Below are 67,766 nucleotides of genomic sequence, written 5' to 3'. Positions count from 1 at the left end.
TTGCATTCTAATTAGTATTCTGTAACTTGATTTCTGTGTCTGTGCACTGTTGGAGAACAGAGACCACTCCATCTGACGAAGGGGCAGCGCTCCGAAAGCTTATGGTATTTGCTACCAAATAAACCTGTTGGACTTTAACCTGGTGTTGTGAGATTTCTTACTGTGCTTACCCCAGTCCAACGCCGGCATCTCCACATCTTGTTCTTTTAGAGCAGGAAATGATTTTGGATAGAGATGTTTAAAATTATAAATAGTTTTGATGGAGAAAAGAAGGAGAAGGTCAGTAACAATCAGAAACAGATTTAACAAATCTTTTGATTAGCAAAAGAAACAAAGCAAACGTTTTTTAACACACCATATAAAAGCAAATTACTATGGATGCTGGAATCTGAAACCAAAAGAGAAAATGCTGGAACATCTCAGCAGGTCTGGCAGCATCTCTAAGGAGAGAAAAGAGCTGATGTTTCGAGTTCAGATGACCCTTTGTCAAACCTTTGTCAGAGCTTTGCCAAAGGGTAATCTGGACTCAAAAAATCAACTTTTTTCTCTCCTTACAGATGCTGCCAAACCTGCTGAGATTTTCCAGCATTTTCTCTTTTGGTTTTTAATACACCATGCTGTTGTGATCTGAAATGCATTAATGCACTGCCTGAAAGTGTCATGGAGTTAGATGCTTTAGTAAATTCAGAATATTGAATGAAAGGATAGATACCTGAATGGAAAGCATTAGCTGGGCTATAGAAAAAGTAAGAGTTTTAACAGCACCAGAACTCTTACTGTGTTCACCCCAGTCCAATGCCGGCATCTCCACATCATGACTTCTATAGAAAAAGAACAGGGGATTGGCATGAATTGGATAGCTCGCAAAAAGCTGGCACAGACAAAGTGGACCAAATGGCTTCCTCATGCACTGTGTCTTTCTTTGATTCTATGGTAAATACAAACTAGTCTTTGCACAAACAGAAGGTTGATACTTGGAATAGGCTCAAAGTGGACAAGGGACAGCTGGAGGCAGAAAGAGTTCAGCAGTGCAATTGGAAGACTATGTATTTCAATGAAAAGATGAGGTGGGTTGATGGTCACCTTCATCCCTTGTGAAAGGGAATATTCAAAGAACATAGAATCCCAACAGTGCAGAAGCAGGCCATTCGGCGCATCAAGTCTGCACTGACTCATCTTATCCAGAGCCTATCCCCGTAATCCCACGTATTTATCCTGCTAATCCCCCTAACCTTTCCATCCTGGGACACTAAGGGTTATTTAGCAAGGTCAATCCACCTAACCCACACATCTTTAGACTATGGCAGGAAACTGGAGCACCCAGAGGAACCCACGCAGACACCAGGAGAACATGCAAACTCCACACAGATAGTGACCCAAGGCTGGAACTGAACCCAGGTCCTTGGCAGCAATGCTAACCACTGTGCCATTGTGCCGATCTTCATTGTTTTGAGGATTGTGTTCCTGTAAAGTTACAATTAATGGACAAAGAAGTCAACTGTAATGAGAAAATATCTTAAAATTACACATTCTATCTGTTGCTCTCTTCCAATCTTTGGAATATTTTGACAAGTATCATTCCAGCAATAATTTCATTTATCATTGTACAAAAATAAGTTAATACATCACTATTCAGAGGACTATGCCTGGTTTCACATCTAGGTTCACAATAGCGCTGTCATCCCTGATGTTGTTAACTCAAAGAGTAACATCAATGACATTGGACTTTCATGAAGGTGAAATCAGGATTCCAGCTCGAATTATGCGGCAAAATGGTCTTGGCTCTAAAATTCTCTACTGTTCACTACCATACTTCAGCTACATGCTCTATTTCCCTGCACTACTTGGAGGACCTCTGTGTTCTTTTCAAATGTTCAGAATTCACATGGAAAATCTTGAAAAGACTGATAAGAAAAACATGGCCAAACCCTTGCGGTCATTTTTTAAAAAGTGTGTCTTATTTTTCATGTTGAATATGCTGAGGATGTCTGTAAGAAACTGTATCAGCGTTATGGAACAAAGTGACCAAGGACCCCTTCAATGGGATGTTTCTAAGGATATTTTACTGATTTGGATTACTGCTTTGATGTTCAGACTAGCATATTACTCTCAATGGTTTCTTAGTGAATCGCTTAACAATTTAGTTGGCCTGGGATTGGACAAGAACACGACTGGAAAAGCTAATTTCTCTGATGTTGACATCTGGACACTTGAGACAACCAATAAGATATCTGAGTTTGCTCGAACTTGGAACAAAACTACAGCTTGCTGGCTAAGGAGGATGGTGTATGATCGCAGCAAAGTTCAGCCTCTGATGTCAACATTTGTCTTTTCAGCTTGGTGGCATGGCCTTCACCCTGGCCAAATCTTTGGATTTATTTTGTGGGCTGTTACTGTAAAAGCAGACTATCGTGTTCACCAATATATGGACTCACTTACTGCAGGATCAAGGTTCCTGAGAGTATTATATAAAGTCTTGACATGGATGCAAACTCAACTGGTAACTGCATACATTTTAGTAGCTGTGGAACTACGGAGCTTTTCTTGCGCATTGGTGCTATGCAAGTCTTTTTGCACTGTCTGCCCGTTGTTGTATGTACTGGTACTAATAGGTACGCCAAACAAGCCAAGCAAAAATTAAAGTGCATTTTCAATTTACCATGTGCTCTACATTCTTCTCATCTAAATAAGGCGGCATCACTTTTAGTTTACAAATCAACTGCGCTTTATCATAATAGCTATGGACGGTATCAGGCAGCTTCAATGGATTGGAGACACTAATTTGCTGGAACTAGTAGATCACTTCAGCAAATGGGCAACTGAGATGTGCCTTTTGTTGTAGGGGGAGGGTTTGCACCGTTATCATAAATAATACTAGGCCTCCTGCTCCAGTCAACTTTGGGACTTGTACATTCACATTCATGCTTGGATACTTTCCTCCCACAAATTTTGACAGTCCAGACCATTATAACCCCTGCTTGGGACATCAATTCATCCAAGCGGCCATCTTTACTCAGTCTTAATCCCCTAACCCCATATCTTTTTCTCAGGCTTTATGAAACACATGTTCACATTCAGCAATGCTTAACACTTCCATCAAACATTTTAAAATGGACAACATTTTGGTATTTTTTGAAAACATAGAACATAGAACAGTACAGCACAGTACAGGCCCTTCGGCCCTCGATGTTGTGCCGAGCTTTGTCCGAAACCAAGATCAAGCTATCCCACTCCCGATCATTCTGGTGTGCTCCATGTGCATATCCAATAACCGCTTGAAAGATCTGAAAGTGTCCGACTCCACTATCACAGCAGGCAGTCCATTCCACACCTCAACCACTCTCTGAGTAAAGAACCTGTCTCGGACATCCTTCCTGTATCTCCCACCATGAGCCTTATAGTTATGCCCCCGAGTAACAGCTACATCCACCCAAGGAAATAGTCTCTGAACGTCCACTCTATCTATCCCCCTCATCATCTTATAAACCTCTATTCAGTCGCCTCTCATCCTCCTCCGCTCTAAAGAGGAAAGCCCTAGCTCCCTCAACCTTTCCTCATAAGACCTACCCTCCAAACCAGGCAGCATCCTGGTAAATCACCTCTGCACTCTCTCCAATGCTTCCACATCCTTCTTATAGTGAGGTGACCAGAACTGCACACAATATTCCAAATGTGGTCTCACCAAGGTCCTGTACAGTTGCAGCATAACCCCACGGCTCTTAAACTCAAACCCCGTGTTAATAAACACTAACACACTATAGGCCTTCTTCACGGCTCTATCCACTTGAATGGCAACCTTCAGAGATCTGTGGATATGAACCCCAAGATCTCTCTGCTCCTCCACATTCCTCAGAACCCTACCGTTGACCCTGTAATCCGCATTCAAATTTGTCCTACCGAAATGAATCACCTCGCACTTATCAGGGTTAAACTCCATCTGCCACTTTTCGGCCCAGCTCTGCATCTTATCAATGTCTCTTTGCAGCCTACAACAGCCCTCCACCTCATCCACTACTCCACCAATCTTGGTGTCATCAGCAAATTTACTGACCCACCCTTCAGCCCCCTCCTCCAAGTCATTGATAAAAATCACAAATAGCAGAGGACCCAGCACTGATCCCTGTGGTACACCGCTGGTAACTGGTCTCCAGTCTGAAAATTTTCCATCCACCACCACCCTCTGTCTTCTATGAGATAGTAAGAGTTTTGACAACACCGGGTTAAAGTCCAACAAGTTTATTTGGTAGCAAGTACCATTAGCTTTCGGAGCGCTGCTCCTTCGTCAGATGGAGTGGAAATGTGCTCTCAAACAGGGCACAGAGACACAAAATCAAGTTACAGAATACTGATTAGAATGTGAATCCCTACAACCAACCAGATCTTAAAGATACAGACAATGTAGGTGGAGGGAGCATTAAGCACAGGTTAAAGAGATGTGTATTGTCTCCAGACAGGACAGCCCGCAAGTCCAGGAGGCAAGCTGTGGGGGTTACTGATAATGTGACATAAATCCTTCATCCCGGTTTAGGCCATCCTCATGTGTGCGGAACTTGGCTATCAGTTTCTGCTCAGCGACTCTGCGCTGTCGTGTGTCGTGAAGGCCGCCTTGGAGAACGCTTACCTGAAGATCAGAGGCTGAATGCCCGTGACTGCTGAAGTGCTCCCCCACAGGAAGAGAACAATCTTGCCTGGTGATTGTCAAGCGGTGTTCATTCATCCGTTGTCGTAGCTGCTCTTCTATGAGATAGCCAGTTACTTACCCAATTGGCCAAATTTCCCTCTATCCCACACCTCCTTACTTTCTTCATGAGCCGTCCATGGGGAACCTCATCAAATGCAAAAACATTGTGGCAACTACCTCACTCACGAATCTTATCCACCGGTTGGGATGGAGACTACTGTACAAATAAAAAAAATCAAGATCAATATGAAATGAAAGAACATTTGGATGGTACCATAATAATTACAATGAAATGCCTGCCATAATAGACTATTCAATGCAGTTGGTATTATAGAACATAGAACATAGAACAGTACAGCACAGTACAGGCCCTTCGGCCCTCGATGTTGTGCCGAGCTTTGTCTGAAACCAAGATCAAGCTATCCCACTCCCGATCATTCTGGTGTGCTCCATGTGCCCATCCAATAACTGCTTCAAAGTTCCTAAAGTGTCTATCACAGCAGGCAGTCCATTCCATACCCCAACCACTCTCTGAGTAAAGAACCTATCTCGGACATCCCTCCTATATCTCCCACCATGAACCTTATAGTTATGCCTCCTCGTAACAGCTACATTCACCCGAGGAAATAGTCTCTGAACGTCCACTCTATCTATCCCCCTCATCATCTTATAAACCTCTATTAAGTCGCCTCTCATCCTCCTCCGCTCTAAAGAGAAAAGCCCTAGCTCCCTCAACCTTTCCTCATAAGACCTACCCTCCAAACCAGGCAGCATCCTGGTAAATCTCCTCTGCACTCTCTCCAATGCTTCCACATCCTTCTTATAGTGAGGTGACCAGAAGTGCACACAATATTCCAAATGTGGTCTCGCCAAGGTCCTGTACAGTTGCAGCATAACCCCACGGCTCTTAAACTCAAACCCCCTGTTAATAAACGCGAACATATTATAGGCCTTCTTCACAGCTCTATCCACTTGAGTGACAATCTTCAGAGATCTGTGTATATGAACCCCAAGATCTCTCTGTTCCTCCACATTCCTCAGAACCCTGCAGTTGACCCTGTAATCCGCATTCAAATTTGTCCGACCAAAATGAATCACCTCGCACTTATCAGGGTTAAACTCCATCTGCCATTTTTCAGCCCATCTCTGCATCCTATCAATGTCTCTTTGCAGCCTGCAACAGCCCTCCACCTCATCCACTACTCCACCAATCTTGGTGTCATCAGCAAATTTACTGACCCACCCTTCAGCCCCCTCCTCCAAGTCATTGATAAAAATCACAAATAGCAGGGGACCCAGCACTGATCCCTGTGGTACACCACTGGTAACTGGTCTCCAGTCTGAAAATTTTCCATCCACCACCACCCTCTGTCTTCTATGAGATACAGTAAGAAGTTTAACAACACCAGGTTAAAGTCCAACAGGTTTATTTGGTAGCAAAAGCCTTTTGCTACCAAATAAACCTGTTGGACTTTAACCTGGTGTTGTTAAACTTCTTACTGTGTTTACCCCAGTCCAACGCCGGCATCTACACATCATGACTTCTATGAGATAGCCAGTTACTTATCCAATCGGCCAAATTTCCCTCTATCCCACACCTCCTTACTTTCTTCATGAGCCTACCATGGGGAACCTTATCAAACGCCTTACTAAAATCCATGCATACGACATCAACTGCTCTACCTTCATCTACACACTTAGTTACTTCCTCAAAGAATTCAATCAAATTTGTGAGGCAAGACTTACCCTTCACAAATCCATGCTGACTATCACGGATTAAGCTGCATCTTTCCAAATGGCCATAAATCCTATCGCTCAGGACCTTTTCCATTAACTTACCGACCACCAAAGTAAGACTAACTGGCCTATAATTACCAGGGTCATTCCTATTTCCTTTCTTGAACAGAGGAACAACATTCGCCACTCTCCAGTCCTCTGGCACTCTCCCCGTGGACAGTGAGGACCCAAAGATCAAAGCCAAAGGCTCTGCAATCTCTTCCCTTGCCTCCCAAAGAATCCTAGGATATATCCCATCTGGCCCAGGGAACTTAGCGACCCTCAGGTTTTTCAAAATTGCTAATACACCTTCCCTCAGAACATCTACCTCCTCCAGCCTATCAGCCTGTATCCCATTCTCATCCTCAAAAACATGGTCCCTCTCCTTGGTGAACACTGAAGAAAAGTATTCATTTATCGCCTCTCCTATCTCTTCTGACTCCATACACAAGTTCCCACTACTATCCTTGACCGGACCTAACCTCACCCTGGCCATTCTTTTATTTCTCATATAAAAGTAAAAAGCCTTGGGGTTTTCCTTGATCCGACCCACCAAGGACTTCTCATGCCCCCTCCTAGCTCTCCTAAGCCCTTTTTTTTAGCTCATTCCTTGCTACCTTGTAACCCTGATGCGCGTTATCATACACGAGGCTTGATGCTCAGGAAATAAAGGCTTTTATTTACTGTAACAAAGCAGCTACCAATTATATACATGATTCCAGACTGAGGGGCTCCAGCCAGAGCAGGGACCTTTATACCTCTCCCAGGAGGCGGGGCCCGACTGGGATGTACCACAACACTACAATACAAAGGTGTAACAACCCCACCCTAACCACAACAGCAACAAGTAGCACAACCCATCCCTAACCCAACAGCAACATATGTACATACTTGTAGTACTGGCCAGACCCTGGCTCAGTACTATCCAGTGGGAACCAACGATGGTTCACCACAAACCCTCAAGTGACCCAACTGAACCTTGTTTTCTCATCCTTACATACACTTCCTTTTTCCTCTTGACAAGACATTCAACTTCTTTTGTGAACCATGGTTCCCTCACTCGGCCATTTCCTCCCTGCCTGACAGGGACATACCTATCAAGGACACTCAGTATTTGTTACTTGAACAAGCTCCACTTTTCATTTGTGCCTTTCCCTGACAGTTTCTGTTCCCATCTTATGCTCCCTAATTCTTGCCTAATCGCATCATAATTTGCCCTCCCCCAATCATAAACCTTGCCCTGCCGTAAGGCCCTATCCCTCTCCATTGCAATAATGAAAGACACCGAATTATGTTCACTATCTCCAAAGTGCTCTCCCACAACCAAATCTAACACTCGGCCCAGTTCATTACCCAGTACCAAGTACCAAGTACCTCTTGTCGGCCTATCCACATATTGTGTCAGGAAACCCTCCTGCACACACTGTACAAAAACTGCCCCATCCGAACTATTCGACCTATAAAGGTTCCAATCAATGTTTGGAAAGTTAAAGTCACCCATGACAACTACCCTGTGACCTCCACACCTATCCATAATCTGCTTTGCAATTTCTTCCTCCACATCTCTATTACTATTTGGGGGCCTATAGAAAACCCCCAACAACGTGACCGCTCCTTTCCTATTTCTAACTTCAGCCCATATTACCTCAGTAGGCAGATCCCCCTCGAACTGCCTTTCAGCAGCCGTTACACTCTCCTTGATTAACAATGCTACTCCTCCACCTCTTTTACCACCTTCCCTACTCTTACTGAAACATCTGTACCCCGGAACTTCCAACAACCATTCCTGTCCCTGTTCTAACCATGTCTCCGTAATGGCCACAACATCGTAGTCCCAAGTACCAATCCACGCTCCAAGTTCACCTACCTTATTCCGGATGCTCCTTGGCATTGAAGTAGACACACTTCAACCCACCGTCCTGTCTGCTGGTACACTCCTGCGACCTTGATACCCTCCTCAGTACCTCACAACACTCAACACTGGCTTCTGGACTACAGCTCGTTTTCCCATCCCTCTGACAAATTAGTTTAAACCCCCCCGAAGAGCCGTAGCAAATTTCCCTCCCAGGATATTGGTGCCCCTCTGGTTCAGGTGCAAACCATCCTGTTTGTTCAATCATAGAATCATAGAAACCCTACAGTGCAGAAGGAGGCCATTCGGCCCATCGAGTCTGCACCGACCACAATCCCACCCAGGCCCTAACCCCACATATTTACCCACTAACCCTCTAACCCACACATCCCAGGACTCTAAGGGGCAATTTTTAACCTGGCCAATCAACCTAACCCGCACATCTTTGGACTGTGGGAGGAAACCAGAGCACCCGGAGGAAACCCACGCAGACACGAGGAGAATGTGCAAACTCCACACAGACAGTGACCCGAGCCGGGAATCGAACCCGGGACCCTGGAGCTGTGAAGCAGCTGTGCTAACCACTGTGCTACCGTGCCGCCCATTGTGCTACCGTGCCGCCAGGTCCCACCTCCCCCAGAATGTGCTCCAATTATCCATGTAACTGAAACCCTCCCTCCTATACCATCCCTGCAGCCACGTGTTTATCTGCACCCTCTCCCTGTTCCTCAACTCGCTAGCACGTGGCACCAGCAACAAACCAGAGATGACAACATGGTTTGTCTTGGCTCTCAGCTTCCACCCTAGCTCCCTAAATTCCTGTTTAAAATCCCCGTCCCTTCTCTTACCTATGTTGTTGGTACCGATGTGTACCACGACTTGTGACTGTTCCCCTGATGCGCATCAATTGGACACGAGGCTCGAAGCTTCAGTAAAAGAAGGCTTTTATTAACTAACAATGGAGCTATCAGAACTTTAACACACTATCCCAGACTGAAGGGGTCCCGTCCGAGTAGGGAGTCTTATACCTCTCCCAGGAGGCGGAGCCCGACTGGGATGTGCCACAACAGTAACAAACACAGGTGTAACAATCCCACCCTAACCCAACAGCAACATTAGTACAATCCCACAGTAACCTATATACATTCCTGTAGTACTGGCCAGCCCTGGCTCAGTACTATCCAGTGGGAACCAACGATGGTTCACCACATCCCCCTCCCCCTTAAGGATCCTGAAAACACGGTCCGAGACGTCACGGATCCTGGCACCCAGGAGGCAACATACCATCCGTGAGTCTCTTTCGCTGCCAAAGAACCTCCTATCTGTCCCTCTAACTATCAAGTCCCCAATGACTATTGCTCTCCTGCTCACCCCCCTTCCCTTCTGAGCCACAGGGACGGACTCAGTGCTGGAGATCCGGTCACCGTGGCTTACCACTGGTAGGTCCCCCCCCCCCCTCCCCCCAACTGTATCTAAAGCGGTATGCTTGTTGCCGAGGGGAACGACCACAGGAGATCCCTGCACTGACTGCTTCCTCCCAGCCCCTCTCACCGTCACCCATCTATCTTCATTCTTCGGAGTAACTACATCCCTGGAGCTTCTATCTATGACCACCTCTGCCTCCCGAATCATCCAGCTCCAGCTCCAGATCCCTAACACGGTCTTCAAGGAGCTGGAATTGGATGCACTTCCTGCAGGTGTACTCGGGATGGTATTATACTCAGGTATTCATGGTTCTTTCACTGTAGATTGATCTTCCTGGATAATTACAATTTTAGAATGTTGTATCCTGACTATCACATCTATCTACTCACCTGTAAAAACATCATGTGGTCACACACATTTTGTCCAATCACATTTCAGCCATCATGCTTCTCCACATGTAAACTTTGCACCACACTCATGTATGATTGGCTAAAATAGATAGGTTAGGAGAGTGGGCCAAAATGTGGCAGGTGGAGTTTAACGTGGATAAATTAAGTCATGCATTTTGGTTGGAAAAATGGGAAGGTGACTTATTACCTAAATGGGGAGAGACTTCAGGGTGCTCCGGCGCAGGGGGACCTGGGTGTCCTCGTTTATGAGTCATAGAAAACTAGCATGCAGGTACAGCAGATAATAAAGAAAGCAAATGGAATGTTGGCATTTATAGCCAGAGGAATAGAATATAAAGGTAAGGAAGTATTGTTGCAACTAATCAAGGCATTGATGAGGCCGCACCTGGAGTATTGTGCACAATTTTGGTCCCCTTATTTGAGGAAAGATGTAGTAGCATTGGAGGCAGTTCAGAGAGGTTCACTAGATTGATTCCAGAGATGAGGGTTTGTCGTATGAAGAGAGATTGAACTGTTTAGGCCTAAAATCTCTGGAATTTAAGAGAATGAGGGGAGATCAAATTGAGGTATACAAGATGATAAAAGGTATGGATAAAGTAGACGTGGAACGGATGCTTCCCCTTGTGGGGCATTCTAGGACAAGAGGTCTTAGGATAAGGGGTAGCAAATTTAAAACAGAGTTCAGGAGAAACTACTTCTCGCAAAGGGTTGTGAATCTGTGGAATTCACTACCCCAAAGTGTGGTGGATGCTGGGATAGAGTAAATTTAAGGAGGAGTTAGACAGGTTTTTAATTGGTAAAGGGTTGAAGGCAGGAAAATGGGGATGAGGAGCACATCAGCCATGATTGAATGGAAGATGGCAAACTCGATGGGCCGAATGGCCTAATTCTACTCCTATATCTTATGAACTTATTTCATATTCACAAAAAATGGACAAATTAGAACAAATAGGGAATATACTAATTGGGTCTGGCGAGAAGGGTTACATACATTTCCAATGGGAAACTGCTAAATACAAATGAAAAGGCTTGTATATGCAAGCATCTTCAGCTGGAAATATCAAGTGGATTATTCCTCTTGGCAACTTCTTGAGGTCCCCACCATTGCTAATGCGTCTTCAGCCAATTTCATTAGTTCCAGCCAATATCAACAAATGTCGGCATTCACTGCAAACAGCAAAGGTTATAGACCCTGATCATAACTCTTGTAGCAATGTCCTTGGACTGAGATGATTGCCATCCAATAACCACAGCCAAACTGTGTTAGAAATGACTCCAACCCCCTTTATTCCTATTGACTTCAATTTTACTAGCTTTTCTTAATGCCACACTCAGTCAAATGCATATACTGCTGGTGTGGCCTATTTTACCTGGAGATACTGTAGCCTGACTCTGGTACATAGGAACAGGAGTAGGCCATTCGCCCATCGACCCTGCTCAGTTAAATCATGGCTGATCATATACCCCAACACTACTTTCCCACTCTCTCTCCATATTCCTTGATGTTATTAGTCTCCAGAAATCCATCGATTTCTGTTTTGAGCTTCCACAGCCCTCTGGGGCAGATAATTCCAACTCTTTGAGTGAAGAAATTCCTCCCCACCTCAGTCTTAAATGGCCTACCCCTTATCCTGAGGTTATGCCCCCTGATTTTAGATTCATCAGGAGGTGAAACATCTTATCTACAGCCACCCTGTGAGAATTTTGTATGTTTCATGAAGTCACCCCTCAATCTTTGAAACGCTGGGGAATACAGACCCAGTCTCCCCAATTTCTTGTCATAAGACACTCCCACCATCCCAGCGATTAATCAGCTACACTCTATTCCACTCCTTCCGTGCCAAATATATTCCTCCTTAGACAAAGGGAGAAAAACTGTACACAATACTCCAAGTGAGGTCTCACCAAGACTCCATACAACTGCAGCAAGACACCTTTACTCCTGTATTCAAATCCCTTTGTGCTGAAGGCCAATATACCATTTGTCTTCCTAATTGGTTGCTGCACCTCCATGCTAACTTTTCATAATTCATGAACAAAAATACCCAGGTACCTTTGGACATCCATACTCCCAACCACTTATCATTTAAGAAATATTCTGCCTTTCTGTTTTTTTTACCAAAATTAATAATTTCACTGCTGCACACTTATTCATATTATATTCCATCTGCCACAATCTAGCCCGTTAGTTTAGCCTGTCCAAGTCCTCTTGAAGCTTCTTGCATCCTCCTCACAATTTACATTCCCACCCAGTTTGGTGCAATCAACAAATTTGGAAATACTACATTTGGCTGCCATATCCAAATTATTTATATAGGTGTGAAAAGCTGTAGACTTAGCACTGATCCTTATGGTACCCCACAAGTAATAGCCTGCCATCTTGAGAATAATCTGTTCATTCCTACTCTCTGCTTTCTGTCTGTTAACCAATTCACAATCCATATTAGTGTTTTCATAGAAATCATAGAAACCCTACAATACAGAAAGAGGCCATTCGGCCCATCAAGTCTACACTGACCATAATCCCACCCAGGCCCTACCCCAACATATTTTACCCGCTAATCCCTCTAATCTACCCATCCCAGGACACTAAGGGGCAATTTTAGCATGGCCAATCAACCTAACCCGCACATCTCAAACCCAAGCATTTTAATTTTGTTTACTAACCTCCTGTGTGGTGCTTTATTAAAGATCTCCTGAAAATCCAAATCCACCACATCTACTGGGTTTCCTTTATCAACATTCAAAATAATATTCTCAAAAATAATCCAACAGATCTGTCAAAAATAATTGCCCTTTCATGAACCCATGTTGTCTCTGCCAAATGTAATCATTCTTTTCTAAATGTCCAGTTATCACATTCTTTATAATACATTCTACCATTTTCCCTGCTGACATCAAACTAACTAATAGGCTGGAGGAAATAGATGTTCGGAGGGAGGATGTCCTGGCAGTTTTGAATAAACTGAAGGTCGATAAGTCCCCTGGGCCTGATGAAATGTATCCTAGGATTCTTTGGGAGGCAAGGGATGAGATTGCAGAGCCTTTGGCTTTGATCTTTGGGTCCTCGCTGTCCACGGGGATGGTGCCAGAGGACTGGAGAATGGCGAATGTTGTTCCTCTGTTTAAGAAAGGGAATAGAAATGACCCTGGTAATTATAGACCGGTTAGTCTTACTTCGGTGGTTGGTAAATTGATGGAAAAGGTCCTTAGAGATGGGATTTACGACCATTTAGAAAGATGCGGATTAATCCGGGATAGTCAGCAAGGATTCGTGAAGGGCAAGTCGTGCCTCACAAATTTGATAGAATTTTTTGAGGAGGTAACTAAGTGTGTTGATGAAGGTAGGGCAGTTGATGTCATATACATGGATTTTAGTAAGGCGTTTGATAAGGTCCCCCATGGTCGGCTTATGATGAAAGTGAGGAGGTGTGGGATAGAGGGAAAGTTGGCCGATTGAAGACAGAGGGTGGTGGCGGATGGAAAATTTTCGGATTGGAGGCAGGTTGCTAGCGGAGTGCCACAGGGATCAGTGCTTGGTCCTCTGCTCTTTGTGATTTTTATTAATGACTTAGAGGAGGGGGCTGAAGGGTGGATCAGTAAATTTGCTGATGACACCAAGATTGGTGGAGTAGTGGATGAGGTGGAGGGCTGTTGTAGGCTGCAAAGAGACATAGATAGGGTGCAAAGCTGGGCTGAAAAATGGCAAATGGAGTTTAACCATGATAAATGTGAGGTGATTCATTTTGGTAGGACTACTTTAAATGTGGATTACAGGGTCAAAGGTAGGGTTCTGAAGACTGTGGAGGAACAGAGAGATCTTGGGGTCCGTATCCACAGATCTCTAAAGGTTGCCACTCAAGTGGATAGAGCTGTGAAGAAGGCCTATAGTGTGTTAGCTTTTATTAACAGGGGGTTGGAGTTTAAGAGCCGTGGGGTTATGCTGCAACTGTACAGGACCTTGGTGAGACCACATTTGGAATATTGTGTGCAGTTCTGGTCACCTCACTATAAGAAGGATGTGGAAGCGCTGGAAAGAGTGCAGAGGAGATTTACCAGGATGCTGCCTGGTTTGGAGGGTAGGTCTTATGAGGAAAGGTTGAGGGAGCTAGGGCTGTTCTCTCTGGAGCGGAGGAGGCTGAGGGGAGACTTAATAGAGGTTTATAAAATGATGAAGGGGATAGATAGAGTGAACGTTCAAAGACTATTTCCTCGGGTGGATGGAGCTACTACAAGGGGGCATAACTATAGGGTTCGTGGTGGGAGATACAGGAAGGATATCAGAGGTAGGTTCTTTACGCAGAGAGTGGTTGGGGTGTGGAATGGACTGCCTGCAGTGATAGTGGAGTCAGACACTTTAGGAACATTTAAGCGGTTATTGGATAGGCACATGGAGCACACCAGGATGACAGGGAGTGGGAGTGGGATAGCTTGATCTTGGTTTCAGATAAGGCTCGGCACAACATCGTGGGCCGAAGGGCCTGTTCTATGTTCTATGTTCTATGGTCTGTATTTCCTCATTCTCCTTGTTCCTCCCTTCTTAAATAGTGAGATTACATTTACTATTTTTACGTCTGCAGGAACCTTTCCAGAATCTATAGAATTTTGATAGATAACCACCAGTGCATTCAATTTCTCTCCAGCTACCATCTTCAACACTCTGGGATGAAGTTCACTTGGTCCAGGGGATTTATCAACTTCCAATCCAGTTAACTTTTCATGTACTATGTCTTTACTAATACCAATATATTTTAGCTCCTCAGTTTCACAAGTCCCTTGGTCACCTAATATTTCGAGTCATACAGCACAGAAACAGATCCTTTGGCCCACCATGCCTGTGCCAACAATTAAATACCAATCTATACTAATCCCATTTATCAGCACTTGGGAGATTTTTTGCATTTTTTTTCATGAAAGCAGACGCAAGAAGCTGTTTAGTTTCTTTGCCATTTCCCTGATCTCCGCTATCCTGGTATCTCATATCCCCATCTGTAATGGGGCCACATTTGTCCTAGATAATCTTTTCCTTTTAGGTTACCTGAAGAAGATTTTACAATCCACTTTTACGTTCCTCGCTAGTTTGCATTCATATTCTCTTTTCCCCTTTCTTAATCAGTTTCTTGGTCTTCCTTTACTGCATCCTAAATTGCTCCCAATCCTCAGGCTTATCACTTTTTCTGGCATCCTTATAGGCCATTTCCTTTGATCTCATGTAATTTTTAATTTTCTTTGTTAATCATGGTTGATTTACCTTTCCGTTTGGGTGTTTGTGTCTTAGACTGCGTATAAGCCGCGTTGTATTTCTTTAACTACTAGTCATTGCCCGTCTACCATCAAATCCACCATAGCCAATTTGCCCCTCACACCTTCATACTTTTCTTTCTCCAGAATAGACTTTATCACATTCAAACTTAATGCAAAATTCTAACATTTCAGGCTCGCTATTTCCCAAAGGTTCATTTACAGCAAGATTATTAATTAGCCCTTTCTCAATGCATAACAACTCGGACTTGGGTCACAGTCAATTTGGAGTCTGCAAAGGTTTCCTCCGGGTGCTCCAATTTCCTCCCACACTCCAAAGATGTTCAGGTTAGATTGATTGGCCATGGTAAATTGTCCTTAATGTCAGGGTGATTAGCAGGGTAAATACGCGGGTTACAGGGATAGGGCCTGGCTAGGCTTGTTGCAATCTTGATGGGCCGAATGGCCTCATAGAAATCATAGAAATCATAGAAACCCTACAGTGCAGAAGGAGGCCATTCGGCCCATCGAGTCTGCACCGACCACAATCCCACCCAGGCCCTACCCCCACATATTTACCCACTAATCCCTCTAACCTACACATCCCAGGACTCTAAGGGGCAATTTTTAACCTGGCCAATCAACCTAACCCGCCTCCTCCTGCACTGTAGAGATTCTATGATAAATCCATAATAGCCCGATCCTTAGTTGGCTCCTCAATGTGCTGCTCCAGAAACCCATCTTGTACACACTCCAGGAATTGTTCCTTCAGAGCATTAGTATTGATTTAGTTAACCGAGTCTATACATGAATTAAGTCGCTCATTATTACTGTCTTACCCATATTACATGTATCTCTAATTTCCTGATTTCATAGAATCATAGAATCACTACAGTGCAGAAGGAGGCCATTCGGGCTATCGAGTTTGCACCGGCCACAATCCTACCCAGGCCCTATCCCCATAACCCCACTTATTTACCCTGCTAACCCCCTGACACTGGGGGATTTGTTCAATTCGCTCAAAAATCACTCAATTTATACCATGCCCAACATTAGCATTAGTTTGGTGGCCTATAAACAACTTGATGCGCAATATAACTCACGAGGCTAGAGATGCTCGAGGAAATAAAGGCTTTTATTGACTACTACAATAGAGCTACCATATATAATACACAATCCCAGACTGAAGGGTCCCAGACAGAGCAGTGACCTTTATACCTCTCCCAGGAGGCGGAGCCCGACTGGGATGTACCATAATAACTATATTACAGGTAGAACAGCCCAACCCTAACCCCAACAGTAACATGTAGAACAGCCCAACCCTAACCCCAACAGTAACATATATACAGACTCATAGTACTGGCCAGACCCTGGCTCAGTACTACCTGGTGGGAACCAACGATGGTTCACCACACAACTCGTACCAATTTTTGCTGCCTCTTGCTGTTGTTTAGCTCCAACTAAACTAATTTTACATCTTGATGCTTTGCTCTAAGTTCCTCTCTTCCATCTCATCCCTTATTAAGAATGCTACCCCACTTCCTTTTCCTTTATCCCCTATCCTTCCTAAATACCAAATGTCCTTGTATATTCAATTTCCAAACTTGGACACCCTGTAGCCATATCTCCCTCATGGAAATTATATCATACACATTTACCTCAATTTGTGCCTTCAAGTCATCAGTCTTTTTGCAAATGCTACATGCATTCAGATGGAGTGCCTTTAATTCTGTGTTTTTAATCTTATTCTGTATTTTGATGCTTGCCTATGCTTCGTCTGCCTATTTTTGCTTTCTTCTTTCCTACTTCCTTTTACCAGTTTTGTTTCCCTCCAACCCGAGCTCCCTCTCAGGTTCCCATCTCCCTGCCAATCTAGTCTAGACCCTCCCAAAGAGCACTAGGCAAATCTCCCTGCAAGGATATTAGTTCTGGCCCTGATAAAATGCAGCCAGTTCAACTTGTACATGTCACAACTGCCCCAGAACTGGTCTTAGTGCCTCAAAAATCTGATGTCCTCCCTCCTACACCAGCTCTCCAGCCACATGTTCAATTGCTCAATTCTCACATTTCTATGCTCCCTTGCACATGGAACTGGAAGTAATCCTGAGACTACTGCTTCTGAGATTACTTCAAACTAGAATCATAGAATCATACAGTGCAGAAGAGCCCTTCGGCCCACCGAGTTTACACCAAAATGCGAGAAACACCTGACTTTACACTTAATCCCATTTACTAGCACTTGCTCCATAGTCTTGAATGTTATGACCTGTCAAGTGCTCATCTAGGTACTTTTTAAAGGATGTGAGGCAACCCGCCTCTATCACCCTCTCAGGCAGCGCATTCCAGGCTGTCACCACCCTCTGGGTAAAAAAGAAATTTCCTCACATCCCCCCTAAACCTCCTACCCCTCACCTTGAAATCATGTCCTCGTGTGACTGACCCTTCAACTAAGGGGAACAGCTGCTCCCTATCCACTCTGTCCATGTCTCTCATAATCTTGTCCACCTCAATCAGGTTGCCCCTCAGTCTTTTCTGCTCCAACAAAAATGACCCAAGCCTATCCAACCTCTCTTCATAACTTAAATGTTCCATCCCAGGCAGCATCCTGGTAAATTTCCTCTGCACCCACTCCAGTGCAATCACATCCTTCCTAAAATGTGGCGACCAAAACTGCACTACTCTAGCTGTGGCCTCACCAAAGTTCTGTACAACTCCAACATGACTTCCCTGTTTTTGTAATCTATGCCTTGACTGATAAAGACAAGTGTCTCATTGCCTTTTTCACCACCCTACTAACATTCCCTTCCGTCTTCAGAGGTCTATAGACAAACATACCTTTATTCCACAGAACTTCTTAGTGTCGTGCCATTCATTGAATACTTCCTTGTCAAATTACTCCTTCTAAAGTGCATCACCTCACACTTTTCAGGGTTAAATTTCATCTGCCTATTTGACCATTCTGCCTAGATCTTTTTGTAGCCCAATACATTCAACCTCACAATTACCCTGTATCCCATATGTGCATTTGCTTCCTTTACAAGTCTCCCATGTGGGATCTTGTCAAAGACTTTGCTGAAAACCATATAAACTCCATCAACTGCACTACCATCATCTACACTGATTTATTTAGGCATTGCACACTACAAACATGATGAGATATTAAGTAGGCGCATCTCTCCTGAGTGCTGTCTGCTCGGTCTGCTGCGCAGAGGCTCTCAAACATGATGTCATTGTTAAATTATGGTCTACATCACTCATTATCAGAACTATTTTTTAACCAATTACACTACATTAATGTCAAGGACAATCACTCTTACCTCACCTCTTTCTAAAAAAAACATACATATCGTGAAGCTTTTGGGAATTACCGACCACAACTTGGAAAACCATCCCCAGTAAATATCAGGGTTCTTGGGTCTAGAACTCATTGATGTGTAATTCTGACATTCCAGAATTACACATCAGAAGTCACAATTTGTTACAGATGCAAAGCAATCATAAAATAAAGTCAATCATTGACCTGTGGTCCGAAATTAACAAACTCTTTATAAATTGGTGCAATTGCAATAGGGCGGCACGGTAGCACAGTGGTTAGCACTGCTGCTTCACAGCTCCAGGGTCCCGGGTTCGATTCCCGGCTCGGGTCACTGTCTGTGTGGAGTTTGCACATTCTCCTCGTGTCTGCGTGGGTTTCCTCCGGGTGCTCCGGTTTCCTCCCACCGTCCAAAGATGTGCGGGTTAGGTTGATTGGCCAGGTTAAAAATTGTCCCTTAGAGTCCTGGGATGTGTAGGTTAGAGGGATTAGCGGGTAAATATGTGGGGGTAGGGCCTGGGTGGGATTGTGGTCGGTGCAGACTCGATGGGCCGAATGGCCTCCTTCTGCACTGTAGGGTTTCTATGATTTCTATGATTACCTGAATTTATTAATTGTAAGCATTGAAAGCTGCTAACATATGTAAGAAGTCTTGTGGCACAACTTGTGGGGCCGAAGGGCCTGTTTTGTGCTGTAGTTTTTTTATGTTTCTATGTTTCTAAGTCATCAATCAGAGTTTTGTTACAAATGCAAAATACTTTTGATCTATTATTCGATAGCACTATTTTGATCTTCCACCATCACAACTGAATTCCAGACTTCAGACAGCGAAAAAAACCAGCAAGAACTTTTTGGACATATTGGTCATGTTTATTTATTATTGAATTTCCCGATGCTGTTGAATTTCCCAAGGACATAATTAGAAGCCATGAAAACAATCAGAGAATTCAAACTGAAAAACACACTAAGATTAAGTATCAAAATATTTGCAGCCAACTTAATATCTTTGTCATACCATTACTTACTTAATTGCAGAATTTTGAGTGACTTTTTTTTAGTCCAGAGCTGTAATAAAGAACACATATTAGGGGGAGGGAGGGAAATCATCCTGTGCAGCATTGCACTTAGTTCAAAGAGGACTAAGCTGACGCCTACCTGCATGACAAACGCCGCCCTGGCTGTCAGTCACCATTCTGGCCATTGAATCACCCCCTGCCAGCTCCATGGCACACTGCTCAAACCCTGTCAGCTGCTGCATCTCAGGCACACCACCACCAGTCTGTGCCCTCTCTTGCCGGTTGTGTGCGTTTTTTCCCTCTGGGAATATAAGGTGGATTGCAAGCATTAATATATTGAAGTGCATGGCGTGCAATGTGTGCCTGTGTTTCAGATCTTGTGTTGGCAGTTTCGAGGAAAAGGGTCACCACTGGGGAGGTGCTACTTGAGAGGGGGGTGGGTAAGGGGTTAAATGCAGTTCTTTGAGGGGGGGGTGGCTTTGTTGGATGACCTTCAGGTTTCTAAACGTAGTTTGAGATCCATCCCAATCATGTGCAGGTTTCAAAATGGGATGCACACACACCCTTACTGCCCGAAGAAGGTCGTAAAGTTTTTTCTTACACTGTTGCCCAGACCGAGGTATCAGGCTCCTGACATTTAATGTAGCTGCCACCTTCTCCCACAATGCCCTCGCAATGGGCGATACCCCTTGGGTGATGGCCCTGATTGGGGAACAGCAGCTGGCACCTCTCCTCCACTGCATCAAGCAGGCGGGCCTGTTAAGCCTCGGGGAACCTCGGGGCAGGTTTCTTGCCAGACATCTTCATGGCGTGACTAGCTGTGTGTCCATTCTTGCAGCTTATATACAACTCTAGCTTGTCAGGTGTGGTCAGTTTGGGTGAGTCATGGGCCGAATGGTAAATATTTCTTGTGAGAAATTTGAAGGGAACCTGGTTTCAATTGAGAGTGAGCCATCTCTCGGGGTGCTGATTTGCTCTCATTCAACAAGCTCCTGTGTCAAGGGGGGGTGCAATCTCAAGGCTCTCATTCAACAGAGGGAATGCTCGCAAGCAGGGGTGTGCATGGCAGCTCAGCGCAATTTCTGTGCAAGGCACCAGTGAGGTCAGTATGTTCAAGGGGGAGAGTGGGATGGGATACCTGCGATATCCAGCTCAGTGGGGGCATGGGGACAGAGGCCAGCGATGTCTGTGTGGGGGGGGGATGGGGACAGAGGCCAGCGATGTCTGTGTGGGGGGGGGGGGAATGGGGTGAGAGGCCAGCGATGTCTGTGTGGGGGGGGGATGGGGACAGCGGCCAGCGATGTCTTTGTGGGGGGGGGATGGGGACAGAGGCCAGCGATGTCTGCGTGGGGAGGGGTGGGGTGGGGTGAGAGGCCAGCGATGTCTGTGTGGGGAGGGGTGGGGTGGGGTGAGAGGCCAGCGATGTCTGTGTGGGGAGGGGTGGGATGGTGTGAGAGGCCAGCAATGTCTGTGTGGGGAGGGGTAGGATGGTGTGAGAGGCCAGCGATGTCTGTGTGGGGAGGGGTGGGATGGTGTGAGAGGCCAGCGATGTCTGTGTGGGGAGGGGTGGGATGGGGACAGAGGCCAGCGATGTCTGTGTGGGGAGGGGTGGGATGGTGTGAGAGGCCAGCGATGTCTGTGTGGGGAGGGGTGGGATGGGGACAGAGGCCATCGATGTCTGTGTGGGGAGGGGTGGGATGGTGTGAGAGGCCAGCGATGTCTGTGTGGGGAGGGGTGGGATGGTGTGAGAGGTCAGCGGTGTGGGGATGGGGAGGGGTGGGGTGGGTTGAGAGGCCAGCGATGTCTGTGTGGGGAGGGGTGGGATGGTGTGAGAGGCCAGCGGTGTGGGGGTGGGGAGGGGTGGGGTGGGGTGAGAGGCCAGCGGTGTGGGGGTTGTGGAGTCATAGAGTCATAAAGGTTTACAGCATGGAAACAGGCCCTTCGGTCCAACTTGTCCATGCCACCCTTTTTTTTTAAACCCCTAAACTAATCCCAATTGCCCACATTTGGCCCATATCCCCCTATACCATCGTACCCATGGAACTATCTAAATGCTTTTTAAAAGAAAAAATTGTACCCGCCTCTACTACTACCTCTAGCAGCTTGTTCCAGACATGCACCACCCTCTGTGTGAAATAATTGCCCCTACATAGAACATAGAACAGTACAGCACAGAACAGGCCCTTCGGCCCACGATGTTGTGCCGAGCTTTATCTGAAACCAAGATCAAACTATCCCACTCCCTATCATCCTGGTGTGCTCCATGTGCCTATCCAATAACCGCTTAAATGTTCCTAAAGTGTCTGACTCCACTATCACTGCAGGCAGTCCATTCCACACCCCAACCACTCTCTGCGTAAAGAACCTACCTCTGATATCCTTCCTGTATCTCCCACCACGAACCCTATAGTTATGCCCCCTTGTAATAGCTCCATCCACCCGAGGAAATAGTCTTTGAACGTTCACTCTATCTATCCCCTTCATCAGAGACACTTTTGTATCTCTCCCCTCTCACCTTAAACCTATGCCCTCTAGTTTTAGACTCCCCTACCTTTGGGAAAAGATATTGACTATCTACCTTGTCCCTCATTATTTTATAGACCTCTATAAGGTCACCCCACAGCTTCCTACGCTCCAGAGAAAAAAGTCCCAGTCTATTCAGCCTCTCCTTATAACTCAATCTATCAAGTCCCGGTAGCATCCGAGTAAATCTTTTCTGCACTCTTTCTAGTTTAATAATATCCTTTCTATAATAGGGTGACCAGAATTGCACACAGTATTCCAAGTGTGGCCTTACCAATGTCTTGTACAACTTCAACAAGACGTCCCAACTCCTGTATTCAATGTTCTGACTGATGAAGCCAAGCATGCTGAATGACTCTTCACCACTCTGTCCACCAGTGACTCCACTTTCAAGGAGCTATGAACCTGTACCCCTAGATCTCTGTTCTGTAACTCTCCAATGCCCTACCACTAACTGAGTAAGTCCTACCCTGGTTCAATCTACCAAAATGCATCACCCCGCATTTATCTAAATTAAACTCCATCTGCCATTCATCAGCCCACTGGCCCAATTGATCAAGATCCCGTTGCAATCCGAGATAACCTTCTTCACTGTCCACTATGCCACCAATGTTGGTGTCATCTGCAAACTTACTAACCATGCCTCCTATATTCTCATCCAAATCATTAATATAAATGACAAGTAACAGTCGACCAAGCACCAATCCCTGAGGCACACCATTGGTCATAGGTCTCCAGTTTGAAAAACAACCCTCTACAACCACACTCTGTCTTCTGTCATCAAGCTAATTTTGTATCCATTTAGCTACCTCACCCTGGATCCCGTGAGATTTAACCTTATGCAACAACCTACCATGCGGTACTTCGTCAAAGGCCTTGCTAAAGTCCATGTAGACAACATCAACTGCACTGCCCTCATCTACCTTCTTGGTTACCCCTTCAAAAAACTCAATTAAATTTGTGAGACATGATTTTCCACTCACAAAGCCATGCTGACTGTCCCTAATCAGTCCTTGCATCTCTAAATGCCTGTAGATCCTGTCTCTCAAAATGCCTTCCAACAATTTACCCATCACAGATGTGAGGCCAACTAGCCTGCAGTTCCCAGGCTTTTCCCTGCAGCCCTTTTTAAACAAAGGCACAACATTTGCCACTTTCCAATCCTCAGGCACCACACCCGTGACTATTGATGATTCAAATATCTCGGCTAGGGGACCCGTAATTTCCTCCCTAGCCTCCCACAACGTCCTGGGACATACCTCATCAGGTCCTGCAGATTTATCTACCTTGATGCTCTTTAAGACTTCCAGCACCTCCTTCTCTGTAATATGTACACTCCTCAAGACATCAATATTTAATTCCCCAAGCTTTTCTCAACAGTAAATACTGATGAGAAATATTCATTTAGGATCTCACCCATCTCTTGTGGATCCGCACATAGATGACCTTGTTGATCCTTAAGAGGCCCTACTCTCTCCCTTGTTACTCTTTTGCCCTTTATGTATTTGTAGAAGCTCTTTGGATTCTCCTTTGCCTTACCTGCCAAAACAATCTCGTGTCCCCTTTTTGCCCTCCTGATTTCTCTCTTAACTCTACTCCTACACCCCCTATACTCTTCAAGAGATTCACTTGATCCCAGCTGTCATGTGCCTCTTTCTTCTTCTTGACCAGGGCCTCAATATCCCGAGTCATCCAGGGTTCCCGACTTCTGCCAGCCTTGCCCTTCACAATAAGAGGAATGTGTTCACCCTGAACCCTGGTTAACACACTTTTGAAAGCATGGCACTTACCAGACGTCCCTTTTCCTTCCCACAGACTCCCCCAATTAACTTTTGAAAGTTCCTGCCTGATACCATCAAAATTGCCCTTGCCCCAATTTAGAATATTAACTTTTTGGACAGACCTATCATTCTCCATAGCTATCTTAAAATTATGGTCACTGGTCCCAAAGTGATCCCTCACTAACACTTCTGTCACCTGCCCTTCCTTATTTCCCAAGAGGAGGTCAAGTTTTGCCCCCTCTCTATTCGGGCCATCCGCATACTGAATGAGAAATTTCTCCTGAATACACTCAACAAATTTCTCTCCATCCAATCCTCAAATACTATGGCTGTCCCAGTCAATGTTGGGAAAATTAAAATCTCCAACTATTACCACCCTATTTTTCTTGGAGCTATCTGTAATCTCCTTACATATTTGCTGTCTCTTCACAGCAGCTCCTCCACAAACCACCTTCTGGTCACAGTGACTGCACTAATGCAAATGTGACCTGCAACTGCCAATCACCTTCCCCGCTAAGTTAGTTTTATACTCACAGTTACGCTCAGCTCCACCCTCCAACCGCTCCCTGCAGACTAGGCCGCGGATCCCCGAGGTAAGTTAGTTTTATACTCACAGTTACGCTCAGCTCCACCCTCCAACCGCTCCCTGCAGACTAGGCCGCGGATCCCCGAGGTAAGTTAGTTTTATACTCACAGTTACGCTCAGCTCCACCCTCCAACCGCTCCCTGCAGACTAGGCCGCGGATCCCTGAGGTAAGTTAGTTTTATACTCACAGTTACGCTCAGCTCCACCCTCCAACCGCTCCCTGCAGACTAGGCCGCGGATCCCCGAGGTAAGTTAGTTTTATACTCACAGTTACGCTCAGCTCCACCCTCCGACCGCGCCCTGCAGACTAGGCCGCGGATCCCTGAGGTAAATTAGTTTTATACTCACAGTTACGCTCAGCTCTGACCGCTCCCTGCAGACTAGGCCCTGGATCCCTGAGGTAAGTTAGTTTTATACTCACAGTTACACTCAGCTCCGCCCTCCGACCGCGCCCTGCAGACTAGGCCCTGGATCCCTGAGGTAAATTAGTTTTATACTCACAGTTACGCTCAGCTCTGACCGCTCCCTGCAGACTAGGCCGTGGATCCCCAAGGTAAGTTAGTTTTATACTCACAGTAACACTCAGCTCCGCCCTCTGACTGCTCCCTGCAGACTAGGCCGCGGATCCCTGAGGTAAGTTAGTTTTATACTCACAGTTACGCTCAGCTGCGCCCTCCGACTGCTCCCAGCAAACTAGGCCATGGATCCCCGAGGTAAGTTAGTTTTATACTCACAGTAATGCTCAGCGTCTGTGTGGGGCGGGAGAGCGGCACGGTAGCACAGTGGTTAGCACTGCTGCTTCACAGCTCCAGGGACCTGGGTTCGATTCCCGGCTTGGGTCACTGTCTGTGTGGAGTTTGCACATTCTCCCCGTGTCTGCGTGGGTTTCCTCCGGGTGTTCCGGTTTCCTCCCACAGTCCAAAGATGTGCGGATTAGGATGATTGTCCAAGCTAAATTACCCCTTAGTGTCCTGGGATGCGTGGATTAGAGGGATTAGCGGGTAAATATGTAGGGATATGGGGATAGGGCCTGGGTGGGATTGTTGTTGGTGCAGACTCGATGGGCCGAATGGCCTCTTTCTGCACTGTAGGGGTTCTATGGTTCTATGGAGAGGCCAACGATGTCTGCGTGGGGGGGCGATGGGGACAGAGGCCAGCGACGCCTGTGTGGGGGGGGAGGTAGAGGGCAGATAGGGTGAGAGGCCAGCGATGTCTGTGTGGGGAGGGGGGATGGGGACAGAGGCCAGCGATGTCTGTGGGGGGGGGGAGATGGGGTGAGAGGCCAGCAATGTCTCTGTGGGGAGGGGGATGGGGTGAGAGGCCAGCGATGTCAGTGTTGCGGGGGGGGCGGGGGGGGGTCAGATGCCAAGCGATGAGGCCAGCAATGTCTGTGGGGGTTTGAGGATAGTGATCTCAATGCTGTGAGTTCTTTTTAGCAATCTTCCAGCGATGTCTGTATGTGGGGGGGACAGAGCCAGAGTTTTAACAACACCAGGTTAAAGTCCAACAGATTTATTTGGTAGCAAATGCCATTAGCTTTTGGAGCGCTGGCATCCATCAGTTCAAGAGAGTGTGTCTGTTGGTGGGTAGCACCTGGCACACAAAGGCAAGCAGGTTGCGTGGTGGACTGAAGCATGTAATACAGCTGCCTAGATTGGCGACACAGTAAGAAGTCTCACAACACCAGGTTAAAGTCCAACAGGTTTATTTGGTCGCAAAAGCCACTAGCTTTCGGAGTGCTGCTCCTTCGTCAGGTAAGTGGGAGTTCTGTTCACAAACAGGGCATATAAAGACACAAACTCAATTTACAAAATAATGGTTCGAATGTGAGTATTTACAGGTAATCAAGTCTTAAAAGTACAGACAATGTGAGTGGAGAGAGGGTTAAGCACAGGTTAAAGAGATGTGTATTGTCTCCAGCCAGGACAGTTAGTGAGATTTTGCAAGCCCAGGCAAGTCATGGGGGTTACAGATAGTGTGACATGAACCCAAGATCCCGGTTGAGGCCGTCCTCATGTGCGCGGAACGTGGCTATCAGTCTCTGCTCAGCGACTCTGCGTTGTCGTGTGTCGTGAAGACAGCCTTGGAGAACGCTTACGCGAAGATCAGAGGCCGAATGCCCGTTACTGCTGAAGTGTTCCCCAACAGGAAGAGAACACTCTTGCCTGGTGATTGTCGAGCGGTGTTCATTCATCCGTTGTCATAGCATCTGCACGGTCTCCCCAATGTACCATGCCTCGGGACATCCTTTCCTGCAAAGTATCAGGTAGACAATGTTGGCCGAGTTGCAAGAGTATGTGTACCTGGTGGATGGTGTTCTCACGTGAGATGATGGCATCCGTGTCGATGATCTGGCATGTCTTGCAGAGGCTGCTGTGGCAGGGTTGTGTGGTGTCGTGGTCACTGTTCTCCTGAAGACTGGGTAGTTTGCTGCGGACAATGGTCTGTTTGATGTTGTGCGGTTGTTTGAAGGCAAGAAGTGGGGGTGTGGGGATGGCCTTGGCAAGATGTTCGTCTTCATCAATGACTTCTCCGCTCCGGGGAAGTACTGGACGACGAAGGGTACTCTGGCCGCCGTGTTCCGTGTTTGTCTTCTGAGGAGGTCGGTGCGGCTTTTCGCTATGGCACGTCGGAACTGTTGATCGATGAGCTGATCTTCAACCGATGCTATACACTCGATACATCAATGACATTTTCTTCCTTTGGACTCATGGTGAACAATCACTGAAACAACTATACGATGTGGTAGACAGTGAGGAAGGGTGTCGTAGTTTGCAGGAAGACTTAGACAGGTTGCAAAGTTGGGCCGAGAGGTGGCGGATGGAGTTTAATGCGGAGAAGTGTGAGGTAATTCACTTTGGTAGGAATAACAGATGTGTTGAGTATAGGGCTAACGGGAGGACTTTGAATAGTGTGGAGGAGCAGAGGGATCTAGGTGTATGTGTGCATAGATCCCTGAAAGTTGGGAATCAAGTAGATAAGGTTGTTAAGAAGGCATATGGTGTCTTGGCGTTTATTGGTAGGGGGATTGAATTTAGGAGTCGTAGCGTTATGTTGCAACTGTACACAACTCTGGTGCGGCCGCACTTGGAGTACTGTGTGCAGTTCTGGTCCCCACATTACAGGAAGGATGTGGAGGCTTTGGAGAGGGTGCAGAGGAGGTTTACCAGGATGTTGCCTGGTATGGAGGGGAGATCCTATGAGGAGAGGCTGAGGGATTTGGGATTGTTTTCGCTGGAAAGGCGGCGGCTAAGAGGGGATCTTATTGAAACATATAAGATGATTAGAGGTTTAGATAGGGTGGATAGTGATAGCCTTTTTCCTCTGATGGAGAAATCCAGCACGAGGGGGCATGGCTTTAAATTGAGGGGGGGTAGTTATAGAACCGATGTCAGGGGTAGGTTCTTTACCCAGAGGGTGGTGAGGGATTGGAATGCCCTGCCAGCATCAGTAGTAAATGCGCCTAGTTTGGGGGCGTTTAAGAGATCCGTAGATAGGTTCATGGACGAAAAGAAATTGGTTTAGGTTGGAGGGTCACAGTTTTTTTTTAACTGGTCGGTGCAACATCGTGGGCCGAAGGGCCTGTTCTGCGCTGTAATGTTCTATGTTCTATGTTCTATGACATCAGCAAGTTCCATCCCACCATCAGACTCACCATGGACTACTCTCCGGAATCAGTTGCATTCTTGGATACACGCATCTCCATCAAGGACGGTCACCTCAGCACTTCACTGTACCCGCAAGCCCACGGATAACCAGCTTCCACCCTAAACACGTTAAAGAAGCCATCCCCTATGGACAAGCCCTCCGTATACACAGGATCTGCTCAGATGAGGAGGATCGCAACAGACACCTCCAGACGCTGAAAGATGCCCTCAAAAGAACAGAATATGGCGCTCGGCTCATCGATCGACAGTTCTGACGCGCCACAGTGAAAAACCGCACCGACCTCCTCAGAAGACAAACACGGGACACGGCGGACAGAGTACCCTTCGTCGTCCAGTACTTCCCCGGAGCGGAGAAGCTACGACATCTTCTCTGGAGCCTTCAACATGTCATTGATGAAGACGAACATCTCGCCAAGGCCATCCCCTCACCCCCACTTCTTGCCTTCAAATAACCGCACAACCTCAAACAGACCATTGTCTGCAGCAAACTACCCAGCCTTCAGGAGAACAGTGACCACAACACCACACAACCCTGCCACAGCAACCTCTGCAAGACGTGCCAGATCATCGACACGGATGCCATCATCTCACGTGAGAGCACCATCCACCAGGTACACATACTCGAGTATGGGCGAGTGGAATCGGCTGCCGTCAGTGGTGGTGGAGGCGAACTCAATAGGGTCTTTTAAGAGACTCCTGGATGAGTACATGGAGCGTAATAGGATGGAGGGTTATAGGTAGGTCTAGAAGGTCGGGATGTGTTCGGCACAACTTGTGGGCCGAAGGGCCTGTTTGTGCTGTAGTTTTTCTATGTTTCTATAACTCGGCCAACGTTGTCTACCTGATACTCTGCAGGAAAGGATGTCCCGAGGCATGGTACATTGGGGAGACCGTGCAGATGCTATGACAACGGATGAATGAACACCGCTCGACAATCACCAGGCAAGAGTGTTCTCTTCCTGTTGGGGAACACTTCAGCGGTAATGGGCATTCGGCCTCTGATCTTCGCGTAAACGTTCTCCAAGGCGGTCTTCACGACACACGACAACGCAGAGTCGCTGAGCAGAGACTGATAGCCAAGTTCCGCACACATGAGGACGGCCTCAACCGGGATCTTGGGTTCATGTCACACTATCTGTAACCCCATGACTTGCCTGGGCTTGCAAAATCACACTAACTGTCCAGTCTGGAGACAGTACACATCTCTTTAACCTGTGCTTAACGCTCTCTCCACTCACATTGTCTGTACCTTTAAGACTTGATTACCTGTAAATACTTGCATTCGAATCATTATTTTGTAAATTGAGTTTGTGTCTTCATATGCCCTGTTTGTGAACAGAACTCCCACTTACCTGATGAAGGAGCAGCACTCTGAAAGCTAGTGGCTTTTGCTACCAAATAAACCTGTTGGACTTTAACCTGGTGTTGTGAGACATCTTACTGTGTCGCCAATCTAGGCAGCTGTATTACATGCTTCAGTCCACCACGCAACCTGCTTGCCTTTGTGTGCCAGGTGCTACCCACCAACAGACACACTCTCTTGAACTGATGGATATGTGAATGGATGTTAGGGATGTTGGCATGGATGTTAGGGAGTTTGGAGAAATAAATAGTGATGTCACACTATCACAGAGAAGGAAGTGCTGGAAATCTTAAAGTGCATCAAGGTAGATAAATCCCCAGGACTTGGTGAAGTGTATCCCAGGACATTGTGGGAGGCTAGGGAGGAAATTGCGGGTCCCCGAGCAGAAATATTTGAATCATCGATAGTCACAGGTGAGGTGCCTGAAGATTGGAGAGTGGCAAATGTTGTGCCTTTGTTGCTGCAGGGAAAAGCCTGGGAACCACAGGCCAGTGAGTTGTGGGTAAATTGTTGGAAGGTATTTTGAGAGACAGGATCTACAGCATTTAGAGATGCAAGGACTGATTAGGGACAGTCAGCATGGCTTTGTGAGTGGAAAATCATGTCTCACAAATTGAATTGAGTTTTTTGAAGGGGTAACCAAGAAGGTAGATGAGGGCAGTGCAGTTGATGTTGTCTACATGGACTTTAGCAAGGCCTTTGACAAAGTACCGCATGGTAGGTTGTTGCATAAGGTTAAATCTCACGGGATCCAGGGTGAGGTAGCTAATTGGATACAAAATTAGCTTGATGACAGAAGACAGAGTGTGGTTGTAGAGGGTTGTTTTTCAAACTGGAGACCTATGACCAATGGTGTGCCTCAGGGATTGGTGCTGGGTCAACTGTTACTTGTCATTTGTATTAATGATTTGGATAAGAATATAGGAGGCATGGTTAGTAAGTTTGCAGATGACACCAACATTGGTGGCATAGTGGACAGTGAAGAAGGTTATCTCGGATTGCAACGGGATCTTGATCAATTGGGCCAGTGGGCTGATGAATGGCAGATGGAGTTTAATTTAGATAAATGCGGGGTGATGCATTTTGGTAGATTGAACCAGGGCAGGACTTACTCAGTTAATGTTAGGGCATTGGGGAAAGGTACAGAGCAAAGAGATTTAGGGGTACAGGTTCATAGCTCCTTGAAAGTGGAGTCACAAGTGGACTCCACTTGTGTCCACTTGTGGTGAAGAAGGCATTCAGCATGCTTGGTTTCATTTGTCAGAACATTGAACACAGGAGTTGGGACGTCTTGTTGAAGTTGTACAAGACATTGGTAAGGCCATACTTGGAATACTGTGTACAGTTTTGGTCACCCTATTATAGAAAGTATATTATTAAACTAGAAAGAGTGCAGAAGAGATTTACTAGGATGCTACCAGGACTTGATGAATTGAGTTATAAGGAGAGGCTGGATAGACTGAGACTTTTTTCTCTGAAGCATAGAAGACTGAGGGGTGATCTTATAGAGGTCTATAAAATAATGAGGGGCACAGATCAGCTAGATAGTCAATATCTTTTCCCAAAGGTAGGGGAGTCTAAAACTAGAGGGCATAGGTTTAAGGTGAGAGGGGAGAAATACAAAAGGGTCCAGAAGGGCAATTCTTTCACACAGAGGGTGGTGAGTGTCTGGAACAAGCTCCCAGAGGTAGTAGTAGAGGCGGGTACAATTTTGTCTTTTAAAAAGCTTTTAGACAGTTACATGGGTAAGATGGGTATAAAGGGATATGGGCCAAATGTGGACAATTGGGACTAGCTTAGGGGTTTTAAAAAAAAGGGCGACATGAACAAGTTGGGCCGAAGGGCCTGTTTCCATGCTGTAAACCTCTATGACTCTATGTGTGTAGAGGTAATGTGTAAGGATGGCACGATGGCTAGCACTGCTCCCTCACAGTGCCAGGGACCTGGGTTCAATTTCGGCCTTGGGTCACTGTCTGTCTGGAGCTTGCATGTTCTCCCCGTGTCTGTGTGGGTTTCCTCCGGGTGCTCCAGTTTCATCTCACACTCCAAAGATGTGTGGGTTAGGTTGATTGGCCATGCTAAATTACCCCTTAGTGTCAGGGGGATTAGTAGGGTAAATACGTGGGGTTACTGGGATAGGGCCTGGGTGGGATTGTTGTCGGTGAAGGCTCAAAGGTCCAAGTGGCCTCCTTCTACACTATAGGGATTCTATGATTCTCTCATGAACTAGTTATTCAGAGGTCCATGATCACAGAACAAAGATGTGCGGGTAAGGTAGATTGGCCATGCTTAAATGCCCCTTAGTGTCAGGGGGCTTAGCAAGTAAAGACATGGGGTTATAGAATAGAATCCCTACAGTACAGAAGGAGACCATTTGGCCCATCAAGTCTGCACCGACCACAAACCCACCCAGGCCCTACCCGCATATCCCTACATATTTACCCACTAATCCCTCTAACCTACGCATCTCAGGAGACTAAGGGCAATTTTTAGCATGGCCAATCAACCTAACCCGCACATCTTTGGACTGTGGGAGGAAACCGGAGCACCCAGAGGAAACCCACGCAGACACGAGGACAAAGTGCAAACTCCACACAGACAGTGACCCAAGCCGGGAATCGAACCCAGGTCCCTGGAGCTGTGAAGCAATAGTGCTAACCACTGTGCTACCGTGCCGCCCCTATTATGGCAATAGGGCATGGGTGGGATTGTTGTTGGTGCAGGCCTGATGGGCCAAATGGCCTCCTTCTGTATTGGAGGGATTTTATGATTCTATATTGCTCTGGGAGCACAGACTCAAATCCCACCATGGCAGCTCATAGAATTTGAATTCAATTAATAAAACCTGAAATTGAAAGCTAGATGATCGTGAAACCATCACTGTTGTAAAATCCCATGTGGTTTACCAAGGTCCTTTAGAGAAAGAATCTATCATCATTACCTGGCCTGACTCCAGACCCACAGCAATGTGGTTTAAACTGCCCTCTGCAGGGTGGCACAGTGGCACAGTGGTTATCACTGCTGCCTCACAGCGTCACAACCCAGGTTTGATTCCTGGCTTGGTTCACTGTCTGTGTGGAGTTTGCACAATCTTCCGGTGGCTGTGGTTGTGTGGGTTTCCTCCGGTTTCCTCCCACAATCCAAAGGTGTGCAGGTTAGGTGGATTGGCCAGCTTAAATTGTCCCTTAGAGTCAGGGGGACTTGCTAGGGTAAAATATATGGGGTTATGGGGATAGGACCTGGGTGAGATTGTGGTTGGTGCAGACTCGGTGGGCTTAATGGGTCTCTGGACTGTAGGATTCTATGATTCAATGCCCTAGCAAGCCACTTCAGGATGAGCAATAAGTGCTGGCCTTGACTTTGTAGCCCACATCTCATGAAGGAATAAATATTTAAAAAATCAAAACAGTCCAGACCCCAAATACACAAAATTTGTAGATGATAACCTCCCTGCATATGTCCAACCAGAGAGTTCATTAGCGGCCTCAAGGGAAATATCAATGGATGGGAGTTATGAAATCAGGAGCCAAATGTGCCGGGACCCTAGACTCCATGTCCCCCACTGGCATTTTTATCCAACCCATTTTGTCTATTTTTATGGCTAAAATAATATGCAATATATTTTGGACTGGGGTTTTTCTCTATATCATCAATAGCAAAGGGGTGAAAATTGAGCAGAATGAAGGAGCCTATTGTTATTCCAGCTGAAATGATGGGAGGAAAACTGAAGTTGGTATGGTCCTTGTTGCTCAATTTTCACCCCTTTGCTACTGATGATATAGAGAAAAACCCCAGTCCAAAATATATTGCATATTATTTTAGCCATAAAAATGGACAAAATGGGTTGGATAAAAATAATTAAATATAATACCTGAACATATTGTTGGGAATTATTTTACTTTTTGCTGATACTCAAAAAACTCAGCAGGCCAGGCAGCATCTGTGGAGAAAGGAAAATAAATAATGGGTAGAATATTTTCAATTTTGTCCAAGCCAACATGGTCACAACATGTTGAACTCTCCAGTGGGTTTTGCCATAGGTCTTGAACTGAATTGCTAAAGAAGTCAGCAATAGAAGTATTTTCTTGGCAGCCTGGAGACAGTGCACTCAGAACATTCAGGACCTCAGGAGGGCAGAAAGGTAAGTGGCATACACTTGCAGGTGCCAAGGTGCACACATTTGACTTTCCCAGCATTCCCCTGCACAAGACTCCCAGACCAACTTACCATATAGCTCCACTTGTCCTGTCTCTCCAGGGAATTCCTCACATTCCCATCTGAGCTGTCAACATGCACACTCACACATCCTGTTGTCCTCAGGTACCCATGCCTCATGGTCACCCTCCACAAATCATAGAAATCATAGAAATCATAGAAACCCTACAGTGCAGGAAGAGGCCATTCGGCCCATCGAGTCTGAACCGACCACAATGTTATTCTTCCCTGCTATCCACACAAGCCACTGCAAACACTCCTAACTCTCTGCTTTCCCTCAGCATGCAATCTCAGGGAGAGATCTGGGAGCTAGCCCTCCAGTAACAGGCACCTAGTTGGCCACAGGCACTGAGTTCCCACTAGGTCCAGAAGGAAGGAAATCTTGTCCAGAAGGCTGCAGATGGCAGCAGCAACCTACCATGAAGACATGAGTCTCCTGATACACTGGTGTTCAGACATGTCAAGAGAACTGACCCTCTAGCTGTAGATCCTGTGTTGGAAGTTTAGTCTCCTTGGAGCTCGATGTCCATTCCCTCTGCCCTATGTGGCATGTGACTGAGAAAAAAGCAGATGATGTTTGTGTTTGTTCTGTCGGTAGTGAAGGTGGTATTGGCATTTTTGCTTTTGCTCTTTTCCAGAAGTACAAGGTTGAGTTGCATAAACTACTCCCAATGCTATATTGAAGAGTGGCAGCAGAAACGTGCAGCTGCAAGACAGGTTAAGTGACATCCAAGAAGTTGGCAACCACCTGCCAAGCATTGAACTCGCTCTCTAAATCACAAAATCAGAGGCTTGAATTTTCCATCTGTCGGCCATTTGCTCTTGGATCCAGACGCAGGCGCAAAATGTGCAATGTCAGACTGGCTGGCCAATTAATGGGCACCTGGTGTTAAACGCATGCTGGGAAAGACTGGGCATTGCCAGGGGAAGGTGGGAAGAGGGTAGGTACCAAGAAAGGAGAAGGTGCGGGCTAGCACTTCTAATAGGCTCCCTCAAGAGGACAGCCGCTGAAGAGCTGTCTCTGGGAACAGCAGACCTGGAAAAATAAATTCTGATGGGAAAAAACTACAAACAGTGTTCAGGCAGCATGCAAAAACACAAACCTCAGGCTGAAATAAAATTTTAAAAAGTGTCTAGGGACTGACATTTCATCCTCTGGATCGACGTTACAGCTGGAAAGTAAAGGCTGCCTTGCCAATTGGCCCACCTGCCAACCATAAATGTAGATTGCCACATTCAATTGGCTCTTAATGGGCTAAATTGCCTGCTTGATTGGCAGCAGGTGCACTTCCAACTCTCCAGCGCACCTACTGACCAAAATATCTTGTAAGAGCACAATGACGCCGGGATAAGCGCAATTTCACGTGCTTCCAGGTTGGATGTGTGCCCTCCTGAGCAGCATAAAGCTCCGGCCATGGAGCTGTTTCTGAGTAGAAGGAGTCATTTGACTCATTGCGTCTACTTCGGTACTTTGAATGAGAAATTCATCCAATTCCATTTTCCGTCCTCTTCGTAACCCTGTACAGTTTTCCTTTTCTGATAACAGTTTAATTCCCATTGAAATGCTTCAGTTCAACGCTCCTCCACCACACTCTCAAGCAATGCACTCCAGACCTTAACCACTTGTTGCGTGAATAAATTTTTCCTTATATCACTTTTGCTTCTTTTAGCAATTGTTCTAAATCTTGCCCTCTTGTTCTCGATCCTTTCACGAGTAGGACTAGTTTCCCCATAGCTATGCTGTCCACATCCACCATGATTTAAAATATTGCTATCAAATCTCCTCTCAGCCTCCTCTTCAAGGAAAACAGCCCTAACTTTTTCAATCTATCTTCATAATTGAAATTCCTCATGGTATCATTCTTGTGAATCTTTTCTTCCCTCTCTACAATGCCTTCACATCCTTCCTAAAGTGTGGTGCCCAGAGCTGGACACAATACTCCAGTTGAGGCCAATTCTGTACCCTTGTTAATAAAACTTAGAATCCATTATCAAGGACTTCATAGCAGAGCATTTAGAAAGCAGTGTCAGGATCAGACAGAGTCAGCATGGATTTATGAAGAGGAAATTATGCTTGACAAATCTGTTGAAATGCTTTGCTGATGTAACTAATAGAGTTGACAAGGGGGAGCCAGTCGATGTGGTATACTTGGACTTTCAGAAAGCGTTTGACAAAAGTCCGCACATGAGATTATCATACAAGATTAAAGCACATGGGATTGGGGGAAGTGTATTGAGATGGATAGAAAACTGGTTGGCAGAGAGGAAACAAAGAGTAAGAATTAATGGGTGCATTTCAAATTGACAGGCAGTAACTAATGGGGTGCCACAGGGATCGGTGCTGGGACCCCAGCTATTCACAATATATATTAATGATTTGGATGAGACAACAAAATGTAACATCTCAAAGTTTGCAGATCAACAAAATGTAACATCTCCAAGTTGGGTGGGAGGGTGAACTGTGGCGAGGATGCAGAGATCTTTCAGAATGATCTGAACAGGTTGGATGAGTGGGCAAATCAATGGCAGATGGAGTATAATTTGGATAAGTGAGGTTATTCACTTTGGAAGTAAAAACAAGAAGGCTGATTACTACCTGAATGGCTGTAAATTGGGGGAGGGAGTGTGCAGCAGGACCTGGGTGTCTTTGTGCACCAGTCACTGAAGGTAAGCATGTAGGTGCAGCAGGAGGGAAATAAGGCAAACGGCATGTTGGCCTTCATTGCGAGAGGTTTCAAGTACCAGAACAGGGATGTGTTGTTGCAATTATACAGGGCCTTGGTGAGAGCACACCTAGAGTATTGTGCGCAGTTTTGGTCTCCTTTTCTGAGGAAGGATGTTCTTGCTCTTGAGGGAGTGCAATAAAGGTTTATCAGGCTAATTCCGGGGATGGCGGGACTGATGTATGAGGAGAGATTGACTAGGTTAGGATTATTTTCGCTGGAGTTCAGATGAATGAGGGGGGATCTCATTGAGACTTATAAAATTCTAACAGGACTAGACAGGGAAGATGCAGGGAGGATATTTCCGATGGTGGGGGAGTCCAGAATCAGAGGTCACAGTCTGAGGATTCAGGGTAGACCATTTAGGGCGGAGGTGAGGTGATATTTCTTCACCCAAAGAGTGGGGAGCCTGTGGAATTCATTACCACAGGGAGTAATTGATGCCAAAACATTGAATGCATTCAAGAGGCAGCTGGATATAGCACTCGGGGCGAATGGGATCAAAGGTTATGGGGAAAAAAACAGGATTAGGCTATTGAGTTGGATGATCAGCCATGATCGTAATGAATGGCGGAGCAGGCTCGAAGGGCCAAATGGCCTCCTCCTGCTCCTATCGTCTACCAAAATTAATCGCTTCACATTTCTCCACATTGAACTGCATTGAATCCAACTATTTGCCTATTCCACCAACTCATCTGTGTCCTTCTGAAGTTCTACACTATGCTCCCCATAATTGGAAGTTTGCAATACTTCCAAGATGCATATCATCTGCAAACTGTGAAATCATGACCTGTACACCAAGGTCTAGTTCATTCATGTATATCAGGAAAAGCAAGGATCTGAACACTGATCCCTGGGGAGCTCCATTGCAGACCTTCCTCCAGCTCAAAGAACATCCATTAGCTTCTCTGTTTCCTGTCACTCAACTAATTTTGTATCCATATTGCTTCTGTTCCTTTTATTCTATGAGCTATAACTTTGTCCACAAGTCTGTTGTGCAGCACTGTATTAAATGCTTTTTGGAAGTCCATGTACACCCCATCAACTACATTACCCTTATCGACCCTCTTCAAAAAGTCTCCTGCAAGCTATTCAAACATAATTTGCATATACTAAATCCATGCCAGCTTTCCTTAATTAACCCACATTTGTCCATGTGACTTAATTTTGTTCAGGGGTATTGTTTCTCAAAGTTTCCCCACCACTTAAGTTAAACCGATTAGCTTGTGGTTGCTCGGCTTATCTTTACACTCTTTTTGAACAAGGGTGCAATGCTTGCAATTCTCCAGTCCTCTGGCACCATCCTGAGTCCAAGGAGGACTGAAAAACTCTGGTCAGTGCCTCCACAATTTCCACACTCACTCCCTTCAGAATCTTTGGACATCTTTACATCCTGGGGCCTTGTTAACTTTAAACACAGAAAGACTATCCAATACCTCCTTATCAATTTTAAACTCTTCTGGTGTGTGAATTACTTCCTGTTTCACCATGGTCTGGGGAGCATCTTCTTCCTTGGGAATGACCCATGCAAAGTATTCATTCAATATCTCCATGTTTAAATTCCCTTTTCGGTCCCTAATTGGCCCCACTGCTCCATTTACCACCCTTTTACTATTTATATGCCTATAGAAGACTTTGGGATCCCCTTTTAATGTCAGCTGCCAGTCTCTTTACATACTTCTTCTTTGATTCTCTTATTTGCTTTTTAACCTCCCTTCAGCCTGGATCTCAATTGTATTTTCTACTAACTTCTGTCATAAGCATACATTTTATTCTTATCTTAAGTTCTATCTCTTTTGTTATCCAGGGAGTTCTGGATTTGTTTGCCCTACCTTTCCCTTTCAAGGGAATACATGTTGACTGTGCCTGAAATATGTCTTCTTTGAAGGATCAGTCTCTCCACAGATGTTGTCTGACCTGCTGTGCTTTTCCAAAATTTTAAACCTAGCATCAGTATTTTGCTCTTGTACTTGCTCAAATAATTCATGCTGACAGATTACGGCAGTCCTGAGGGACTGCTTTTAAGGTGAAAGATTAAATCAAATTTCCATTTGCCTTCTTGGGTGAACAACTAATGCTGTGGATCCTTAACAAAGAAGAGCAGGAAAGTTTTCCCCTCGAAACCTGGCCAATACATATCCTTCAATCAATATTATTACAACAGATGTCTCACTGCTGCTTGATTTGGGAAAATGACTGCTACATTACAACAGTGACTACACCGTACAGGTTCTCTCTTTATGTATCTATCCCAATAATGTAAAACAGACAATATCAGCACGGCTGCCCATTATATACCTCATCCTACTTTCCTGGAATGGAAATTCAGGAGAGGTGTTTAACAGATGTTGATCCAATAATGACTGTTTCACATTTGATTTGATTTGATTTATTACTGTCACATGTATTAAAATACAATGAAAAGTATTGTTTCTTGCACCCTTTACAGACAAAACATACTGTTTATAGAGAAGGAAATGCGAGAGTGCAGAATGTAATGTTACAGTCATAGCTAGGGTGTAGAGAAAGATCAACTTAATGCAAGGTAAGTCCATTCAGAAGTCTGACAGCAGCAGGGAAGAAGCTGTTCTTGAGTTGATTGATATGTGACCTCAAACTTTTATATCTTTTTCCGGACGGAAGAAGGTGAAAGAGAGAATGTCTGGGGTGCAAGGAGTCCTTAATTATGCTGGCTGCTTTGCCGAGGCAGTGGGAAGTGTAGACAGAGTCAATGGATGGGAGGCTGGTTTACGTGATGGATTGGGCTACATTCACGATCTTTTGTAGTTCCTTGCAGTCTTGGGCAGAGTAGGAGCCATACCAAGCTGTGATACAACCAGAAAGAATGCTTTCTATGGTGCATCTGTAAAGGTTGGTGAGAGTCGTAGCTGACATGCCAAATTTCCTTAGTCTTATGAGAAAGTAGAGGCGTTGGTGGGTTTTCTTAAGTATAGTGTCGGCATGGGACCAGGACAGGTTGTTGGTGATCAGGACACCTAAAAACCTGAAGCTCTTGACTTTTCTACTTCGTCCCCGTTGATGGAGACAGGGACATGTTCTCCTTTACGCTTCCTGAAGTCGATAACAATCTCCTTCATTTTGTTGACATTGAGGGAGAAATTATTGTTACCGCACCAGTTCACCAGATTCTCTATCTCATTCCTGTATTCTGTCTCATCATTGTTTGAGATGAGACCCACTACGGTGGTATCATCAGCAAACTTGAAAATCAAATTAGAGGGAAATTTGGCCACACAGACAAAGATGTATAAGGAGTATAGTAGGGGGCTAAGAACACAGCCTTGTGGCGCACCGGTGTTGAGGATGATCGTGGAGGAGGTGTTGTTGCTTATCCTTACTGATTGTGGTCTGTGAGTTGGGAAGTTCAGGATCCAGTTGCAGAGGGAGGTGCCAAGGCCCAGGCCACGGAGTTTGCAGATGAGTTTCATGGGATTAATAGTGTTGAAGGCTGATCTATAGTCAATATTCTGACATAGGTGTCCTTGTTATCTAGGTGTTCCAGGGTTGAGTGCAGGGCCAGGGAGATGTTGTCTGCTGTGGACCTGCTGCGGCGGTAGGTAAACTAAAGTGATCAGCAAAGGATAAAATACTTTCCACCTTTCTGGAGTGCATCAATATCCTCTTGGAACTTTCATCTTAATTTAACACATGAAAACATTATGGTAATTAAAAATTAGCTATTAAGCTATGGTAACTTTGTAACTGGTAGACATTGTTAGATCACTATCATCAGAGCATAAGAAATAAAAGCTGGAACTCTTATGTGGCCCTTCCCAGTCTGTTCTACCATTCAACAAGATCATGGTTGACATCCTACAGCAGCTACAACGTCCAGTGCCATCCCTGTATTTCTTAATCCCCTAAATACAAAACAATGTATAACCTTGTATCTTGTATATACTCAACATGGAACATCCCCAACTCAGAGTTACAAAGATTCACAACTCTCTCAGTGAAGAAATTCCTCTATCTAAGTCCTAAATGGCCAAGGGCGGCAGGGTGGCATAAAGGGTGGCATGGTGGTACAATGGTTAGCACTGTTGCCTCACAGCTCCAGGGACCTGGGTTCAAATCCAGCCTCGGATGTCTGTGTGGAGTTTGCATGTTCTCCCTGTGTCTGCGTGAGTTTCCTCTGGGTGCTCGAGTTTCCTCCCACACTCCAAAGATGTGTTGGTTAGGTTGATTGGCCATGCTAAATTGCCCCTTAATGTCAGGGGGACTGGTAGGGTAAATGAATGGGGTTAAGGGCCTGGGTGGGATTGTTGTCGGTGCAAACTCGATGGGCCAAATGGCCTCCTTCTACACTGTAAGGATTCTATGATTCCATTCTCTTCTCTGATTCTATGATCTCCTTATTCTGAAACTGTGACTCCTATGTTCTGGATTCTTCAGTCAGGAGAACCATTTTTGAAACATGGACTCTGTCAAGCTCCTTAAGAACTCCAGCATGATGCCACCACCAAACAAATCTTCCCTCACCTCCCCAGTAGAAATTGCTCCCCCCATGACACGCTGGTCCATTCTTCCATTATACTCAACACTGCGTCCCCTTCCCACTGCACTTCCCATGCAATCGCAGCAGGTACAGAACCTGCTCTTTTACCTCCTCCGTCCACGCTGTTCAAGATTCCAACAACTCCTTTCAGATGAGCACTTGCACCTCTTCCAATTTGGTCAAATGTATTTGCTGCTCCCAATGCAGTCTTCTGTACATTGGGTGGACTAAACCCAGACTGGGTGACTGCTTTGTGGAACACCTTTGCTCATCCACAATGACACCTACCTTTGCGTTGCTTGCCATTTCAACTCACCATCTTGCTCCTATGCTCACATTTCCATCCTTGGCCTGCTGCTGTATTCCAGTGAAGCCCAACACAAACTGAAAGAATAGCACCTCATCTTCTGATTAGGCACCTTACAGCTTTTTGGACTTAGCATTGAGATCAACAAGATCAGACCATGAACGCCATCCTCCATTTTGATTTTTTCCTAACCCCCCTCCCCTACGAGGCCATCTGTAACTTGTTTTGCTATCACAGAATACTGACTTTCTGCTACTATTCTGTTCTCTTACCTTTATGTTATTATTAGCACCTTCTTTAGTCTTTAACACTACCCTTAACACTCCCTTTGTCTTGCATCTGTGACATCTTTGTCAATTTCTCCTAAGTTTCCACCTATGCCTGAACTTTTATTCTGCTACACCTTCTCCACCCCCTCTCCAGCTATATAATCCATCACATTTCTACCCCACTTCAGCCCTGAAGAAGAGTCAACGTGGACTTGAAATGTTAACTTTGGGCGAGATTCACCGGTCGTTCACGGCCCACTGCCAGAGGACAGAGAACTTGGTGCTCAGCCAAATCATCGTTCATTGCACTGGGATGGCTGGTGAATCTAGCCCCCGATCTCTCCACAGATGCTACCAGACATGCTGAGTCTTTCTAGCATTTTCTTTTTTATTTCAGATTTTCAGCAATCGACAATGGTTTTATGGTCATCATGAGACGTTTAATCCCAGTTTTCTTTTATTGAATTCAAATTTCACTATCTGCCATAGTGGGATTCGAACCTGGGTCTCCAGAGAATTACCCTGGATCTCTGGATTACTAGTACTGTGACAATACCACAATGCCACTGCCTCCCCTAATATTCAACACAGAAAAATTGTTTTGAAACAAAACACAAAGTAGGAATTGAAATGGAAAGTATTTGGAGTGCTAATTGATCACCCACCAGTAAGCTTTCAAGTGTCCATTTCTAATCCTATGTTTAACTGCACGCCAAACATATTTCTCTGTCCCTAGGGGGTTAACTACAGATTTCCTGCAGTTTCTTAATGTTATTAATGAGATTCAAAACCTGCCAAATGTTTAAAGAATTTGCAATTAATTACAAGTTTCCTGGCTGGAGTTCATTATTACTCTCTCTCTCTCGCTCCCCAACCCCCCCTTCTGTTCTTTCAGGCTCATATTCAGGACACTCACAGCAATCAGCTAGGAGTGTGCTGGGGAAAAATGAGTTTAAAAAACAAAATGCCAAGGGAACCATTCCGCTTTCTTTCTGGATCTTTGTTGTTCATCTCTTTTTTAACATCAGGGATGAATTGCTACGCAGAAAGTAATCAGATACAGCAACCATTCAGTAAGGCCATTTTGGAGATGTTGCATATAAACACACTTACATTTCCACGGCGTATCAAGCTTCACCCTTACATGAGAATGATCTATCAGCAACTCAGCTCATCGGAGACCAAGGACTCCACTGCAACTGAGGGAACTCTGGTCCAAAGCTTCCGCAGTGTCAAAGGTACAATGTATTATAAATTCATTTAGCTTGGGTGTCTTAATTCAAAGCTATTTCAGTCAAACTTATTTTTCGAATGAAATTCTCACTTTGCCTTGTTTTTATGTGAACAATTGAATATGGGCCCAGTTACATCCATGCAAGGAGGGAAGGAAGGAAATATTGGACATTATGAAGTTGTTTATTTTGAATTACTGGATTTTTTAAGCATAACAAATGATTGAATGCTAACAAGCATAATATATTAAAACTATCTGATAGCATCCTCAGTAAATGGAAGATAAAACCTTTCTTGAAAATAGCAAAGTGACTCGTTTATGTTGTACAAGAGGCAAAATAACTCACTATCAATCTCAACATTGCCTACTATTGAATACAGACTTGAACACTCAGCAGGTTCTGACAAACATGACATATTCTAGTCAGGTATTAAGGATTCAGTTTTATGTCACATCTAAAACTCCAAAAGTGCAACATTACCTCCACACTTTATCAAACAGTTAGCATTGAATCTGTGCTCTTCAAAAATTATTTCATGGGATGTGGGCAAAGCCAGAATTTATTGCCCATCCCTAATTGCCTTTGAACTGAGCAGCTTGTTAGGTCATTCCAGAGGACAGTAAATAGTCACCCACGTTGCTGTCAGTCTGGAGTTACATGTAGGCCAGTTAAAGGTAAAGACAACAGATTTCCTTTCCTAAAGGACATTATTGAATCAAATGGGTTTTTACAACAATTGATGATAGTTGTCATAATCTTATTAAATGGTGCAGCAGGCTCGAGAGGCCAAAATGCCCATAGTTGAACAACCTTTTCTTCACTTTTTTTATGGTCATTATTACTCGCTTTGTATTCCAGATTTATTAATTGAACTTAAATTCCACCAGCTGCCATGTAGGATTTGAACCCATGTCCCCAGAGCATTAGCCTGAGGCTCTGCATTACTAGTCCAATGACATTATCACGACACCAACATTGTCCCTACCTAAAGTGTGGAGTTTGCACATTCCCCTCGTGTCTGCATGGGTTTCCTCCAGATGCTCCGGTTTCCTCCCACAGTCCAAGGATGTGCAGGTTAGGTGGATTGGCCATGCTAAATTTCCCCTTAGTGTCAGCGGGACTAGCTAGGGTAAAATGCGTGGGGTTATGGAGATAGGGCCTATATGGGATCATGGTCAGTGCAGACTCGATGGGCCAAATCAATTCTGCACTGTAAAATTCTATGATAATTACTAAGTCTCTCGATCCCCATGATCTTGTGACTCTGAGGTGAGAGTGCTATGACTCAGTAGCTTTAAACATACCTAGAGGGAAATTCTCCCAGTGCATGTAGCGCATTGTCACTGTGTCTCCACTGACCTTAATGATGGAGCAGGGTGCCAACCAAAAAGTGAAGAAGTAGCTGAAGAGGTTAAAATGGAAATGAAAATATACAGTAATCTAATAAAGCAATCCCAATATGGGAAAGTAATAGTGAAGAGAATGAAATGTTTGATCATAGATACTTCAGTCTTGTGAATTTAATCCATTTCTGAAAATATTTGATTTTGTTTCTCCTTTTTACAATAATCTACTGATCTACCTGCCTCTCGTGAGGGGGTCCGTCAGTTCAAATACAAACATTCTGCTGTTAACACGATCATAGCAACTCCTTGCATTTGTATAGCACCTGTAATGCATTGAAACATTAGAACAGGATGGATAATGGAAGTCCAGCAAAAGGAAAATTTTCATAAAGGAATCAAATAAACCTCATGCTGATAAATTTCAATTGTTTTTGTCTCTGTTTACTTTAGTTCCTGAATATGACAATCCAGGATGGATATGGTTTAACATATCCAAGCTCAAGCCATCCATGATGACAGCAGAGCTGGTGCTTCTGCGGAGAACTCTTCATCCAAAGTCACTGACGGTCAATGTAACAATACACAATATTGGTTTGCAAGGGAACAACCTCACCATTAGCGATCCACTGGACAAGAAGATTCTGAATCTGAGTGAGCTACCATCCTCTGGCTATGACACATTTAACGTTTCCACCATTCTGAGACAGTGGACAGTGGATGTGATAGGATTTCAGTTCCAGTTTACTGATGACAGTGGGAGTCTGGTATTGCACGATGCTCTGACTCAAAGCCTCTACTGCCTCGACACCAGCTCTCAGGATGAGCCACTACTTGTTGCCTATCGGTTGGCACTGTCCGAAAGGAGAAAGTTGGCAAATCTGCGCAGCAGCAGGAACAGCCAGAGGAGTTCCAGGGAACAGAGGTGGAAATCCTCACCCAGCAGAGATATTTCCAGAATGTGTAGCTTGCACCTGCGCTACTTGAACTTACAATCTTTGAAGTTAAATGACTGGATCCTCGAACCACAGGGTTTCTACGCTAATGTCTGCAGGTGAGTTCTAAACCAGTACTGGCTCTAGTATCATCCAGGTTAACTTTTTTGGAGAGAAACAGACCAATTCTTTCCCTTTAGTTTTGAAACTTTTCTTTTTAAACCTTCCTGCTTTCCAACCTCCTTCTAACTATCATTCCCGCTCATTGTCCATCAATTTGGCAAATATATAATATCATGGCCTGGAACGCTATTCACACTGAATCCTACTTTTATTATATTTTATAAAATAATGGAACCATACAGCACAGAATGAAGTCATACCACCCATTGTTCCTGTGCCAGCCTTTTTGAAAGAGCTTTCTGGTTTGACTTTCTCCCCTGTTCTTTCACCGTCATCCTGCATTTTATTTTTCTTTCAAATTCCTTTTCAAGTATATACCAAATTCCCTTTTGCAAGTTAAAGTGGAGCTGCTTCTACCACTTTTATAAGGAGTGCAGTCCCAGACTCTCTAGTGTTGTCACATAACTGATGGAGTCTTTCACCAGTGGTCAATGAAGTGTAGAGACACCTTGAGGTGATCCTTACTGCTGGTCACCATCATAAGCTCAGTGAAGGAAGTGTGGCCCCTGCTTGAAACTCCCGTTCAGTCACAGACCTTTATTTATGTTTGATTGTGTATGGATGCAGGAGCCAATGTTCAGACTCAGTGGAGAGGAAAATGTTGCCAGGCTCTTCAGATAGACTACTTTTGGATTTAGTTTTGCAGCAAATTAGCAGGTGCAGTAATGGTCAAGATAAAACCAACACACAAGACCAAATGCTCACCAACTCAGAGAAAGAAAAGTAGGAGCTTGCATTTCTAAAGCTTCTTGACAGCTTCGGGGCATCCCATCATGCTTTATAAATATTGAAGAACCTTTGGGACTGGATTTTCAAATTGAGGTCAAGAAGCCATTGCCCAGGTCCTGAATCTGTTCCTGAGCTGTCACAATGCTGTTTATAAATCAAAATGGCCTGATTGACCAGGAGGTGAGTTCAGTGGGTCTTAGTGCCCCCAGAAGACGAGAGCTGTCTGCATGGTACAAGTGACAAAAATATGTTGGGGGTTGCTGTTGCCTTACCAATTAGGGCAGAATGTTAGGAAATCGAATGTGGCAAGAAGTGGCCATGAAGGACAAGGTTCGTGCCAGCACTAGTTAGCCCCACACAACTGAATAAATATAAACTACAACAAAACTTACTTGGGTCCTGAGAAGAAACAACTGTGCACAAAACTATTCTAGCTTACCTCAAAAAAATTGAAAATTGCACTGCTGAATGGACAGGCCGTAATGAGCTCTTTAATGAGTTCAAGGGAACATTAATGTGCAGTCATAGTGTTCCCCACTTCCTCCACCTCACAGACCCTTTGAAACTCTCAACATTCAGATCTCAACATGATCACTGGGATTTTTTATTTGGTCATTGGGACATGGGCGTTGCTGGCAGGGCCAGCGTTTATTGCCCATCCTTGAGGAGCATTTAAGAATCTACCACATTGCTGTGGGTCTGGAGTCACATGCAAGCCAGACCAGGTGATGACAGCAGATTTCCTTCCCTAAAGGATATTAGTGAATCAGATGGGTTTTTACGGCAATCAACAATGGTTTCACGGTCATCATTAGAATTTTAATTCCAGATTTTTATTGAATTCAATTTCACCATATGCTGTGGTGGGATTCAAAGTAAGAAGTCTCACAACACCAGGTTAAAGTCCAACAGGTTTATTTGGTAGCAAATACCATAAGCTTTCGGAGCAATGCTCCTTCGTCAGATGGAGTGGTCTCTGTTGGACTTTAACCTGGTGTTGTGAGACTTCTTACTGTGCTTACCCCAGTCCAACGCCGGCATCTCCACATCGTGGGATTCAAACCCAGGTCCCCAGAGCATTGCCCTGGGTCTCTGGATTACTAGACCAGTGACAATACCACTACGTCACTGCCTCCCCATAATTTTTGAATTTGAATTCCTGCTTAGAATCATAGAGTTATAGAATCCTACAGTACAGAAGGAGGCCATTTGGCCCATCGAGTTTGCACTGACCATAATCCCACCCAGGCCTAAGCCCAATAACCCCATACATTTACCCTGTTAGTCCCCCTGACACTAAGGGGCAATTTAGAATGGCCAAGCCACCTAACCTGCACATCTTTAGACTGTGGGAGGAAACCAGAGCACCCGGAGGAAACCCCGTAGACACGGGGAAAATGTGCAAACTCCACACAGACAATGACCCAAGCTGGGAATCGAACCCGGGTCCCTGGCACTGTGAGACAGCAGTGTTAACCACTTGCCTTTTGTTCTGGGTCCCGAACTGGTGGCACTTTGAAAGTCTAGTCCTTGTAGAACAGTAAAGAACAACAATGCGCATAGCAAGAATAATAGGTCCTACAAACAGCAAGACCCTTAAACATGGACTGCAGTGGTTCAAGCTGGTGGTTCACTATCTTCTCAAGGGCAATTAGGAATGGGCAATAAAAAGGCTGGCTTAGCCATCGATGTCCATCCCACAGAGTCATAGCGTTATAGAGGTCGACAGTACAGAAAAGGCCCTTCAGCCCATCACATCTGTGCCAGTCAGAAATAACCACCTAACAATTATAATCCCATTTTCCAGCTCATAACCTTGTATGACTTGGCATTGCAAGTGCACATCTAAATACCTTTTGAATGTTATGAGGGTCCACATCTCCACCACCCTTTCAGGCAGTGAGTTCCAGACTCCCACCACCCTCTGGGTGAAAAAGGTTTTCCTCACATCCCCCCTAAACCTCCTGTCCCTTGCCTTAAATCTATGGCCCCAGGTCATTGACCCTCCACTAAGGGGAAATGCTTCTTCCTGTCTGTTATAACCATGCCTCTCATAATTTTACACATCTCAATCTGTCTCCTCTGCTCCAAGGAAAACAACCCAAGTCTATCCAATCTCTCTTCATAAGTAAAACTCTTCAGCCCAGGGAACATCCTGGTAAATCTTCTCTGCACCCTTTCCAAAGCCATCACATCCCTCCTATAATGTGGATTCCAGCACTGCACACAATACTCTAGTTGGGGCCTAACCAACGTTTTATATAGTTCCAGCAAAACCTTCCTGTTCTTAAACTCTATGCCACGGCTAATAAAGGCAATTATACAATATGCATTCCACTTTATCCACCTATCCTGCTACGTTAAAGGACCGGTGTACAAGCACACCAAAGTCCCTCTGATCCTCAGTGCTTCCCAGGGCCTGCCATTCACCATCTATTCCCTTGTCTTATTTGTCCTGCTCAAGTGCATTGCTTCACACTTATCCTGATTGAATTCCATTTGCTGCTGATCAGTACTTCTATATCCTCTTGTAATCACCCCATCAATTTTCGTATCATTCACAACTTACTGATCAACTCTCCTAAATCACTTACATACACTACAGACAGCAAGGGCCCCAACATTGATTCCTGCGGGACCTCACTGGACACAGGCTTCCAGTCAGAAGAACGTCCCTTGACCATCCCCTCTGCTTCCTGCCACTTAGCCAATTCTGAATGCAATTGGCCAAACTTTCTTGGATCCTATAGACTCTTACCTTTGCTATCATTCTCTCATATGAGACCTTATCAAAAGTCTTACTGAAGTCCAAGTGCATTGCCCTCATCTAACACCTGGTCACCTCTTTGGAAAATTCAAACAAGTTGGCCAGACATGACGTCTTTTTAATAAAACAATGCTGACTGTCCTTGGTTAACCCCTGCCTCTCCAAACGCAGATTATCATAGAAATCATAGAAATCATAGAAACCCTACAGTACAGAAAGAGGCCATTTGGCCCATCGAGTCTGCACCGACCACAATCCCACCCAGGCCCTACCCCCATATCCCTACATATTTTACCCACTAATCCCTCTAATCTACACATCCCAGGACACTACGGGCAATTTTAGCATGGCCAATCAACCTAACCCGCACATCTTTGGACTGTGGGAGGAAACCGGAGCACCCGGAGGAAACCCACGCAGACACGAGGAGAATGTGCAAACTCCACACAGACAGTGACCCAAGCCGGGAATCGAACCCAGCTTTGTCTTTCCAAATTGCTTCCAACAATTTCTCCACCACTGAGGTTAGACTGACTGGCCTGTAGTTTCCTGGTATATCCCTTCCTCCCTTCTTGAATAATGGTACCACATTGGCTGTCCTCCAGTCCTTTGGCACCTCTCCTGTGGCCAGCGAGGAATTGAAAATTATTGCTAGATTTTTCCTCAAATGTCTCATTCAACAGCCTGGGATACATTTCATCCATCCCTGGCGATTTATCTACTTTTAAGCCTGCCAAACCACTCAGAACCTCCTCTTAATTTCTTTAACTGTATCATAGTCCTTCTCTCTGATTTCTATACCCACATCATCCTTCTCACTAGTGAACACCAACACAAAGTATTCATTTAGAAATTTACCTACGTCTTCCAGCCTCACACACAAATTACCACTATGATCCTTATTGGGCCCTACTCTTTCCCTAATTATGCTTTTACCCTGATTTTCCTTTATTTTACCTGCCAGTACTGTCTCATGTCCCCTTTTTGCAAACCTAATTTCTTTTTTAAAGTTCCCTCCTGTACATTCTGTTCTCCTCTAGGGCTTCTGCTGTTTTGAGCCCTCAATATCTGCCATAAGCCTCCCATTTTCTTTTGATCCAATGCTGCATGTTCCTCAATATCCAGGGTTCACTTGATTTGTTGGTTTTCGTTATTGGATCAGGTTGGGTCTGCACTCTTCCTATTTCCTTCTTGAATGCGCCCCACTCTTCCGTCACAGATTTACCTAAAACTGTCTGCTCTCAGTCCACTCTTACCAAATCATATTTGATCTTATTAAAATCAACCTTAGAATTTTGACTTATGAACTTTTCCATAATAATCTTGAATCTAACTGAGTTATGATCGCTGTCTGCAAAATGCTCTCATACTGACACTTCAATCACTTGCCCTGCTTTGTTACCTAAACTTAAATCCAGGACTGCCCCCTCTCTTGTAGAACCTTCTATGTACTGGCTTAAAACATTCTTCTGGACACATTTTAAGAATTCTGCTCCCTCTAAACCTTTCACACTATGACTACCCCAGTTAATGGTGGGGAAGTTTAAATCCCCACTATCACCACCTTATTACTTTTAAACTTCTGAAATTTGCCTGCATATCTGTTCTTCCAAATCTCTCTGACTGTTAGGGGGGCTATAGAACATTCCCAGCAATGTGATTGCTCCTTTTTGGTTTTTAAGTTCTACCCATGTTCTTCATTTGAAGAGCCTTCGAAGATGCCATCACTCCTTTCTGCTACAATTAATTCCCTGATGAAATTGCGACACCCCTTCCTCTTTAACCACCTTCCCTGTCTCTCCTGAAGATGCTATATCCTGGAATATTGAATTGCCAATCTTGCCTCTCTCTCAACAATGTCGCTGTGACAGCAGTTACATCATACACCATGTTTTAATTTGTGCCCTCAACTCATCTGCCTTGCTTGTCAGATTCTTTGTATTAAAATAAATACCATCCAATCTTGCCAAACTCCCTTGTGCCTTAACTGGCTTATAACATCTATGCCTTCTTTACTTTTATAGTGTCATAGAGATATACAGCATGGAAACAGGGCCTTCAGCCCAACTTGTCCATGCTGACCAGGTTTCCTAAACTGAACTAGTCCCATTTGCCTGTGTTTGGCCCATAGCCCTCTAAACCTTTCCCATCCATGTACCTGTTCAAATGGCTTTTAAATGTTGTAATTGTACCCATCTCTACCACCTCCTCTGGCAGCTGATTCCATATACGCACCACTCTCTGCGACAAAAAGTTGCTCCTTAGGTCCCTTTTAAATCTTCTCCTCTTACCTTAAACCTTTGCCCATTTGGACTCCCCTACCCTGGAGAAAGAAAACCTTATCTATTCCCCTCATGATTTTATAAACCTCAATAAGGTTTAAAAACCTCATCCTACTATGCTCCAGGGAAAAAAGTCCCAGCCTATCCAGCCTCTCCTTATAATTCAAACATTCCAGTCCTGTTAACACCCTTGTAAATCTTTTTTGAACCCTTTCTGTTTAATAACATCCTTCCTACAGCAGAGTGACCAGAATTGTATGCAGTATTCCAAAATGTGGCCTTACCAACGTCTTGTAGAGTTGTAATATAACGTTCCAACTGCTGTACTCAATGCTCTGACCAATGAAGGCAAGTGTGACAAGTGCCTTCTTCACCATCCTGACAACCTGTGATGCCACTTTCAAGGAACTAAGTACCTGCACCCCTCGGTCTCTCTGTTTGACTCTGCCAGGGCCATTTCATTAACTGTGTATGTCCTGCCCTGGTTTGTCTGACCAAAATGCAATACCTCACATTTATCTGAATTAAACTCTATCTGCCATACCTCAGCCCACTGGCCCAGTTGATCAAGATCCCATTGTAGTCTTAGATAACCTTCTTCACTGTCCACTATGCCACCAATTTTGGTGACATCTGCAAACGTACCAGTCAAGCCTTCTATATTCTAATCCAAACCGTTTATATAAATGACAAACAACAGTAGACCCAGCACTGATCCTTGTGGCACACTGCTGGTCGCAAGCCTCCAGTCTAAAAAACAGCCCTTTACCACTCCCTATGTCTCCTACCGGCAATGATGTGGAGATGCTGGCGTTGGACTGGGGTAAACACAGTAAGAAGTCTCACAACACCAGATTAAAGTCCAACAGGTTTATTTGGTAGCAAAAGCCACTAACTTTCGGAGCACTGCTCCTTCATCGGGTAAGTGGGAGTTCTGTTCACAAACAGGGCATATAAAGACACAAACTCAATTTACAAAATAATGGTTGGAATTCGAGTCTTTACAGGTAATCAAGTCTTAAAGGTACAGACAATGTGAGTGGAGAGAGGGTTAAGCACAGGTTAAAGAGATGTGTATTGTCTCCAGCCAGGACAGTTAGTGAGGTTTTGCAAGCCCAGGCAAGTCGTGGGGGTTACAGATAGTGTGACATGAACCCAAGATCCCGGTTGAGGCCGTCCTCATGTGTGCGGAACTTGGCTATCAGTCTCTGCTCAGCGACTCTGCGTTGTCGTGTGTCGTGAAGGCCGCCTTGGAGAATGCTTACCCGAAGATCAGAGGCCGAATGCCCGTGACCGCTGAAGTGTTTGAACACTTGTGCAGGTACTTAGTTCCTTGAAAGTGGCATATGCTTTCTTTTTTTATTGACCTGAGCCTCAATATCTCTAGTCACCTAGTATTCCTTACTCTTGCCAGCACTGCCCTTCACAGTAACAGAAACATGCTGGCCCTAAACTCTTGTTGCTTTTGAAAGCCTCCCACTTGCTGGATGTTCCTCTACCTGTGAATAGTCTCCCCCAATCAACTTTTGAATGTTCCTTACTAATACCATCAAAATCGGCCTTGCCCCAATTTAGAACTTTAACTTGTGGACCAGACCTATCCTATTCCATAACTATTTTAAAACAAATAGAACTATGGTCACTGATCCCAAAGTGCTCCCCCACTAACACTTCTGTCACCTACCCTTCCTTATTTCCCAAGAGGAGATCGAGTTTTGCCCCTGCTCTAGTAGGGCCATCTACATATTGATTGAGAAATTTTTCATGATAACATTTAACAAATTCCTTCCCATCTAAGCCCTTAACACTATGCAGTCCCAGTCTATGTTTGGAAAGTTAAAATTGCCCACAATTACAACCCTATTATTCTTGCAGCTATCTGCGATCTCCCTACATATTTGCTCCTCAATTTTCCACTGACTATTGGGGGGGCCTATAGTACAATCCCAACAAAGTGATCACCCCTTCTTATTTCTCAGTTTCATCCATATAGCCTCACTGAACGATCTTTCAGGAATATCCTCCCCAAGTACTGCACTGATGTTTTCCCTAATCAAGAACGCAACTCTCCCTCTTCTCTTGCCTCCCCTTCTATCCTTCCGATAGCATCTGTACCCTGGAACATTGAGCTGTGATAGCCCGGTCCCATGTATCCACCCATGCCCTGAGTTCATCTGCCTTACCTGTCAGGCCTCTTGCATTTAAATAAATGCAGTTAATTCATCAATCTTCCCTTTTCTCCTACCATGCCCATTCCTGCATTGTGTATTGAATTTGCTCTCTTTAAATTCTGTATTAGCCTCAACGTCCTCTTTTGTCTCAATACTCTTTAGTGACCCACCCTCCTGCCAGACTAGTTTAGACCCTCCCAAGTAGCTTTTACAAATCTCTCCGTCAATATATTGGTCCCTCTCCAGTTCAGGTGCAACCTGTCCCTCTTGTACAGGTCACCTCGACCCCAGTAGAGTTCCCAATGCTCCAAAAATTTGAATCACTTCTAATTTTGGCTGTGCATCTCCCCCTGAAACTTCTCTCAGGATCCCACCCCCTGCCAAGTTAATATTAACCCTCCCCTATAGCACCAGCAAACCTCCCTCCAAGTACCTGAAAAAAAAGATAATCTGTTTTAATAATGATCATTGAGAAATAAAATTCCTTTGAAATTGTATGATGGAATCTTTTACATCAACTGAGAGGGCAGTTATGGCCGTGGCTTAATGTCTGACCAATTCTGACAATGCAAAGAACAAAGAACAAAGAACAATACAGCACAGGAACAGGCCCTTCGGCCCTCCAAGCCCGCGCCGCTCCCTGGTCCAAACTAGACCATTCTTTTGTATCCCTCCATTCCCACTCCGTTCATATGGCTGTCTAGATAAGTCTTAAACGTTCCCAGTGTGTCCACCTCCACCACCTTGCCTGGCAGCGCATTCCAGGCCCCCACCACCCTCTGTGTAAAATATGTCCTTCTGATATCTGTGTTAAACCTCACCCCTTCACCTTGAACCTATGACCCCTCGTGAACGTCACCACCGACCTGGGGAAAAGCTTCCCACCGTTCACCCTATCTATGCTTTTCATAATTTTATACACCTCTATTAAGTCCCCCCTCATCCTCCGTCTTTCCAGGGAGAACAACCCCAGTTTACCCAATCTCTCCTCATAACTAAGCCCCTCCATACCAGGCAACATCCTGGTAATCCTCCTCTGTACTCTCTCCAAAGCCTCCACGTCCTTCTGGTAGTGTGGCGACCAGAACTGGACGCAGTATTCCAAATGCGGCCGAACCAACGTTCTATACATCTGCAATATCAGACCCCAACTTTTATACTCTATGCCCCGTCCTATAAAGGCAAGCATGCCATATGCCTTCTTCACCACCTTCGACGTCACTTTCAAGGATCTGTGGACTTGCACACCCAGGTCCCTCTGTGTATCTACACCCTTTATGGTTCTGCCATTTATCGTATAGCTCCTCCCTACATTATTTCTACCAAAATGCATCACTTCGCATTTATTAGGATTGAACTCCATCTGCCATTTCTTTGCCCAAATTTCCAGCCTATCTATATCCTTCTGTAGCTTCTGACAATGCTCCTCACTATCTGCAAGTCCTGCCAATTTTGTGTCGTCCGCAAACTTACTGATCACCCCAGTTACACCTTCTTCCAGATCATCGGTGCAGACTCGATGGGCCGAATGGCCTCCTTCTGCACTGTAGGGATTCTATGATTCTATGATTCTATGATTTATATAAATCACAAACAGCAGAGGTCCCAATACAGAGCCCTGCGGAACACCACTAGTCACAGGCCTCCAGCCGGAAAAAGACCCTTCCACTACCACCCTCTGTCTTCTGTGACCAAGCCAGTTCTCCACCCATCTAGCCACCTCCCCCTTTATCCCATGAGATCCAACCTTTTTCACCAGCCTACCATGAGGGACTTTGTCAAACGCTTTACAGTGCAGCACTCATTCAGTCCTGCACTGTTAGCCTAAACTATTTGCTCATGTCTCTGGAGTGAGATTTGATCTCAGAACCTTCTGACTTGGAGATGCTGCTACTGAGTCATGGCTAACACTGAAAAACGCAGGATACACATCTAAATCCAACTTTAGTGCAACCTGAGTTAAGGAAATCTGCATAATTGGAGTATATCTTCGACGACTATCTACTTTAATGACCCTGACATAAATGGCAGAATTATTTAATTTGTAGATGAATCTACATTTTGTATTTCTCCCGCAGAGGTTATTGTTTCGGCTCAATCTCCGACGAGGAGAAAATGGCAACAACAAGCCCTGCACGGGGAACAGTGAAGCAAAACATAACCACATCACAAAGGCAAGGAAACCGCTCAAATTTTCTCTTGTTCTGTTTTCAATTTTTAAAAAATTCACAGGCCATTAATTTGTCCTGTTTCTTTTCCCATAGGTGGCACTGTATCCCACAGGAATATTCTTCAGTCAGTGTAATGTACACAACAGAGTCTGGAGATATTTTTATTGAGAGGTTGAAAGAGATGTATGTAGAGACTTGTGCATGCAATTAAGATTTTTGTCTGAATGAAACAGTGATTGCCTAATTCTCCCTACATTATCTATACCGTATATTTTCATATTCCAGACAAGAATTATAGCACAAGAGAAATTAATGGATTAAACTATCAATAATGTTTTAGCAAGTGCATAGCATACATAATATTCACACTACTTACATTACAGCTTTATCAATTGAGTTATTAATCTAATGAGAGTCAATTGAATAAACTGGTCCAGTGCCAGTTCAATAAAACTAAGAAAAAGGTTGAATAATGAGTAATTCCATAAATTTGCTGATTTTAAGGTTTTATGATGGGTAACATTTTACGTTCCCCCACTTGCAGATTTGAAGGTGGCAGGGATTGTAAAATCCAACGGCTGGTCTTCCTGTCAGCTCCCTGCCCACCTGCAACTGTCTGAAATTGGAGGGGGGGGGGGGGGGGGCGACATTAGGAGGCATTGGGCCTATTGGGGGTCTGACTGTTACCACCAGTACTTTAACTTCAGAGGTGGGAGGCACACGCCATGCAGTAGGTTTAGCAGCTTTAACTGTACTGGTTGGTTGTGGTCAACAGCAGGGAGTGGTTGGGGAGTACCTCCTTTGGGGGCCTCTGGCCTCTTTGGAGATACTCTCATATTTAACCTTTCTTCTGGTCTCTTGAACCACCCACTCATCGCACTGAATCCCTGACCCTGTATTTACCTGGGTTCCTTAGCATTGGGAACTCCCTGCTGTGGCATGGCTGAGCGTACAGAGAACCAGCAGCTCTCAAAGGCGGATCTTTCTTCTGAGGAGGGGGCAGAATTCTCAACTAATTAACCCTGTTCTGAGGATGGCTGGGGGGGGGGGGGGGGGGGGGGGGTGCGCAGGGGGGGCGGTTTGCAGGGATCATGGTGACCTGTAAAAATCAGTCCCATGTTTCAAAGTGAAATTTGATTTATTCCTTCAAGTTAGTATTCTTGCACCTCAAAGCCATGGATCAGCCATGGAGAGTAAGACAGTGATTTTTTAAATTTACTTTTTCCAGGTTTTTAGAAATTTAGGCTCGTTTTAGAAAAGCGGAAGTAGGCCGCCCGTGGGGCAATCTGGGAAGGCGTGTAGTTTTTTAAAAGTGCGCGGGAGGTTTAAAAAGCAGGCCGCAGTGTGCAGCGTCGGGAGCAGGCAGCGGAGTGAGTGGGAAGCAGAGTGTGAGCTGTAAGGGCTTTGGCTCACAGAGCTTCGGGGGACAGGGCGAGCAGGGGTGAGTTTTAATTCTTAGTTTTTAATTCTTATTTGCTTTTCTCTGTGTACCTTGGTATAAAGGGTCAAATATGAGTGCGAAGCCAGTGTGTTGTTCCCAGTGGAGGATGTGGGAGGTCCTGGAGGCACCTGTCCACATCTGTGAGGGGTGTGTCGAGCTGCGGTTCCTGAGGGACCGTGTTAGGGAGCTGGAACTGCAGCTCGAGGATCTTAGGCTGTTAAGGGAGAATGAGGAGGTGATAGACAAGAGCTATCATCAGGTGGTCACACCAGGGCCACGGGTGGAGGCCAAGTGGGTGACGGCCAGGAAGGGTAAAGCTTGGGTGATTGAGAGCACCCCAGTGGATGTGCCCCCTACACAACATGTACTCCTGCCTGAGTACTGCTGGGGGGGACAGCCCACCTGGGGGAAGCAGCAGTGCCGTGTCTCCGGAGTGGAGTCTGGCCCTGTAACTCAGAGGGCTAAGGAAAGGAGGAGGAAGGTGGTATTAATCGGGGACTCGACAGTTAGGGGGTCGGACAGGCGTTTTTGTGGAGGCAGGAGGGAGTCTCGGATGGTGGTCTGCCTCCCTGGGGCCGGGATCCAGGATGTCGCTGGTCGAGTCCCAGAAATCCTGAGGGGGGGAGGGAGAGGAGCCTGAGGTAGCGGTACATATTGGTACCGCTGAAGTGGGTAGGAAGGGGGAAGGGGTCATAAAAAGAGAGTATAGGAAATTGGGGAGACAGCTGAGAAGGAGGAAAGCAAAGGTAGTAATCTCAGGATTGCTGCCTGTGCCACAGGAAGGTGAGGGCAGGAATGGAGTGAGGTGGAGGATGAATGTGTGGCTGAGGGACTGGTGCAGGGGGCAGGGATTCAGGTTCCTGGACATTGGGACCTCTTTAGGGGCAGGTGTGACCTGTACACAAAAAACGGGCGACACTTGAATCCCAGGGGGACCAATATCCTGGCGGGAAGGTTGGCTAAGGCTACTGGGGAGAGTTTAAACTAGATAGGTTGGGGGGAGGGGATCGAGACGAGGTGACTGGGAGCGAGGAACTTAGCTCACAAACAGAGAAGGGTTATAGACAGTGCAAGAGGGAGGATGGACAGGGGATAGAGAAGGGTAATTATAGGCCGGTGAGCTTGACGTCCGTGGTGGGGAAGTTGTTGGAGAAGATTCTTAGAGATAGGATGTATGCGCATTTAGAAAGGAATAAACTCATTAACGATAGTCAGCATGGTTTTGTGAGAGGGAGGTCATGCCTCACTAACCTGGTGGAGTTTTTTGAAGAAGTGACCAGAATGGTTGACGAGGGAAGGGCCGTGGATGTCGTCTATATGGACTTTAGTAAAGCGTTTGACAAAGTCCCTCATGGGAGGCTGGTGAAAAAGGTTGGATCTCATGGGATAAAGGGGGAGGTGGCTAGATGGGTGGAGAACTGGCTTGGTCACAGAAGACAGAGGGTGGTAGTGGAAGGGTCTTTTTCCGGCTGGAGGCCTGTGACTAGTGGTGTTCCGCAGGGCTCTGCACTGGGACCTCTGCTGTTTGTGATTTATATAAACGATCTGGAAGAAGGTGTAACTGGGGTGATCAGTAAGTTTGCGGACGACACAAAATTGGCAGGACTTGCAGATAGTGAGGAGCATTGTCAGAAGCTACAGAAGGATATAGATAGGCTGGAAATTTGGGCAAAGAAATGGCAGATGGAGTTCAATCCTAATAAATGCGAAGTGATGCATTTTGGTAGAAATAATGTAGGGAGGAGCTATACAATAAATGGCAGAACCATAAAGGGTGTAGATACGCAGAGGGACCTGGGTGTGCAAGTCCACAGATCCTTGAAGGTGACGTCACAGGTGGAGAAGGTGGTGAAGAAGGCATATGGCATGCTTGCCTTTATAGGACGGGGCATAGAGTATAAAAGTTGGGGTCTGATGTTGCAGATGTATAGAACGTTGGTTCGGCCGCATTTGGAATACTGCGTCCAGTTCTGGTCGCCACACTACCAGAAGGACGTGGAGGCTTTGGAGAGAGTACAGAGGAGGATTACCAGGATGTTGCCTGGTATGGAGGGGCTTAGTTATGAGGAGAGATTGGGTAAACTGGGGTTGTTCTCCCTGGAAAGACGGAGGATGAGGGGAGACTTAATAGAGGTGTATAAAATTATGAAAGGCATAGATAGGGTGAACAGTGGGAAGCTTTTCCCCAGGTCGGTGGTGACGTTCACAAGGGGTCATAGGTTCAAGGTGAAGAAGGGGAGTTTTAACACGGATATCAGAAGGACATATTTTACACAGAGGGTGGTGGGGGCCTGGAATGCGCTGCCAGGCAAGGTGGTGGAGGCGGACACACTGGGAACATTTAAGACTTATCTAGATAGCCATATGAACGGAGTGGGAATGGAGGGATACAAAAGAATGGTCTAGTTTGGACCAGGGAGCGGCACGGGCTTGGAGGGCCGAAGGGCCTGTTCCTGTGCTGTATTGTTCTTTGTTCTTTGAGAGCTCAGACCAAAGGATTGAGATGTGTTTACTTTAATGCCAGGAGTATAGTGAATAAAGGGGATGAGCTCAGAGTGTGGATCAATGCCTGGAAGTGTGATGTGGTGGCCATTACGGAGACTTGGATGTCTCAGGACAGGACTGGATACTCCATGTGCCGGGATTCAGATGTTTCAGGAAGGCTTGGAGGAAGGCAAGAGAGGGGGTGGAGTGGCACTGCTGATCAGGGATAGTGTCACAGCTGTAGAGAAGGCGTATGCTGTGGAGGGATTGTCTACAGAGTCTCTGTGGGTGGAAGTTCGGAGTGGGAAGGGGCCGATCACTTTGCTGGGAGTTTTCTATAGGCCGCCCAATAGTAATAGGGAGGTGGAGGAGCAGATAGGGAAACAGATCCTGGAGAGATGCAATAATAGCAGAGTTGTTGTGATGGGAGACTTTAATTTCCCAAACATAGATTGGAATATCCCTAGGGTAAGGGGATTGGATGGGGAGGAGTTCGTTAGGTGTGTTCAGGAGGGTTTCCTGACACAGCATGTGGACAAACCTACAAGAGGAGAGGCTGTACTTGATCTGATACTGACCAATGAACCTGGACAGGTGTCTGACCTCTCAGAGGGAGAGCATCTTGGGGATAGTGATCATAACTCTATCTCCTTTATGCTTGCATTGGAAAAAGAGAGGATCAGGCAAGCTAGGAAAGCGTTTATATGGAGTAAGGGGAAATATGAAGACACAAGGCAGCAAATTAGAGGAGTAAATTGGAAGGAGGTATTCTCGGGGAAATGTACTGAAGAGAGATGACAGTTTTTCAAGGAATGTTTGTCTAGAGTTCAACAGGACAGCGTTCCGAGCAGACAGGGAGGAGTTGGTAGGTTAAAGGAACCGTGGTGCACGAAAGCTGTGCGGGACCTAGTCGAGAAGAAAAGGAAAGCGTACGAAAGGTTCAGAGAGCTTGGCGAAGATAGGGATCTAGACTTGTAGGAAGGGACTAAAAAGGAAATTAGGAGAGCCAGAAGGGGTCATGAGAAGGCCTTGGCAGGTAGGATTAAGGAAAACCCTAAGGCGTTCTATAAATATGTGAAGAGTAAACGATGAGACGTGAAGGAATAGGGCCTATAAAAGGTGAAGGCGGGAAAGTCTGTACGGAACCAGTAGAAATGGCAGAGGTGCTTAATGAGTATTTTGCCTCGGTTTTCACAGAGGAGAAGGACCTGGGTGGATGTATTGCGGGCTTGCGGTGGACTGAAAAGATTGAGTATGTGGACTTTAACAAAGAGGTTGTGCTGGAATCTTTGAATGGCATCAAGATAGATAAGTCACCGGGTCCGGATGGGATGTACCCCAGGTTACTGTGGGAGGCGAGGGAAGAGATTGCAGAGCCTCTGGCGATGATCTTTACGTCGTCAATGGAGACGGGAGAGGTGCTGGAGGATTGGAGGATTGCGGATGTGGTTCCTATCTTCAAGAAGGGGAATAGGGATAGCCCAGGAAATTACCGACCGGTGAGTCTAACCTCAGTGGTTGGTAAGCTGATGGAGAAGATCCTGAGAGACAAGATTTATGAGCATTTAGAGAGGAGTAGTGTGCTCAAGAATACTCAGCATGGCTTTGTCAAAGGCAGATCGTGCCTTACGAGCCTGGTGGAGTTCTTCGAAAATGTGATGAAACATATTGACGAAGGGAAAGTGGTAGATGTGGTTTATATGGATTTTAGCAAGGCGTTCGATAAGGTCCCCCATGCAAGGCTTCTCGAAAAAGTGAGAGGGCATGGGATCCAAGAGCTGCTGCACTGTGGATCCAGAACTGGCTTGCCCAAAGGAGGCAGAAAGTGGGTATAGATGGGTCTTTTTCTAAATGGAGGTCGGTCACCAGTGGTGTGCCCCAGGAATCAGTTCTGGGATCCTTGCTGTTTGTCATTTTCATAAATGACCTGGATGAGGAAATGGAGGAATGGGTTGGTAAGTTTGCCGACGACACGAAGGTTGGTGGGGTTGTGGATAGTCTGGAGGGATGTCAGAAGTTACAGAGGGACATAGATAGGATGCAAGACTGGGTGGAGAAGTGGCAGATGGACTTCGACCCAGATAAATGCGTAGTGGTCCATTTTGGCAGGTCAAATGGGATGAAGGAGTACAATATAAAGGGAAAGACTCTTAGTACTGTAGAGGATCAGAAGGACCTTGGGGTCCGGGTCCACAGGACTCTAAAGTCGGCCCCGCAGGTGGAGGAGGTGGTTAAGAAGGCATCTGGTGTGCTAGCCTTTATCAATCGAGGGATTGAGTTTAGAAGTCTGGGGATAATGATGCGGCTATATAAGACCCTCGTCAGATCCCACTTGGAGTACTGTGCTCAGTTCTGGTCGCCTCATTACAGGAAGGATGTGGAAAAGATTGAAAGGGTGCAGAGGAGATTTACAAGGATGTTGCCTGGATTGAGTGGCATGCCTTATGAGGATAGGCTGAGGGAGCTCGGTCTTTTCTCCTTGGAGAGCCGTAGGATGAGAGGAGACCTAGTAGAGGTATATAAGATGTTGAGAGGCATAGATCGGGTGGACTCTCAGAGGCTTTTTCCCAGGGTGGAAATGGCTGCTACGAGAGGACACAGGTTTAAGGTGCTGGGGGGGGTAGGTACAGGGGAAATGTTGGGGGGAAGTTTTTCACACAGAGGGTGGTGGGTGAGTGGAATCGGCTGCCGTCAGTGGTGGTGGAGGCAAACTCAATAGGGTCTTTTAAGAGACTCCTGGATGAGTACATGGGACCTAATAGGATGGTGGGTTATCGGTAGGCCTAGTAGGTAGGGATATGTTCGGCATAACTTGTGAGGCCGAAGGGCCTGTTTTGTGCTGTAGTTTTTCTATGTTTCTATGTTTCTATCAACTATTTGGTCTGTCTTTCCTTCCTCCTATAATTTATAAACTTCTAATTCTTGATTGTAATTTTCTGCTGAATTCATTTAAAACATGGTGCTCAGCACTGTATGCCTTTACCCATCACCTAGATTTCTCACTCAACAAAGCTGTTAGTTAACAATCATAGTTGGAATATATCCTTCCTGATTCCACCTACTTTAGCTTCCCAAAGGACTCTCACAGTCTGCTCAATTTCTACAACTTATGAGGAGAAAACACAATCGGAACATAAGAGCAGGAGTAGGCTATTGCGCCTACTCAAACAGATCCTGGCTGATCACTCCATTTATCTCCACTATCCCCTTGATGTCATTAGTATCCAGAAATCTATTGATTTTTGTCTAAACATGCTCAATGATTGAACTTTCACGGCCCTTTGGGGTACAGAATTCCAAGATTGACCACCCTGTTTCGACAAGGTCTCATGTAACAGACTACTATGTAGAGTTAAATCACATGGGATTGTCTTGAAATGGATAGAAAGCTGGTTAGCAGATAGGAAGCAAAGAGTTGGCATAAATGGGTCTTTTTCTGATTGGCAGTCAGTGACTAGTGGGGTTTCGCAGGGATCTGTGCTAGGATCCCAACTGTTCACATTATATATTCATGATTTAGAAGAGGGAACTGAATGTGATTTATATAAACGATCTGGAAGAAGGTGTAACTGGGGTGATCAGTAAGTTTGCTGACGACACGAAAATGGCTGGGCTTGCAGATAGTAAGGAACATTGTCAGAGGCTACAGAAGGATATAGATAGGCTGGAAATTTGGGCAAAGAAATGGCAGATGGAGTTCAATCCAGATAAATGTGAAGTGATGTATTTTGGTAGAACTAACGTAGGGAGGAGCTATACGATAAATGGCAGAACCATAAAGGGTGTAGATACGCAGAGGGACCTGGGTGTGCAAGTCCACAGATTCTTGAAGGTGACGTCACAGGTGGAGAAGGTAGTGAATAAGGCATATGGCATGCTTGCCTTTATAGGACGGGGCATAGAGTATAAAAGTTGGGGTCTGATGTTGCAGTTGTATAGAACGTTGGTTCGGCCACATTTGGAATACTGCATCCAGTTCTGGTTGCCACACTACCAGAAGGACGTGGAGGCTTTAGAAAGAGTGCAGAGGAGGTTTACCAGGATGTTGCCTGGTATGGAAGGGTTTAGTTATGAGGAGAGATTGGGTAAACTGGGGTTGTTCTCACTGGAAAGACGGAGGATGAGGGGGTGACCTAATAGAGGTGTATAAAATTATGAAAGACATAGATAGGGTGAACGGTGGGAAGCTTTTTCCCAGGTCGGTGGTGACGTTCACGAGGGGTCATAGGTTCAAGGTCAGGGGGGGAGGTTTAACACGGATATCAGAAGGATGTATTTTACACAGAGGGTGGTGGGGGCCTGGAATGCGCTGCCGGGCGAGGTGGTGGAGGCGGACACACTGGGAACATTTAAGACTTATCTAGATAGCCACATGAACGGAATGGGAATGGAGGGATACAAAAGAGTGGTCTAGTTTGGACCAGGGAGCGGTGCGGGCTTGGAGGGCCGAAGGGCCTGTTCCTGTGCTGTTTTGTTCTTTGTTTGTTTGTTCTTTGTGTTATCTCCAAATTTGCAGATGATACAAAGTTGGGTGGGAGGGTGAGCTGTGAGGAGGATGCAGAGATGCTTCAGCATGATTTGGACAGGCTGAGTGTGTGGGCACTTGCATGGCAGATGCAGTATAATGTGGATAAATGTGAGGTTATCCATTTTGACAGCAATAATAGGAAAACAGATTATTACTCGAATGGGTGTAAATTGAGAGACGTAGATACTCAGTGAGACCTTGGAGTCTTCATGAATCAGTCACTGAAAGTAAGTGCGTAGGTACAGCAGGCAGTAAACAAAGCAAATGGTATGTTGGTCTTGATAATGAGAGGGTTTGAGGATACGGATAGAGATGTTTTGCTGCAATTGTATAGGGCGTTGATGAAGCCACACTTAGGGTACTGTGTGCAGTTTGTATGTCCTTGGTATAGTGGGAGTACTTGGAAGGTTTATCAGGCTGATTGCTGGGACAGAAGGTCTGTCATATGAGGAGAGACTAAGTCGGTTAGGATTATATTCACTGGAGTTCAGAAGAGTGAGAGAGGATCTCATAGAAACTTACAAAATTCTAACAGGGTTAGACAGGGTAGATTCAGAAAGAATGTTCCCACTGGTGGGGGAGTCCAGAACTAGGGGTCATAGTTTGAGAATAAGGGATAAACCTTTTAGAACTGAGGTGAGGAATAATTTCTTCACTTAGAGTGCGGCGAATGTCTGGAATTCACTACCACTGAATGTAGTTGAGGCCAAAACATTGTCTGATTTCAAGAAAAAATTATATATAGCTCTTGGGGCTAAAGGGATCAAGGGATATGGGAGGAAGGGGGGATCAGGGTATTGAATTCGATGATCAGCCATGATCAAGATGAATGGTGGAGCAGACTCATAGGGCTGAATGGCCTACTCCTGCTTCTAGTTTCTAAATAAAATCTTCCTCATCTCAATCTTAAACCTTTATACTGAGACTGTGTTCCAGAGTTCTAGACTCACCAGCCAGAGGAAACATCCTCTCCACTTCTAACCTGCCAAACGCTAAGTATTTCGTAATGAGATCTTCTTTCATTCTTCGAAACTCTAGCGAATACAGGCCCATTTTCCTCATTCTCTCCATCTAAAACAATCCTGCCACCCCTGGGATTAGTCTGGTGAACTGCTTGTTGCACTTTCTCTATGGCCTGTATATCCTTCCTTAAATAGAAGACCAAAGCTGTATACAATTCTTTCATGGTTTTTTTTTCATTATACCTTAGTCAACAGCCCCATTCCACGTAATTGGAGAGAGCTGTTCTTAAATTTTGAAATTTTAGTGAGCTTCGTAACCAAGCTCCTTCTTGTCAAATTCATTTGTAAAAATTTCATGGCAAAGAAATGTACTAAATTGAATGTCACTGCATGGTACGAACACCATGGAATGTAACCTGTAATTTGTCATACGCTTAAAAGGTGCTGAATTGCACTGAATTGTACTGTACAAAATTCAATAAAGAACATTCTCAGAAACAGGACAAAAATATCTTGCAGATGGACTGAGGGGAAAATGAAACATACAAAATTTACAGCACAGAAAAGGGCCATTCAGCCCAAAGTTCTGTCCTCTCTGAAAAAGAATTATCCAGCCTAATCCCAAACTTCAGCTCTTGTTCTGTAGCTTTTGTTGTTTGGTATCTCACTGAGAGGTCTGGAGACTTGTACAGTTAAACATTAAGGGGAGGATTCTCTGGGTCCTCTAGCCACAGCTGGGAATGCCGATAGCCCATTGAATCCAACGCAAGGGCCAAATCGGGATTCCCACTGGGTGTCAAGCCCTTTGTGAGTCTCCGCTGGCCCCAATTAGGTTCCTGCCCATCTTGGATGGGAACCTGATAATTATTCATAAGGCCTGCAATTAGCAGGCTCGAAGCCCAATTCAAATCCCTCCCACATTCACTCACATCCTCAGGAGGTACCAGGCGGGCTTTGGTGCAGGTCCTGACAATCGTGGACTTATCACATTGGACCCTGGGGGAGGGGAGGGATCAAGGAGGTAAGTGCAGTGTCCACATGCCCCTCAGCCACTGCCAGGCTACAGAGGGAGAGTCCCCCAAGGGTCCTGGGAGTTGGGTGGGCTCAGGCTGGGGACAAGAGGTTGATTTCGGCATTCTACTCCAGGATGGGGGTCCTGTGGCTAAACTGGCCCTTCTTGTCCTGGGAAAGCTGAACATCATTCCTGGCATGGCGATTTTAGGCATCTCATTGGTCCAAGTCTTCATTATGGTCTGATCTGAAGTGGACTGGTCACTTTAATCTTCATGCCCCCTGGACACCTGGCAGGCTTCCAAATACCAGCAGCACTGCATTCTGCAGAAGGGATTTTCCTTTCTCTTACCAAGAAGCTACAGCTGTGAGAAAACCCCTTCCAAGTCCTCTGACTGACAGAAGTCAGTCACTTTCACTGGGGAATTTCCTTCTCCACAGCTGCTCACTCAGGCCCATTCTTTGAACATGGCATTTATTTCAAGTCTCTGCACTTCCATAGAAAGCTTAAACCTTTTAAATCCTCTCAAACTCTTTGAAAAGCTTTGTTTCCATTCAATTTCAATCCAGTCCTTTTCACTCTTCTTTGATTGACGGTTTAATGGTTTTTAGACAGCATGCAGTCAACTTTGTTTGCTTATCTTTTCCTTCACAGTTGAATGCATCTCAAGTTACCCCCGCTCCCCCAACATTGTTCCTAACTGCAATGTTTAAACAAAAGGGGACCTGGAAAGCCCTTTGCTGCTTTGAAGTTGCCTGTAGTTGCTTGTGGTCACGGGGCATTGGTACATGGTAATCAGCAGGACGTTTTCTTGCTCATGCTTGACTTGACGTTGATGAGACTGCATGGGTCCAGAGTTGATATTGAGGACTCTCACCATGTAGACCTGTCATAATTTTGTATGCCTCAATTAAATCTCTGTCAGCCTCCACTGTTCCGAAGAAAATAATCCTGGCCTATCTAATCTCCGCTCAAAGCTAAAAATCTCCAATTCAGATCTTTGTAAATATAGCATCTCTACAGTGCAGAAGTAGGCCACTTGGCCCATCGAGCCTGCATCGACAACAATCCCATCCAGGCCCTGCCCTGTATCCCCACGTATTTGCCCTGCTAGTATCCCTGACACTAAGGGGCAATTTAGTATGGCCAATCCACCCACCCGCACATCTTTGGAGTGTGGGAGGAAACTGAAGCACGCGAAGGAAACCTACACAGACATAAGGAGAATGTGCAAACTCCAGCAGCTAAGAACCCTAACAGCAGGAGCAGCCAGGGAATTGCGGCATTTTCAGCAGCACCGGGAGAACCTTCAGCTGACGTCAGACTTTCAAAAGAGAGAGCGGCTCTTGACTGGTTCTTTATCAATCAGGTGACCTGTGTCCTTAACCCATTCATTCCCAGGCTCACAGGAGCAGAATCTGAGCTACATCTTGTAAGGTAGGAGTTCTTTTTCACACTTACTAGAAGGTAGCAAGTTAGACTTAATATTTATATCATAGAACCACAGAACCGTTGAAAATTACAGCTCAGAAACAGGCCTTTTGGCCCTTCTTGTCTGTGCCGAACCATTTTTTGCCTAGTCCCACTGACCTGCACTTGGACCATATCCCTCCACACCCCTCTCATCCATTAACCCGTCCAAGTTTTTCTTAAATGTTAAAAGCATTTACCACTTTATCCGGCAGCTCATTCCACACTCCCACCACTCTCTGCGTGAGGAAGCCTCCCCTAATATTCCCTTTAAACTTTTCTCCTTTCACCCTTAACCAATGCCCTCTGGTTTTTTTCTCCCCTAGCCTCAGCGGAAAAAGCCTGCTTGCATTCACTCTATCTATACCCATCAAAATCTTATACACCT

At 45.4% G+C, this 67,766-nt stretch overlaps 2 protein-coding genes across 2 annotated transcripts in view; both read left to right on the top strand.

Moving 5' to 3' along the window:
• mboat4 (membrane bound O-acyltransferase domain containing 4) overlaps positions 1-2,641 on the top strand; it is a 22,458-nt gene extending 19,817 nt beyond the window's left edge. The window contains exon 4 of the mRNA XM_078213850.1: positions 1,663-2,641. Within this exon, the coding sequence (XP_078069976.1) occupies positions 1,663-2,641 (979 nt within the window). The remainder of the gene's footprint in view (positions 1-1,662) is intronic.
• Positions 2,642-42,629: 39,988 nt separating this feature from the next.
• LOC144495278 (bone morphogenetic protein 2) lies at positions 42,630-55,763 on the top strand. The gene is made up of 4 exons (XM_078215350.1): positions 42,630-42,903; positions 44,697-45,297; positions 55,389-55,484; positions 55,575-55,763. Exons 1-4 carry the CDS (start codon positions 42,630-42,632, stop codon positions 55,690-55,692), a joined length of 1,089 nt encoding a protein of 362 aa, XP_078071476.1. The 3' UTR covers positions 55,693-55,763.
• The last annotated feature ends 12,003 nt before the right edge of the window (positions 55,764-67,766 follow it).

Source organism: Mustelus asterias, chromosome 6 (genome assembly GCF_964213995.1).
Source record: "Mustelus asterias chromosome 6, sMusAst1.hap1.1, whole genome shotgun sequence".
NCBI lineage: Eukaryota > Metazoa > Chordata > Chondrichthyes > Carcharhiniformes > Triakidae > Mustelus > Mustelus asterias.
Note: the sequence above shows the minus strand (reverse complement) of the source record. Positions and strands in the feature narration are given on the sequence as shown.

Bases quoted from the DNA above. Each gene is read 5' to 3' on its own strand.
- LOC144495278 (XM_078215350.1), top strand. From the start codon at position 42,630: ATGCCAAGGGAACCATTCCGCTTTCTTTCTGGATCTTTGTTGTTCATC. The intron at 42,904-44,696 runs GTACAATGTATT...TGTTTACTTTAG, and splicing joins AAGCTTCCGCAGTGTCAAAG to TTCCTGAATATGACAATCCA. The intron at 55,485-55,574 runs GCAAGGAAACCG...CTTTTCCCATAG, and splicing joins AACATAACCACATCACAAAG to GTGGCACTGTATCCCACAGG.